The sequence below is a fragment of the Diceros bicornis genome, chromosome X, assembly GCF_020826845.1.
Source record: "Diceros bicornis minor isolate mBicDic1 chromosome X, mDicBic1.mat.cur, whole genome shotgun sequence".
In the NCBI taxonomy this organism is placed as follows: domain Eukaryota; kingdom Metazoa; phylum Chordata; class Mammalia; order Perissodactyla; family Rhinocerotidae; genus Diceros; species Diceros bicornis.
In genome coordinates this window covers 47,043,848-47,115,936 of record NC_080781.1, presented here as the reverse complement: position 1 = coordinate 47,115,936, position 72,089 = coordinate 47,043,848, and the positions used below count along the sequence as shown (strand labels likewise).

At 44.4% G+C, this 72,089-nt stretch overlaps 1 protein-coding gene across 8 annotated transcripts; it reads left to right on the top strand.

Moving 5' to 3' along the window:
* Positions 1-15,967: 15,967 nt before the first annotated feature.
* On the top strand, positions 15,968-70,454 carry LOC131401033 (protein FAM156A/FAM156B-like). Of its 8 annotated transcripts, XR_009217507.1 has the most exons (8): positions 15,968-16,024; positions 19,630-19,819; positions 28,494-28,733; positions 29,789-29,920; positions 31,257-31,353; positions 56,966-57,717; positions 64,519-66,278; positions 66,497-70,454. XR_009217507.1 is itself a non-coding variant. In XM_058535967.1 (6 exons), the coding sequence occupies exon 6, from the start codon at positions 64,642-64,644 to the stop codon at positions 65,281-65,283; it is 642 nt and encodes a 213-aa protein (XP_058391950.1). In that variant the 5' UTR covers positions 20,205-20,321; positions 28,494-28,733; positions 29,789-29,920; positions 31,257-31,353; positions 56,966-57,717; positions 64,519-64,641; the 3' UTR covers positions 65,284-66,484. The 8 variants fall into 8 exon arrangements, 1 of the variants encoding a protein (XP_058391950.1); XR_009217505.1 differs by lacking the exons at positions 15,968-16,024; positions 19,630-19,819 and adding an exon at positions 20,205-20,321; XR_009217508.1 differs by lacking the exons at positions 15,968-16,024; positions 19,630-19,819; positions 28,494-28,733 and adding an exon at positions 20,205-20,321.
* Positions 70,455-72,089: the final 1,635 nt, after the last annotated feature.

Here is a 72,089-nt window from a genome sequence, read left to right as displayed (position 1 = left end):
GGACACACACACAAAAAAAGAGGTTAAATATTATATCAAAAACATTAAATGTGGGGGGAGGGGAGTAAAAGTGTAGCCTTTTAGGTCAAACTTAAGAGACCATCAATTTAATACAGATTGCTATTTACATAGGTTATTATATACAAAGTTCATGGTAATCACAAACCAGAAACCTATAATGAATACACAAAAAATAGAGAGAAAGGAACCAAACATAATACTAAAGAAAGTCATCAAATCACAAGGGAAGAGAGCAAGAAAAGAAGAAAGGAACAGAGAAGAACTTCTATAACACCCAGAAAAAAAGTAACAAAATGGCAATAAGTACATACTTATCAACAGCTACTTTAAATATCAAGGGACTAAATGCTCCAATCAAATGGCATAGGGTGGCTGAATGGATTAAAAAGCAATCCTCATATATATGCTGCATACAAGAGACACACTTCAGACCCTAAAGATACTCACACACTGAGGGTGAAGGGATGGAAAAAAACACTCCATGCAAATGGAAACAAAAAGAAAGCTGTGGTATCAATAGTTATATCAGGCAAAATAGACTTTATTATTTTTTTTCTGTGTGAGGAACATCAGCCCTGAGCTAACATCCATGCTAATCCTCCTCTTTTTGTTGAGGAAGACCGGCTCTGAGCTAACATCTATTGGCGATCCTCCTCCTTTTTTTTCCCCCAAAGCCCCAGTAGATAGTTGTATGTCATAGTAGCACATCCTTCTGGTGGCTGTATGTGGGACGCAGCCTCAGCATGGCCGGAAAAGCGGTGCATCGGTGCGCGCCCGGGATCTGAACCCCGGGCCGCCAGTAGCAGAGCATGCACACTTAACCGCTAAGCCACGGGGCCAGCCCAAAATAGACTTTAAAACAAAAACTGTAACAAGAGACAAAGAAGGGCACTGCATGATGATAAAGGGAACAATCCAACAAGAGGACATAACACTTGTAAATATCTATGTACCCAACATAGGAGCACCTAAATATATAAAACAATTATTAACAGAGATGAAAGGAGAAATAGACAGAAACACAATAATAATAGGGGACTTTAACTCTCCATTTACATCGATGGATAGATCATCTGAACAGAAGATCAGTAAGGAAACATTGGCCTTAAATGACACATGAGGCCAGATGGACTTAGTAGATATATACAGAAATTCCATCCAAAAACCATAGAATAAACATTCTTTTCAAATGCACATGGAACATTCTCCAGGATAGATCACATATGAGGCCACAAAACAAGTCCCAATAAGTTTAAGAAGATTGAAATAATACCAAGCATCTTTACTGACGACAGTGGTATGAAACTAGAAATCAATCACAAGAAGAAAACTAGAAAAACCACAGATATGTGGAGATGAAACAAAATGCTATTGAATAATGATTGGGTAGATGAAGAAATCAAAGAATACCTGGAGACAAATGAAAATGAAAATACAACATGTGAAAACTTATGGGATACAGCAAAAGTGGCTCTAAGAGGGAAGTTTATAGCAATATAGGCATACCTCAAGAATTAAGAAGAACCTCAAATAAACAATCTAACAGTACACCTAAAGGAACTGAAAAAAAAGAATAACAGAGCCCAAAATCAGTAGAAGGAAGGAAATAATAAAAATCAGAGCAGAAATAAATGAAAGAGAGACTGAAAGCACAATAGAAAAAAATCAATGAAATTAAGAGCTGGTTCTCTGAAAAGAAAAAAAATTGACAAACCTTTAGCTAGACTCACCAGGAAAAAAAGAAAAGGCTCAAATAAATAAAATCAGAAATGAAAGCGGAGAAATTACAATGGACACCACAGAAATACAAAGGATTATAAGAGAATATCATGAAAAGCTACAAGCCAATGAATTGGATAATCCAGAAGAAATAGATAAATTCTTAGGATCATACAACCTTCCAAAACTGAATCAAGAAGACAGAGAGAATCTGAATAGTAAGATCACTAGTAAGGAGATTGAAACAGTAATCAAAAACCTTCCCCAAACCACCCCCCCAAAAAAATCCAGGACCAGACAGCTTCCCCAGTGAATTCTACCAAACATTCAAAGAAGATGTAATACCTATCCTTCTCAAACTCTTCCAAAAATTTGAAGAGGAGAGGATGCTTCCTAACTCATTCTACAAGGCCAGCATTACCCTGATACCAAAACCAGACAAGGACAACACAAAAAAAAAGAAAATTACAGGCCAATATCACTGATGAACATCAATGCAAAAATCCTCAACAAAATACTAGCAAATCGCATACAATAATACATCTAAAAGATTATACACCATGATCAGGTGGGATTTATTCCAGGGATGCAGGGATGGTTCAACATCCACAAATCAATCAACGTAATACACCACATTAACAAAATGAACAATAAAAATCACATGATCATCTCAATATTTGCAGAGAAAGCATTTGACAAGATACAGTATCCATTTATGATAAAAACTCTGAATAAAATGGGTATAGAAGGAAAGTACCTCAACATAATAAAGGCCATATATGACAAACCCACAGCTAATATCATCCTCGATGGTGAAAAACTGAAAGCTATCCCTCTAAGAACAGGGACAAAACAAGGATGCCCACTTTCACCACTCTTATTTAACATAGTACTAGAAGTCCTAGCCAGAGCAATCAGGCAAGAAAAAGACATAAAAGGGATCCAAATTCGAAAGGAAGAAGTGAAACTGTCACTATTTGCAGATGACATGATTTTATATATAGAAAACCCTAAAGAATCCACCAAAAAACTATTGGAAATAATAAACAAATACAGTAAAATTGCAGGATACAAAATCAACATACAAAAATCAGTTGCATTTCTATACACTAACAACGAAATAGCAAAAAGAGAAATTAAGAATACAATCCTATTTACACTAGCAACAAAAAAAGAATAAAATATCTGGGAATAAATTTAACCAAAGAGGTGAAAGACCTGTACGCTGAAAACTATAAAACATTGTCGAAAGAAATTGAAGAAGACATAAAGAAATGAAAAGATGTTCTGTGCTCAGGGATTGGAAGAATTAACATGACTAAAATGTCCATATTTCCAAAAGCAATATGCAGATTCAATGCAATCACAATCAGAATCCCAATGACATTCTTCACAGAAATAGAACAAAGAATCCTAAAATTTACATGGAACAAATGGAACAACAGAGGATCCCGAATAGCCAAAGGAATCCTGAGAAAAAAGAACAAAGCTGGAGGTATCACACCCCCTGATTTCAAAATATATACTACAAAGCTACAGTAAGCAAAACAGCGTGGTACTGGCACAAAAACAGAAACACAGATCAATGGAACAGAATCGAGAGCCCAGAAGTAAACCCTTACATCTATGGGCAGCTAATTTTCTACAAAGGAGCCAAGAACATACAATGGAGAAAGGAAAGTCTCTTCAATAAATGATGTTGGGAAAACTGGACAACCACGCACAAAAGAATGAAAGTAGACCATTATCTTACACCACACATGAAAATTAACTCAAAATGGATTAAAGACGAAGCTAAGACCTGAAACCATAAAATTTCTAGAAGAAAACACAGGCAGTATGCTCTTCGACATCAGTCTTAGCAGTATCTTTTTGAATACCATGTCTCACCAGGCAAGGAAAACGAAAGAAAAAATAAACAAATGGGACTACGTCAGACTAAAAAGCTTCTACACAGCAAAAGAAACCATCAACAAAATGAAAAGACAACCTAGCATTTGGGAGAACATATTTGCAAATCATATGTCTAGATATTGGTTAATATCCAAAATACTTAAAGAACTCATACAACTCCACAACAAAAAAACAAACAACCCGGGCCCGGCCCCATGGCTTAGCGGTTAAGTGCAGGTGCTCCACTGCTGGTGCCCGGGGTTTGGATCCAGGATGCGCACCAACGCACCGCTTGTCCGGCCATGCTGAGGCGGCGTCCCACATACAGCAACTAAGAAGGATGTGCAACTATGACATACAACTATCTACTGGGGCTTTGGGGAGAAAAAGGGTGGGGGGAAGGAGGAGGATTGGCAGTAGATGTTAGCTCAGGCCAGTCTTCCTCAGCAAAGAGAGGAGGACTGGCATGGATGTTAGCTCAGGGCTGATCCGACCATTTTTCCAAAGAACATATACAGATGGCCAACAGGCACACGAAAAGATGCTCAACATCATTAATTATTAGGGAAATGCAAATCAAAACTACGAGATATCACCTCACACCTGTCAGAATGGCTGTAATTAACAAGACAAGAAATAAGTGTTGGAGAGGATGTGGAGGAAAGGGAACTCTCATACACTGCTGGTGGGAATGTAAACTGGTGCAGTCACTGTGGAAAACAGTATGGAGGTTCCTTAAAAAATTAAGACTAGAACTACCATATAATCCAACTATTCCACTTCTGGGTACTTATCCAAAGAACATGAAAACACGAATGTGAAAAGATATTTGCACTCCTATATTCATTGCAGCATTATTCACCATAGCCAAGACTTGGAAACAACCTAAATGCCCATCAATGTATGAATGGATGAAGAATACATTGTATATATACACAATGGAATACTACTCAGCTATAAAAAAAAAATGATAAAATCTTGCCACTTGTGACAACATGGATGGACCTTGAGGGTATTTTGCTTACCAAAATAAGTCAGATGGAGAAAGTCAAATACCGTATGATTTCACTCATAAGTGGAAGATAAAAACAACAACAACAACAAACAAGGACATAGATAGAAAGATTAGATTGGTGGATGCCAGAGGGGAAGGAGGGACGGAAGAGGGTGAAAGTGGTAATAAGGGATGTGTGTATGGTCAGATGGTAATTAGTCTTTGGGTGGTGAACATGAGGTAGTCTACACAGAAATCAAAATACAATGATATACACCTGAAATTTATATAATGTTGTAAACCAATGTTGCCTCAACAAAAGAAAGAACATTTTAATCATCCCAAAAAGAAACGCCATATTTTTCAGCGGTCACTCCCCATTTCCTCCCATCCTTTTTCTCCCCCTCCCCCCAAACCTAGGCAACCACCAGTCTACTTTGTGTCTGTATACACTTGCCTGTTCTGAATATTTCACATAATAGGAATCACACAATATGTTGTTCTTGATGACTGGCTTCTTTGATTTAAGAAAATGTTTTCAAGGCTCATCCCTGTTGTACTTCATTTCTTTTTATTGCTGAATAACATTCCATTTATGGATATATCACATTTATGTCAGTTCATAGACATTGCTATTGTTTGCACTTTGGGGCAATTATGAATAATGCTACTATGAACATCATACACAAGTTTTTGTGTGAACATAAGTTTTCATTTCTTTTACCTATATACTTAGGAATGGAATTGCTGGGTCATATGGTAACTGTATATTTAACTTTCAAGGAACTGCCAGACCGTTTTCCAAAGCAGCTGTACCATTTTACATTCCAACTGGCATTGTATGAGTGTTCCAATTTCTCCACACTTGTTATTACCTGTCTTTTTTATTGTAGCCATCCTTGTGAATGTGAAGTGGTTCTCCTGGTTTAATTTGCATTTCCCTGAAGCTGATTATGTTGAGCATCTTTTTGTGTGCTCAGTGGCCATTTGTATATCTTCTTTGGAGAAATTTCTATTCAGATCCTTTACCCAGTTTTTATTGGGTTTTTGTCTTGTGTATGGAGTTGTAAGAGTTCTTTATATATTCTGGATACAAGTCCGTTATCACATATATGATTTGCAAAAAATTTCTCCTGTATTATGGATTGTCTTTTCACTTTTTTTTTTTTTGACATAAAATGACTCAAATTTATTTCCCACAGTTTTGTAGGTCAGAATTCCAGTGTACTCAGCTGTTTTGTCTGCCTGCATCTCACAAAGCCAAAATCAAGGTTTCAGCAGAGCTGTTTTCCTCTCTGGAGGCCCTAAGGGAGAATCTGTTTCCAAGTTGAAACAGATTGTTGTCAGCAGAATTCAGTACCATGCGGTTGAGGTCCTGTTTCCTTACTGGCTATCACTTGAGCCCTGTCTTAGTTCTCAGAGGTCTCTTTCCCTATACTTGTATGTGGGTCCCTACATCTCAGAACCAGCAACAGCGGGTGGAATACTTCTCACAATGCTCTGTCTCTGCTGCCTCTTATTCTTCTGCGGCATCTCTCTCTTCTTTTCACCTTCTTGATGGTGTCTCTTGAAACACAAAAGTTTTAATTTTGATGATTCCAAATTACCTACTTTTGTTTCCTTTGTTGCTTGTGCTTTTGGTGTCATATCAAGGACATCATTGCCTAGTCCAAGATTATGAATATTTATGCCTATGTTTTATTCTGAGAGTTTTATAGTTTTAGCTCTTACATTTGGGTCTTTGATCCATTTTGAGTTAATTGTTGTATATAGTATGAGGCATAGATCTAAATTCATTCTTTTGCTTGTGAACATCCAGTTATCCCAAGACCATTTTCAGGAAAAGACAATTCTTTGCCATTGAATGGCCTTGGCACCCCTGACAATAATCAACTGACAATAGAGATATGAGTATACTTCTGAACTCTCAATTCTACTCCATTATCTATCTAGATATTATCCTTATGTCAGTACCACACTGTCTTGATTACAATAGCTTTGTAGTAGGTTTTGAAAGTGGGAAATGTGAACACTCCAACTTTTTTCTTCTTTTTCTAGACTGTTTTGGCTATTTCTGGACCCTTTCATTTCCATTAGTGTTCTAGGATCAACTTGTTAATTTCTGGGGTAAAAAAGGAGTCGAAATTGTGATAGGGATTGCATTGACTCAGTAGATCTATTTGGGGAGTACTGCCATCTTAACACTAATAGTAAATCTTTCAATCTATGAAAGTGAGATGCCTTTCCACTTATTTAGGTCTTCTCTAATTTCACTCAACAATGTTTTGTAGTTTTCTGTGTACAAGCCTTGTACATCTTTTGTTAAATTTATTCCTAAGTATATTATTCTTTTGATGCTATTGTAAATGGAATTGTTTTCTTAGTTTCATTTTTGAATTATTCATTGCTAGTATATAGAAATGTAATTTATTTTTGTATATCAGTCTTGTATCCTGTTACCTTGCTGATCTCCTTTATTAGATATAATGCTATTTTGGGGGAGTTCCTTGGGATTTTCTATACACAGGATTATGTCATCTGCAAATGGAAAAGTTTTACTTCTTCTTTTCCAATCTAGATTCCCTTTCTTTTCCTTGCCTAATTGCCCTGTCCAGAACCTCCAGAATAATGTGAAATAAAATTATGAGAGAGGACATAGTTGCCTTGTTCCTGATTTGGGGGAGGAGGAGTATTTCTGTCTTTCACCATTAAGTATAGTGTTAGCTGTGGGTTTTTCGTAGATGCCTTATAGCAGGTTGAAGATGTTCCCCTCTATTCCTAGTTTACTGAATTTTTTTATCATGAAGGGATGCTGAATTTTGCCCGTTGCTTTCTATGCAGCTACTGAGATGATCATGCGGTTTTTGTCCTTTATTCTATTGACATGGTATATTAACTTAATTGATTCTTTTTTTGTTGTTGTTGTTGAGGAAGAGTTGCCCTGAGCTAACAACTGCTGCCAATCTTCCTCTATTTTGTATGTGAGCTACCGTCACAGCCTGGCCACTGATAGACGAGTGATGTAGGTTCATGCCCAGGAACCGAACCCAGGCTGCCGAAGCGGAGCATGCCAAACTTAACCACTAGGCCACCAGGGCTAGCCCTTAATTGATTCTTAATATTAAATCAACCTTGCATTCCTGGGATAAATCCCACTTATTTGTGCTGTGTAATTTGGTTTGCTAGTATTTATTTTACTGAGGATTCTTGTGTCTATATTCATAAAAATATTGGTCTGTAGTTTTCTTGTGTTGTCTTTGTCTGGCTTTGGTATCAAAGTAATTATGATGCCATAAAATTAGACAGAGGAATTAAATTCCTTTAATAGACATGGGGTTATTCATGTTCTCTATTTTTTTTTTTTTGAGTGAGCTTTGCTAGTTAGTATTTTTAAAGGAATGTTCCCATTTTATCTAAGTATCAATTTTTTTGGATAAAATTTTTCTGGTGTCCCTTTCTTAACAGCTTTATTGAGGTATAATTGATATACAAAGAACTATATATATTTAATGTGTACAATTTGATGAGTTTGGACATATGCAAACACTCGTAATACCATCACCACAATCAAGGTAACAGACATATCCAACACCTCCCAGAGTTTCCTTGTGTCCCTTTATTTTTTTTTCCCATTGGATTCTCTGTGTGTGTATGTGTGTAGTAAGAACACTTAACATGAGATATACCCTCTTTAAAAAATTTGAATAATATTTCTTATAATATTCCCTTATTGTGCATTTAATGTCTGAAAACTCTGTATTGATGTCCCCTCTGGCATTATTGAAATTGGTAATTTGTGTCCCTCCTCTTTCTCTCTCTCTTTGTTATCAGTCTGGCTAAAGTTTTATTATTTTATTGATCTTTTCAAAGAATTGTTTTCATTAATTTTTTGTACTTATTTTCTGGTTTCTATTTAGTTGATTTCTGCTTAGATGTTTATTATTTATTTTTTTCTGCTTTTTTGTGTGTTTGTGAGGAAGATCAGCCCTGAGCTAACATCTGCCAATCCTCTTCTTCTTTTTTTTTTTTTTTTTTGCTGAGGAAGACTGGCCCTGGGCTAACATCCATGCTTATCTTCCTCCACTTTATATGGGACGCCGCCACAGCATGGCTTGCCAAGCAGTGCATCGGTGTGCACCGGGGATCTGAACCGGTGAACCCCGGGCCGCCGCAGTGGAGCGCACGCCCTTAACTGCCACCAGGCCGGCCCCTTTTCTGCTTGTTTTGAGTTTAATTTGATTCCTTTTCCAGTTTCTTTTTTTTTTAATAAATGTTTATTTTATTTTATTTTTTGCTGAGGAAGATTGGCCCTGAGCTAACATCTGTTGCCAATCTTCCTCTTTTTGCTTGAGGAAGTGTGTTGCTGAGCTAACACCTGTGCCAATCTTCCTCTATTTTGTATGTGGGATGCCGCCACAGCATGGCTTGATGAGCGGTGTGTAGGTCCTTGCCCAGGATCCAAACCTGCAAACCCCAGGCCACTGAAGCGGAGTGCGGGAACTTAACCACTACACCACTGGGCCAGCCTCTTTTGTTCAGTTTCTTAAGGTGGAAGATTATTGATCTTTGAATGATCACTTGCTTTTATCCTTTTCTTATACAAGCATTTAATGCTATAAATTTCCCTCTATGAAGTTTTGGCTTCACCTCATAAATTTGACATGTTGTATTTTCAATTTCTTCTCTGACTCTTGCATTAATTTGAAGTGTTATTTAATTTACAAATAGTTTGTGATTTTACAGCTATCTTTCTGCAGCTAACTTCTATTTTAATTCTTTTATGGTCAGAGAATATACTTTGTGTGATTTCAGTCCCTTTCAACTTATTGAGTTTTTTTAATGGTATATCTTGGTGAACATTCCACATGCAATTTAGAAGAATATGTATTCTGCTGCTGTTGTTCTATAAATATCAATTAGGTCAAGTTGATTGATAGTGTTATTTAAGTCTTCTATATATTTTCTGATTTTTATTTTGTTCACTTGTATCAACTGCTGAGAGAGAAAGGTTCAAGTCTCCAACTATAACTGTGGTTTTGTCTGTTTCTCCTTTCCATTCTATCAGATTTTGACTCCTGTATTTTGAAATTGCATACATATTCGTGATTGTTATGTCTTCTCAATGAACAGAATTCTCTATCATTGTGTATTATCACTCTTTATCTTTAGTAAAAATCCTCATTCTGAAGTATACTTTGTATGACATTAATTTACACTATCCAACCTTCATTTCACTCAGGATTTCTGAGTATAACTGTTTTCATCCATTTAGTTTTAAATGATTTGTTTATATTTAAAGTGGGATTATTTTTTGACCATGTATAATTTGATCTTCCTACTTTATCCAACCTGACAAACTAGGCCTTTTAATTGACATGTGTAAGGAATTTACACTTAGTGTGCAAACAGTTTACTTTTATATATATACCATCTGGCTATGTTTTTCTATTTATCACCTGTTCTTTAGTAGTTAGTTTTCCACTTCCTCCCTTCTTTTGGATTAGTTGTATGTTTTTGATGATTCCATTTTATCTCCACTATTGGCTTACTAGTTATACATCTTTTAAAAATTTTTTCTTGTGGAGACTCTGGAGTTTATATGGTTTTTAACTTCTTACATTGTGCCTTCCTTTAATATTATACCACTTCGTGTATACTATAAAAATCTTAAAACTGTATACCTCTTTTTCCTTCTTGTTATCCTTTGTGCTATTGTCTTATGTTTTATTTCTACATATGTGATAAACACCACAATACACTGTTACTATTTTTGCTTAGACAATTATCATTTAAAGGGATTTAACATATAAAAAATATTTGTATTTATGGACAATTTCCTCATTTCCAGCGCTATGCAATTGTTTGTATAGATCCAAATTTCCTTCTGATATCATCTTCCTTCTCTCTGAAGAACTTCATTAAGAGGCTTTGTAAGGCAGATCTGCTGGCTATTACCTTTCTCAGATTTTTAGTTTGTTTAATCATTCAATTAAATATCTTCACTTCATCTTCATGTTTTAAAAAGCATTTGCACTAATTAGAAAATTTCGGGTTACATAGATTCTGATGAAAATTCCATTGTCCTTCTTAAGTTTGTTCCTCTGTGTGTAATGTGTCTTTTTTCATTCTGTTTCTATTAGGGAGTCACTGTTGATGTTTGAGTCAATCTTTTCAGTAGTAGAGCTGGCCTTCGGTTGTGTTGTTGCTATAGATATTTTCAATACAACACAATTTTTTATTGGATGCCAGACATTGTGAATTTTACCTTGTTGGGTTCTGGATTTTATAATAATAATAATAATAAAAATAATAATAATCACTTTAAGTGATTTTGAGCTTCATCCTGTGATGCATTTAAGACACTTGATAACAGTTTTATCCTTTTGAGGCTTGCTTTCGAGCATTATTAGATGGGACCTGAACAGTCTTTAGTCCAGGGTGAATTTTCCCAACTACTGAGGTAATAACTAGCTGAGAACTTTTCCCAATATCCTGCATATTATGAGTTTTTTTCAACTCTGGCAGGTGAGAAGATGAACTATTTCCATCCCTCTGTGAGCTCTGGGGTTGTTCCACCCACTCCTTTTTGGTAGTTTTTTCCCCAGCCTTGGGTAGTTTCCTCACACACATGCGCTGATGAGAATTCAGTTGGAGACTCCAGGGGAACCCTCTGCAGATCTCCAGAGCTCGCTTTCTCTCTTTCTCTCTCTCTCCCTCTCTGTCTCTCTGTCTCTCTGTCTCTGTCTCTGTCTCTCTCTCTCTGCAACTCTCTCCTCTCCATGCAGCTCTCTTTTCTCTGGTCCTCTGCTCTGGGAATACTGCCTGTCTTGACCTCCCTGAATTCTCAACTGTTTCCTCAACTCTGGGAGACCATAGGCCTCTGTTTGGGTTACCTCACCCTGCACTGATGCCTGGAAACCCTCTCCAGGCAGTAAGCCAGGGGAAATTGTAGTGCTCACCTCATTTTTCCCTTTCTCTCAGGTATCAATGTCCTGCGCTGCCTGATGTATCACGTCCAAAACCCGTCTCTTCCAATTTTTTAGTTGTTTAAAGTGGGAGGATAAATCCAGACCTGTTAGTCCATCATGGCCGGAACCAATTCCTAGTCCAGTCTTGAATTAGTCCTTGAAGGCTGTGTTAATAGGATCGCCTATCTTTCTCATATGACATGTGTGTGTCCTGTGATGAAGAGATTGAGGGAAATTCCCGAGATTCTGTCAGTGTAAAGATGGAACAGCTGTCGCTATTCTGACAGTTACCACTATTTATGATGATGTTGGTGTTAGAGAATTGTGTTTAAAGCATGCGGCACGTGGGTGCCATTTAAAGGGCATCTGCTCAGGGCCGGCCCCATGGCTTAGCCATTAAGTGCGCGCGCTCCGCTGCTGGCGGCCCGGGTTCGGATTCCGGGCACACACCGACGCACCGCTTCTCCGGCCATGCTGAGGCCGCGTCCCACATACAGCAACTAGAAGGATGTGCAGCTATGACATACGACTATCTACTGGGGCTTTGGGGGAAAAAAATAAATAAATAAAATTATAAAGGGCATCTGCTCCTAGAGGTAGAAGACAATGTTGTTTTAGGTCAGGACACCTAGAGTCAGAAAGCGCAGTGTGTGAATCCAAGTTTGCCATGGACAAGCGGGGGGACCCTGGGCAACTAGGCTAACCCCTTGGTACCTCAGTCTCCTCATCCACTGGTCTATTAACAGAATCAGGGGTGAATGTGGGCTGTTGCAGCCACTTGAAGGAGAGATTGCCAGGAAGGAGGTTGTGAAGGGTCAGCTGGGTCCAGGGGCAGAGGTCCCTAGAACATGGGGCCTCAGCATGCCCCGCCAAGCAGTGCAGGGAGAGGTGGGCATTGCTCAGGTCAGCCTTGGACATGAACCTGCAGGTGCTAAGATGTCCCTGGAGGACAACACCCACAGGATGGATTCTCCAGCCCACAGGACGTGCACAGGGAGGAGTGGCTCACTGAGACTGAGAGTCCTCTGAATATCTAGTCTGTCCACTTCATGTTGTGGGGACCATATTTGTGTCAGGGACTGTGCAGATGGGGTCTTTGCTCGGCTTTGGCTACCTTTGTGACGTGAGTGGCTACCGCTGTCACTGACACTGCTGTGGAATAAGGCACAGCCAGGGGTTATGGGCAGGAGCTCTAGGGCCAGACAGACCTGGGCATGAGTACCGGTGTTTCCCCTCCTGGCTCTGGTGACCTTGAGTAAGTTAGTTAGCTGGTGCACAGTACATCAATTTACTCACCTGTAAAAGAGTGATTACTAATAATAACCACCTCCCAAGCATATTATGAGTATTAAAGAGTTTACTGATGGTTAAAGTGGAGCATCTCTGGAAACAGTAATAACGACTAAAACAATAATAATACTGGCTAATGTATCTCTCACATTTATTCTGGGCCAGGCCCTGTGAAAACTCTTACTGGGATCATCTGATTTACTCTTCACAACAACCTGTGAGGATTGACACTATTTCATGGTGGAGAAGACTGAGGCACAGAGAGAGCAAGGGAATGACCCCCAGTCACACAGCTGCCCATGAAGAGGACAAGCGGAGATCGGCACTCAGGGCAACACCAGAACCCAAGCTCCTGACCACTGCCGGGGGTGGGGGTGGGGCATGGAGGGGTCCATTCCAGAGGGGGCTCTGCTGGGGCTGAAAACTAGGAGAAGGAATCAGAGTGGGCTGCTGTGGGCAGTGAGTGCTGGGAAGACACACCAAGTGGATGAAGGGGTCAGAGGGCAAGTGACGATGCCCTCCGATGGCGGAGATCGGAAGGGTCTATCCAGGACTCAAGGAACAGAGGAGAAAGAGGCCCGGGATGGGTGTCACAGGCGACATCACTGGCTGAGAACAGGGATCCTTCTGCAGGTCTGGATGTTAGCTCCTGAATTCATTCATTCGTTCATTCATTCATTCATTCAATTTCAAAAGGCATTTCCTGAGCTCCTGCCGTCTTCTGAAAGGGCTTCAGAAGGGTTTCAGAAGGATCTGCCTGGAAAAGGAGCCCTCGGACCCAACCCCGCTCCCAGACACATTGTTCTATATGGCTTATACAGAGCTGGACTGAACCACAATCTTTGTCAGTTTAATTTGTTTCTATCATTTTAAAAAACAGGAGAAGACAAGAACCCAGACTTCCAGCTTCTCTGGGAAAATCACAACCCCTGGCCATGCAGGGATCTCATTCCTCCTCAAGGATAGTAGGTGGTAGCTGCACTGTGGATGCCTCCTCAGACGAGGTGTGGGTATAGGGTCTGCACTGGCCCCATCTTCTCTATCAGTACCCATTCCGGAGGCTGATTGGCAGGGAACATTTATCCTACTCACGTGCTGCTCTTCCTTACCTTCACAGGAGCTGGGTTCTCTTACGCACATTAACTGCCTGGCCCTGGGGCAGGTAAGTTTGAGAACCCTGTTCCCGGACACACCCTCCAGATGCCCTCACGAACAAATGCTCTGTGGTGCAGATATTGCTTTCATTACATGACTTTGCTTTATAAAGACTTACTCAAATAATACATAAATATGGGGTTGGTGTAAAAGATTCCATTAGGACATCAGTACATGGACTACACAGTTCATTTCCTTCCTCCACATTCTCTTCCTCCTGGCCTAACACTGGGGTTAGTTCTGGGTATTTTCCTGTTGCTTTCAAACATATTTCTCTGTATTTAAACAACACACACACACACACACACACACACACACACACACACCGGGTCTCACTATGAGCATCTCCCATTTGTTTCCCCCTCCCCCCACGTTAATGGCATGTCCTGAAGAAGATCCCTGTGAGCAGTACAGACTGGTCCCCTCATCCTGTTCCATGGCCAGTGGGTGCTCCATGTATTACATGAACTCCTCATTGGTCATTTACCATCCAATGATCATTGACTATCAATGGACATTTGGAGGTTTTTCCCGATGGCTTGCTACTACCTTCCTTGTACACACAGCTCTGTGTGTGTGTGTGTTTATTACACATTCTTTCAAGTGGAATCACTGGGTCACAGTTCAGTCATTCACTAATCAGCCTGTGAGCACCTACTATGTGCTGGGCACTGGGGAGACTGAGGATACTGGACAGAAAAATGTCCTTGCCCTCACGGACCTAGCATTGGAAGGATTTTTCGCTTTGATAGATGCTGCCATGATGCTGTCCCTCGGTGGTGCAGAAGAAGAGCTGGTTTACTGGCATCCTCACACCTTTCGTGGGGCAGGAGCTCTGCTGCAGTGGACCGGATGCTTAGACCTTTGCTCCCTTCAAGATCTTCAGGGTATGGTGCTAAGATTGTTCATCTAGGTGTGTAGGGGCGTGAGGGGGGAGGGAGAGAAGGGAAGGAATGATTCACTAGTAACGTGATGGAGGGAGATGGGAATCAGACTCCACTTAGTTGTGTGGGAGGGAGGCTGAGCTTCCTTGGGCTTCACTCCGGACTCACTGAATCAGAAACTGGGGGATTCTGATGCACACTAAAGCGTCACATTAGCATTAGAACCACCAGAATACTCCACAGGACATACATAAAAAACAGCCCCTCTGGGGTCTCACCTCCTGGGAGTGGGGGGGCAGGATGAGGTGTGAGGATGGAACTGTCCCCTGCCTGAAAGTACCATTTCGGGGGTGCAAAAGCGGAATGCACTACTACCGGAGGTACCACCAGGGAGGGGGACTCTATTTTATAACAATACAAATACCGTGTATGGAGGGACAATAAAGTCTGCCCCACCCCAGGGTGATCAGCCTCAGCCTTTGACAGAGGAGGGGATGATGTTGTCTTGGTGCCCCAGCCCCCAATCCCGGCCTTGGGCGGACATCCATTTTTCAGACTTCCCAGAGGCCACTCCAGTCCCATTTTAGCCACGCCCTTCTCCCACAGATTTGAATAAACCAGGAGCCTGCGAAGGGGCGGTTGATTGGTTGTGGGACAAGAAATGCGAGGAATCCGGGACCGCTCTGTGTGGTCCACCTGGAGACCACTTGCTCTGGCTCTTGCAGGATACAAAGGGACGGACCCCCAAAGCCCGGTCGCTGTGCTCACACTCAGGAGCTGTGGTTGATGGGCGGGAGTTTGTAGTGCAGGGCTGGGCACTGAGCACTGGAGCGCCAGTCCAACCCTGTCTCCAAGACGTGGTCCACTGTCCAGTCAACAGGGCTGAAGACACTTCCCCAGTCTGTGCAGGGTTTAGGGAGATCACTCTAGGAGTCAGCTGGCACTCCGTGCTGGGGCTCTTGAGTTCTGGGTAATCATTGATCTGATTTGCAGTGTCCTAAGCACTTAAGTGCCATCTCACTTAATCCTCACCAGGCCCCTTGGGAGAAAATGCTGTCACCCCTGTCACCGATGAGGACACTCAGGCCCAGAGAAGGCAGGTAACCGGCTCCATTATGCCAAAGCTCATGAGGACAGCAGCTGGGGCACTCCTTAAGTTCACACTGCCCCGTCCCTTCCAGGGTCGCTTCCCTGTCCTCACAGATTCAGCTCTGCACAGTGTCATCCCACATCCTGAGGGGACACTCACCACAGCTACTCCTCTCAGAAACCCTTCTCCTTTCCCCCACCCCCCAGCCCTGGAGGAATTGCCCTAGACTCCCAGTGTGGCTCTGGAGTTGCACCTGGATCCTGGAGAGATTTTTCGGTTCTACCCTAGCAGGACTTTATGACAGACACCTGTGTGGGGGCAGGAGCGCAGTCTGTCCTGCACAATGTTCTGAACTTGCAGGGAGCAGGGAGGGTCCTGTGGGGGTCCTCTCTGAGGCAGGGCTGGGTGCTAGATGAGAGGATGCAAATGGGGGTGAGAGGTGTAACTGAGGCCCAGTGAATAGGGCTGGGAGAGATGCAAAACAGGCACCTAGGGTGGAATGGGAGGCCTGGTGGCTGACGAGGGCAGGAGAGAAATTTGGGGAGACAGAAGATATATGGCAGCTGCCACCAGGAGAGGGAGTTTGGGGAAATGGCAGAGATGATCAGAGGGATTTAATGGGGGTTGCCATATGCGGTGTGAAGGGAAGACTGTCTTCCCAGGATCCAATACCCCAAAGTGGGTGCTGAGAGACGGCAGAGATGACCAGGTCTATGGGCCTCCTTCTGTGGGTCTTGGATTTACCCTAAATCCCCCATGGGGAAGGATGCAAAAGTCACTATTACCAGAGGTGACCAGGGTTGGTCAGACGATGGCCATTCCCTGGACCCAGACATGAGAGGTCACTCTCAGAACCCGTCAGCTCCAGAGGCCCTCCCTATCGCTGGAGTGAACGTGCCTTCCTCACGAGGACATGGTGGTGACTGCAGACAGTGGGGACTGCAAGACCCAAGGCCTCTCCCCCACGGGGTGGACGGAACAGAGACTCACTGTCAGTGCCCACACAGCAGCCCTGAGATGCAGATTTGTGGCTCTGTGTCCCAGGGTGTAGGCTCTATGGGGAAGTGTGTCAGGCCTCTGAGCTGAAGGGGAGCTGTTACCTAGAGTAAGAATTCTCTGAGCTGGTTGAGGTCTATGTTCTCAGGTGTGACATCTTTGAACTGTTTGTGGTTGGTGTCTAGGATAAGAGGTCTCTGAACTGTTTGTGGGTGTCTGTCCCAGAGCATGAGGTCTCTGAACTATCTGCGGGGGGGGGGGGTCTTTGTCCAGAGGGTTGGGTCTCTGAGCTGCTCGTGTATCTGCATTCGAGAATGTTTTCGAGGAGAAGGCAAGGTGGACCTTACTCTCACAGGGCTTAGCAGTAGACCTGTGATTTCATATTTGCTGTGACTTCTCCCATGCCTGCCCTGGTAACCACAGAGATGAAAGCTTAGGATTCCCATCCTCAGGGAGGGCAAGTCCTCAGTCATGTGCAGCTTGTAGCAGCCCATGGTAATAATATTGATAAGAACAATATCTGCTGACATCACTCTCACCCTTGCTAGGGGCCCTGTGACAAACCTACGTACACATATAAACACAGTTAATCTGCCCAACACCCAACGAGGAGGTCACCATTGGTGGATGAGGAGCCTGACGCCCAGTGAGGATGGGAGTTCTCAGCTCCTGAGGAGGAGAGGAACTGGATGTAACTGAGCTCCTCGGAGGAGGCAGGGGCAGGGGCAGGCTCAGCATAGCCCAGGCCAGGTCGGGGGGGGGCACAAGGAAGGGGGAAGGGCAAGGTGTGCCCAGGCCCACAAGGACCCTGTAACTGACTCACTGTCAGGATGTCTGTCTCTCACTCACACATCCCACTTGGTACTTGATGTGTAGAATGCAATCCATTCCCTGTGGACGTGGTGGTGGAAGGTAGAGAGGTGAGCCTCCACGCAGGCAGGGAAATACCTCCGAGTCATCAATTTGCACAAGGCCCCACTGCAAAGGCAGAGATCCCTGCCACCCCTTCCCCCTTTAAAGCATCTTTTTGGCACTGAGATCAGCAGGAAGGCAGTTTAAGGGCCTGAGAGGGTGTGGGGGACCCTGGGTACAGCATGAGCCTCCCCACAACTGGAACGCATCCTTGTCCTGATGGGCAGAGGGTCCTGATGTGTGTCAAGGCAGTGTGACTGAGGCCCAGGCCATGGGCAGCTGAGTCATTCCCTAGAAACAGTCCCTGAGGAGGGGCTTCCTTTCCCCTGTAGAGACAGACATATCATCCAGCAGCAGGGCTGAGGGCCCATAGGTGGGTGCTAATTCAGTGGGGACAGTGTGCTGCCAGAAACAGTCTCTCTGTCCCTGTCTCTCTAACGTGTGCTCTCTGTCTTCTCTGTGCCTGTTACTTTGTCCCTCTCACACATGGGCCTGGGTGTGACCTCACGCATGCCATGAGGGCCCTTGCCTCGCCTCTCCTGAGAGTATCATCCTTTGACACGGATATTCATGGGGAACAGTTGGGAGGTTCCCCCTGAGTCTATGGGATTGTCCAGGGAAGGTATGTTCAGCTGCAGAGAGGCTGGGGAAGGGGTTCTTCCCTGGGGCAAACCAGGAGCTCCTCCCCATACGTTAGGTTACCTGGGCCTCTGGCCTCTGAAAGAGGCATGGGGGCTTCTCTGCTAAAAACCCCCCCATGGTTCACTCAGAGGAAGTCAAAGTCCTCACCATGGCCCAGAAGGCCCTACATGATCTGGCCCTCATTACCTCTCTGACCTCATTTCCTACCTCTCTCTCTCCATCACGCTGTGCCAGCCACACAGGCCTCCTCACTGTTCCTCATACACACCAGACTGAGTTCCACTGCCACACTTTTCCAGAGGCTCTCCATCTCTGTCTGGGAGGCTTTTCTCCCAGATATTCATCTCCTCTAGGTTTCTGCACAAATGTCACATTCTTAGAAAGACCTTCCGTGACTACTCTTTCTAGACCACTCTCTCTATTTCATTATACCTATTTAATTTTAAACACAGCAACCACCAACACAAGGAAGGGGGGAAGGAGGAAGGAAAGAAGGAAGGAAGGGAAGGAAGTAGGGAAGGAAGGAAGGGAAGGAAGGAAGGAAGGAAAGGAAGGAAAGGAAGGAAGGAAGGGAAGGAAGGAAGGGAAGGAAGGAAGGGAAGGAAGGAAGGGAAGGAAGGAAGGGAAGGAAGGCAAGGAAGGAAGGCAAGGAAGGAAGGAAAGGAGGGAACAAATGCAAAGTTGTGGAGAGAGGCATAGCTAGACATGCCAAGGATTTTGCTAGGGAACATCTTCAGGGGTGACAGGGTAGTGAAAAAGTCCATGGTCTTTATCTCACCTACTCAGTGTCCTTGGGGACCGTGGGAGATGGCCCCTTCCCTAACAGAACCAAAGGTCCTGCTGTCCCTTTCGCTATTACTGACAAGTCAAGGATAGAGGCCTGCCCCACGTTAAGCCTTTGGACCCTAGTCGGGAGCTGTATCCCACCCGCCCCATGAGGGACTGTGGCTAGGTTCCCCCACTGACTTATTCTGCATCACCCAGGGAGGCACAAGCCAGCACAATGCCTAGAACACAGAAAACGCTTCTAACGCTCCCTGTTATAACGGTGACCACTGCAGGGAGGTAAATTTCAGCTAAGGAAGACTTCTTCCCGAGTCCAAGACTGCAGCGAGTCGTGGGGTTTTCATCATGACTTTGCCCTCCCAGCTCTTGGGGGCCAACTTAGAATGGTCCATCAGCATCTGCACCGACCAGCTGTTTCCCGTTCGCACCACCGAGGGACGCGCGCGCGACGGAACTGAGAGGCGCAGAGGTAGGACCGTCCACTCCGGGAGGTACCATTGGGGAGGGGGCGTCCGTTTTGGAACAATCCATTGCGTGTGTGACAACACTGAGGGTCTGCTTACACGGCGTGGGGCATCAACCACAGGTCCCAGTGGAGGCACTAATGGCGCCGTCGGGTCCATCCCCACTCCCACCACTCCATTCTCCCGGCGCACTGAAGCCCGAGTGCACACTGGGTCTGAGGCTGCAGGCTTCATTTTCACTTCTCCAACTTCACCCCTCCGTTTCTACATGGTTGCATCCAGCTGAGGACCACAACAGGGCGAGCGATTGCCTCCCGGGTATGGGGGCGGAGTCAGAAACCGTACTGGGCGGTGATTGGTCACGGCAAGATCGCCGGATTAAGCACTTCCGGGACGCAGAGTGGCACCGGATGGACCCTCGTTGTTCCTGCCTCCCTCTTCGGCTAGCCAGTTACCCTTGGCCGTCTGTCTGGGACAGGCACGACGATGGCACAGCTGGAGCTCAAGGTGAGGGCGGGTGGGTGTGGGGGGTGGCTTTTCAGAGTGTAGAATTTTTCTCCGAGTTGGACTCCTCACCAACTGACTGTCCCGAAGGGGCTGAAGATGCTGCCCCGGTCAGTGGCGAGGTTTGGCCCAATCGCTGGCCTGAATTCAGCCAGAGTCCAGCGCTGGATGCGCGGGGTGACGGTGCTGTCTTCGCGTGAGCTTTTCAGTCTTGTTTAACCCTAACTCACTCAGAAGCCTAGTCAGGCGCGTTTGGCACCGCACCATCAGTGCTACAGATGCATTCAATTAATGTCCAGGGAGAGGTCTCTGAGCTAGTTTGGTGTCTCTACATAGGAAGTAAAGTGTGTCAGGCAGTTTGGGGATGCGTATCGCTAGGTATGACATCTCAGGTGCTGTTTGGGTACATTTGATCTGTCTGAGCCTTTGGGGGGATTGTGAGTGAGTAGGATATTTTATCTGAGTGGATTTGGTGCGACACGGTGTAAGGTCTCTTAGGCTTTGTGTGCCTGTAAATCTGAGTGTGCATTTTCTGAGCTTTTGGGCGTTTGTGTCCCGGGGCACGAGATCTCTATGTAGGCCTCTGCACCCCAGGGTAGGAGGTCTCTGAGCCGTATGTCATTCTGGGTCCCAAGTTGTGAAGTCTCTGAGCTGCCTGGGTGTGGGGTAGGCTTTATCTTAAGGTGTGAAGTATTTGAGCTGTTTGAGGATCTGTGCTCAGGTCATAGGTTCTCTGATTTGTCTGGAGATTTTATCTTAAGGTTATGTGCTGTTTCTGAGCTGTTTGAACTTCTTTCTGTTTTTGTGGTCTTTGTATTAGGTTGGGAGGTGTCTGAGTGGTTTGAGGGTCTGTCTCTAGGATGAGAGGTATCTGAGCAGTTTTAATTGGTTTCCTAGGGTGGGGACTTCGGTATGTTGGGGAGGTCTTTGTCACAGTATGTATGGTCTCTGTTCTATTTGGGGGTCTGTGACTCAAGTTGTAAGCTCTCTGTGCAGAGATGTTTGGAATCTGTTTTAGGTTTTGTGTTCAGTGATCTGTTTTTGGTGTCTGTGGGTATCTGAGCTGTTTGGGGTCTGTGTTTCAGGAGTAAAATTTCTTACGTTTTTGGTTGTGAGGTCTTTGTCCGGGAACTGAGGATTTGGGAATCTGGCAGATATGATTCCAAAGCCTGGAGCCCCAAGTCCTGGTTGTGTGTTGTTGGGCAAGTCGCTTGTCTCCTGGAGCCTCAGTATGTATCATAGTTAATGAAATGGGCCCAGTGCCCATCCGGGAGTGTACCTGTGCATCTTAGCAATGTGCGTAAGCCATCCTTCCACAAGAGTTTTCTGAGCACCTGCTCAGTGCCCGAGTACTGTTCTAGGAGTTAGTGATAAAACACAGGACAAAACTGACAAGTGTCTCTGATTTCATGGAGTTGGTCAGTAAATATATAGCACATCGAGGGTGGCAAGTGCTATGTAGAAAGATAAGGCAAGGTCAATGGAAAGAGTATGTGGGATGGAGGATGTTGTTATTTTATTCAGGCTGATCAAGGAAGGTCTTCCTGAAAAGGTGATGATTGAGCAAAGACCTGGAGGAAGTGAGGGAACAGGCCGTGGATTACCTGAGGGAAGAGCACTTCAGGCAGAAGGAACAGCAGGTGCAACAGTCCTGAGGGGAAATCCACTTGGTGTGTTCCTGGACGTCAAGAAGTCCAGTGATGGTGGTAAAGCCCTCATCCCTGGGTTTCACACATAGCGCTCATTGAACGGTGTTTGGTGTTGCTATTTTTATTTCTCCCACAACCTGTGAGGGAGGTGGGGTCATCCCCATTTTAGGGATGAAGGACCTGAGGCTCCAAGGCCTTGCACCTTCTCTCCTGCTCTCATGTGAAATTGCTAAAAGAGGAGTGAAACTTTCTACTCGATCATAGAGACAGAGGGCTTCAGTGTCAAGGCTGCAGGGAGGACACCATCCACACTGAATGTCAGCCAGCCTGCCACTATAAATTATAGTATGGGAACCATGGCCATCATAACGTTTCTACTCTTGATCGAGGGCAGGGCTTTAGGAATGAGAAAGAACTGGGGCAGAGGAGAGAGGCAGGAAGGGGAAGCTGGAGAGCAGTGAGAAAAAACACACTGGCTTCATAATATTGCCTGGATTTGGCCCAGTTCACCTTAATTAACTGATCCTATTAAGATATATTCACCCTTTTCCCCTTCCCTGCCCGTTCTTTCACCTCCCTTCTCTTTTTTGCCTGAGCAGTTCAGTCCTAAAGCCATTAGGTGCTGCAGAGCAAGGCAAGTGTATGTGTGTTGGGGCATCCCAACTTGGGGAGTCAGAGCCCAGGCACAGTGAGGAGGACATCCATCCATGGGGACAGCCTGCCCATGGTGGTAAGGAGCCCAGGGTGGTAAGGAGGGTCCCTGGGCGTCGGTGGGGGAGAGGGCTAACTGGCTCAAGGATTCAAGCCTGAGTGGGGTGTGAAGGTTAGAGGCACAGGATGGTTGGCACAGCATGTGAAGAGGGACTCTGTGTGGGGAAAGGATGGCTTATATACACTGGCGTTCATCAACTCAGTAAATGTATAAGGATAATGGGAGCCGTGTCTCGTACTTTTGGAAAAGGGAGTTTCAAATATGGGAAGGAGGAAAACTACAACAAAATCGGAGGTTTATACTGGAATTGGAGGTCTCCACGTGAACTCAGTTTTCAGAATCTATGTGTGCATATATGGATAGATAGATATAGATGTACGTATGTGTGTTTGAGTGTGTACATATATATATTCCAAAGTTTTGGAGACAGTACCGTCCCAATAGCAATAAGTACACCTAGCCCCCAGATCTTGGCTTCTAAATACCATCCCCCACTAAATGATGGGCTCCCAGGCTGGGGGAGGGAAAGGATAAATAAGCCTGCCTCAACTTGTGGTGTCAGTAATAAGGGAAAGTTGGGGAGTAATAAGGGAAAGTTGGGGAGTAATAAGGGAAAGTAATAAGGGAATGATGGGGAGATGTCAGAAGGACACAAGAAATAACTTGAAGGGGCTGCCACTGGATAAACTGGGGACTCTTTTATTTGTTTGTTCCAGCTTTATTGAGATATTATTGACATATAACATAAGTAAGTTTAAGGTATACAACGCGATAAATTGATACACTCTACAGGTGGCTCCCCGTATCCGTGGGTTCCGCATCCGCAGATTCGACCAACCACGGATCCTGTACTACTATGTTTAGGATCTGGGAATGTGGAACCCTCGGATAGTGAGGGCCAACTAAGGGACTGAGCCTCCGTGGATTTTGGTATCCGCGGGGGTCCTGGAACCAATCCCCCGCGGATACCGAGGGACAACTGTATACTGTGAAATGATTGCCACAATAAGGTTAGTTAACACTCTGTCCCCTCACATAATTACCATTTTTTTGTGTTGGTGACATTTAAGATCTACTCTCAACAACATTCAGTATATAACACAGTATTGTCAATTATAGTCACCATGCTACTATACATTAGATCCCCAGAACTTATTCATCTTGTAGCTGGAAGTTTGTACCCTTTGACCAACATTTCCCCCAGCTCCCTGGCAACCACCATGCTAATCTCTCTTTCTATGAGTTAGGCTTTGTTAGAGTCCACATGGAAGTGAGAACATAGACTATTTGTCTTTTTCTGTCTGACTTATTTCACTTAGCATAAAGCCTTCAGGGTTCATCCATGTTGTTGCGAAAGGCAGGATTTTCTTCTTTTTTATGGTTGAATAACATTCCATTGTATGTATGTATACACCACATTTTCTTTATCCATTCATCCATCCATGGACACCTAGGTTGTTTCCATATCTTGGCTGTAGCTGAGATATAAATCTTAAAATCGGTGTTACTTCTTCAATTTTGTTTTTCTTTTTCAAAATCATTTGGCTATTCTAACCACATAAATTTTATAATCAGTCAGTCTATATCTATAAAACATCCTGCTGGGATTTTTTAATTGGAATTGTCTGAAATTGATGGATCCATTTGGGGACTAGTGACATCTTAATTATATTGAATTTATCAACCCATAAACACAGTATGTGTCTCCATATATTTAGATCTTCTTTTATTTCTTTCCTCAGCTTTTTGTGGTTTTGAGCATACAGATCCTGCATATGTTTTGCTAGGTCTTTTTTTGGAAGCTATTGCAAATTGTATGTATTTTTTTTTGTCTTGTAATTGTTCATTGATAGTATATAGAAATATGCTTGATTTTTTTTTTAAGATTTTATTTATTTATTTATTTTCCCCCCAAAGCCCCAGCAGATAGTTGCATGTCATAGCTGCACATCCTTCCAGTTGCTGTATGTGGGACACGGCCCCAGCATGGCCAGAGAAGTGGTGCGCCGGTGCGCGCCCGGATCCGAACCCGGGCCGCCAGGAGCGGAGCGCGCACACTTAACCGCCAAGCCACAGGGCCGGCCCTGCTTGATTTTTTTTGTGTTAAGCTTGTATCCTGCAACATTGCTGAGCTCACTTATTATAGGAGTTTTTTTTTAGTAGATTTTATGGGATTTTCTATGTAGATAATGTCATCTATGAATTGGAGCAGTTTTATTTCCTCCTTCCCAATCTGTAAGCCATTTCTTTTTCTTGCCTTACTAGAGTGGCGAGGACTTCCAGTACAATGTTGAATAGCAGGGGTGAGAGTGGCTATCCTCCTGACCTCATTCCTGATCTTAGAAAGAGAGCATTAGTCTTTCTCCGTTAAATAGGATGGAAGGTGTAGGTACTTTTGTAGATGCTCTGTGTCAGACTAAGAAAGCTCCCTTCTACTCCTGAATGTTTTTATCATGAATGGCTGTTGAATTTTGTCAAATGCTTTTTCTGCATCAATTGATATGATGATCGTGTGGTTCTTTTTCTTTGGTATGCCTACTTATTGATTGATTTTTGAATACTTCACCAGCTTTGCATCTCTGGGATGAACCCCACTTGGTCATGGTGTATTATTCTTTTTATATATTATTGAATTTGATTTGTTAATGCTGTCTTTGTCTGATTTTGGTATCGGGGTACTGCTAATCTGATAGAGTGATTCAAGAAGCGTTCCCTCTCTTCTATTTCCTTGAAGAGTTGTGTAGAATTGCTGTTGTTTCTTCTTAAATGTTTGGTAGGATTTCCCGGGGAAGATCATAGGGGCCCGGAGATTTCTGAAGTTTTCCAATGGCAAATTTGATTTTTTGATAGATATATATCTATTCAGATTATCTGTTTATTTTTGGTTGGGCTTTAATAGTTTGTGTCTTTCAAGCAATTGTTCCATTTTGTCTAAGTTGCCAAATGTGGGAACGTAGAGTTATTTGTAGAATCCTTTTAATTTCTCTGGAGTCTGTAACCTATTTTATTCCTGATATTGGGAAGTTGTGTCTTTTCTTATCTTTCTTTCTTTCTTTCTTTTTTTTTTTTTTTGTCAGTCTGGGTAGTTTATGAATTATATTGACCTTTTCAAAGAACCAGCTTTTGGTTTCATTGATTTTCTCTATTCTTCTTCTGATTTCTGCTCCAATCTCTATGTCCCTTATTCTGCTTGCTTTGAGTTTGTCTTGATTTTCTTTTTCTAGTTTCTTGAGGTGGAAGCTTTTATAATTGATTTGGGTCCTTTATTCTTTCTGAGACAAGTGTTTGATGCTGGACATTTACTGCATCCTGCAAATTTTGATATATTGTATTTTCATTTTTATTCAGTTCAAAATATTTTCTAATTTCCCTTGAGTCTTGCTCTTTGACCCATGGGTTATTTAGAAGTGTATAGTTTAATTTTCTCGTGTTTGGAGATTTTCCTCTTAACTGCTTCTTACTTATTGGTGGCTTTTCCCTTTTGGTCAGACAACGTTCTTTGTGTGATTTCAACTATATTTACATTTGGTAAGACTTACATTGGTGAGACTTATGACCCGGTATATGGTCTACCTTGGTGAAACTTCCATATGTACTTGAAACGAATGTATATTCCGCTGTCGTTATGTGGAGGGTTCTATATTTGTCAGTTATATCCAGGTTGTTCATGGTGCCATTCAGTTCATAGACATATTGCTCATTTTCTCTTAATTAGATCTATATATTACTGAGAGAGTGTTGAAGTCTCCAAGTGTAATTGTAGAGTTGTTTTTCCTTTCTGTTCTGTCTGACTTGGTTATATATTTTGAAGCTTTATTGTTGAGTGCTGTGCAGAAAAGAGTTAACATAGCAGGCCTGAGACTACTATCCTTAGAAAGGCCAGCTTGTTGGCCCTTACCTTGCATCTGGGAACTTGGATTTCGGGAGGTTTCCCACCATTCCCTACCTGAGAAGGGTGGTTTACTCTTCCTAAAGTGTTTGTCCAAACAGTATGTTTTATGCTAAACACCTGCTTTCCTTCTGGAGATCTGAAGTCTTGGGACATGCTAGGCAGACAGTGCCTATGTGACCAGCCCCCAGTAAAAACCTTGGGACCTGAGTTTCTCATGAGCTTCCCTGGTAGACAACATTTCAAACATCTGTCATAATTCATTGCTGGAGGGACAAATTGTGTGACTCTACTGGGCAAGGACTCTTGGAGGCTTGCACTGGTTTCCTCCGGGTTTTGCCCAGGGCACCTCTCCCCCTGGCTGATTTGGCTTTGAATCCTTTTGCTGTGGTAAATCTTAGCCATGAGGATGACTATAAGCAGAGTCCTTGGAGCCTTCCTAGGGATTCATCCTAGGGTGAAAGTGAGGGTGGTCTTGGGATATCTGAAACAGTAGTGGCTGCCATGGGGTTCACTGGCAAGACCCTGACTTTCACCTGAAATAAGGTGAAAGCCTTGTTGGAGTAAAGGAAGGATGAAGGGGCAGGGACGGTGAACCTTCTGTGCCTCGGTGGCTATGGATGGATGTACTCGTAATATGAAACAGCACCTGAGCTGCTGTCTGTTGTGACAGGTAAATGTTACTTACAGAATTTGCAGATAAATGATCCAATTTCAGGATAGTTAAGCTCACTGCATCCCTTGGCTGCTTTTGCCGTGCTGAATGATATGAGGGGGAAGAAGTGCAGCCAGCTCATGACTTGGGTGTTTGTTCTTTCCTCCCGGTGCGGGGGAAAAAGGATCCAGACGTTCCCAAAGGTGACCTTTGGGTCGGCCAAAAGTGTGAAAAGTGTAACTTGCTCTCTCCTCCAAGTGGGAGGAAACAAATCAGTTCCCTGGGCTGGAGCAAAGCTTTAAATAAGCTAGAGGCAAAGAAGGGGAAAAAACACTCTAGCCTTTTCTTCAACGTGGCTGCTGCTGCTGCTGCTGATACAGCCCCTCCCAGCATTCCAGCCGGTATCTCCCCCAGGCGGCTGTAATGGTAACCCTGTAAGTGTCAGTTGAGTGCTAAGCGGTTGAATAAACTTTCAATGAAAGGGGGAAAAAGGGGGAATTTTTTTAAATGGCTTTGTATTTTGTGGCTGTTGCATCTGGGTGTGTGAGGAAATTGATGTCAGATGTTAGGCAGTGTAGCTATTCAACACAGCTGCCCCAGGAAGGGATTGATCTTTTCCAGTCTGCTCACTGGATAAATGATAGAGACAAAGGGGACAGGAGGTTATGTAAGCCCATTTTGAAAATTTTTTAAAATTCAGGATTTCATCCTGACCAGTTCCTAAACATGATGTGTCTTTATAGTTAGATTATAGAACATATTCTTCTATGAAAATTCTTTAGTCCCTCTTGCATACAACCCTACCAGACAAAAGGTTTGGAGGAGAGTAGGGGATAACTTTAAACATGTAAATTTTGATTTCAGAATTGTATACACTGATATTGTAACAATGGAAAAAACACAAACCTGGCACCTGGGGAGAGGCGGACGGAGCGAGGACATTATTGATCTTGTTTGTCCAAACTGTTCCTGGAAACGCTCTGTTTATCCTAAAGAAGTATTTCCCGTGCAGCCTTTCCAAGCTGCTGTGAGCACTTTGAATACAAACTAACTGCTGAGCCTCCAGTCACACCTGACAGAGCTCTGACTATGGGACAGCAGGCGTGGCCTCAGCTCCTGGACTTTGCATGCAGAAAAAAAAAAAAAAAGCCCATGCCATGTGGGATCTAAAATCCCAAAAGGTCATACAGGCCCGTACAGCCCTGAGTGTATGGGGCATGGGGAAGGTCATATTTTCATTAGCATAATGAATATTCAACTCTCCTTGTAGGGTTATCGTGAGGCCTGAAGGTACTGCCGGGGTTTCATCATCATGTGCTCATACGGAAAAGGTCATCTCCTGTTGCCACCTCCATCCACCAGACACAGAGAGAATGGATTTGAGATAAACAGAAGCCTTCAGGGAGAAGGCCAGTGGAGTCCTGTTGTCTTCTCAAAAGATCCACTGCCCTGCCCTTGATTGGACTCTCATGCTGTGTCCATTATGTTCTGTCTTCCTGTGTGCTTTCTGGTTGGTCTTCTCAACTGTGTGTCTGTCCTGGGAAGAGTCAGTACGTTGGGGACAGTCTTGCTATCCAACGGATTTAATAAAGTTCCTGAGAGTTTCCTAGGCAGAGTTAAAAATCACAGATTCTAGGGCACTATCTTGGCCACAGATTCTAGGGCACTATCTTGGCCACACTAAATGAGACTCACTGGATGTGGATCACGGAATGTGCATTTTTTTAAAAGTTCCTGGGTTCCGACTCACATGGACAACTTGTCTGGGAGCTACTGGACCAGGGGAATAGTCTTATTCTCCCTGCTCCCAGGCTTCTCTCTCCATTGTGAGAGTGTAGAAGTGACATCGGGTTGGTGCTTTGTCTGAGTCACAAACCCAAGACCCTCGGGCTAGGAGACTGACATGCTGTCTGCTATATTATGGAGGCTCTCACATCATCGTTTCCCCAAAGTATTCTGATTCCAATCCTGTCAAGCCTCGATCTAAAAGATTTCTATTGAAATCAAATTTCTATTTATTCTGCGGTTCCATGCTGTAAAATCAATTTGTGTTATATGTTAGCTGTTATTCTACATATTTTGCAGTAGCCATGGGATCTTACCCTTGATTGAATAAATACACAACACAGTGAGTTTTCCACAGTGCCTGCAGACCTGTGGCTCCACCACTTACTGCTGGGTGACACTGAGCAAGTTACTTAGCATCTCTGTGCCTCATTTCTCCATTAGTAAAATGAAAACACTAGTTAGTAGTAAATTTAGCTACTTCGTGGGACAGTTTAGAGCACCGACTATGTTAAGACACGTAAAGCTGTCAGGACGGTGCCTGGCATATGATAAGTTCCCAATCAATTCTAGTTGTTGTTGTTACTTTTGTTAATATTGTTGCTGTGGCCACATTTTCCTGGAGCATGTTCCAGAGAGAGAGTGTCAAGACTACCTTTGACTGACTGGATGGACTTTGCACGATCACTTCAGCTCTTCAGGGACTCAAGAACTGAGTGTATGGGGCATGGGGAAGGTCATATTTTTATTAGCATAATGAATATTCAACTTTCCTTGTAGGGTTATCATGAAGCCTGAAGGTACTGCCAGGGTTTCATCATCATGTGCTCATATGGAAAATTTGAGTGGAAACTCCTCTAGGAAATTAGAACTCTGATGACCTCTTCATATGATTTGTATAATGCTGGAAAAGTAAGTGGTCACTGGATAATGATAGAACATGAGTATATAAAGTTTAAAAAACATTTTAAAGAGTGATATTTAAAGGCCAAAGAACCTCATCATATGATTTCTTTTACTGCTGTTAGTTCTATCTAGTCTAATTCTCCTACATCAAATTGTGAAGATTTGAACCTGATGAAGATATGAAACTGCTAGGAGTCGAAGTTTCTTCAGTAACCCTTTACTTCTTGTGTAGTTTTCACATTGTCAGTTTTATTGTGTTCATTATTTCTACCACTAATATTCATTATTGATTTAATAAAAGGTATTAATATTTTCTGAGCTAGATCATGAGGAGAGGGTAAACTGTTTTCAGATGGAGAGTCTGAGGAAAGGGGCAAAGGGGAGAGAGAGTGGAGTGGGAGTGGGAGAAGAGAAAGTCGGGGGGCAGGGAGAGAGGGGTGAGGGTGCAAACAGGAGGGAGGGATAATGGGTACAAGCAGAAAGCAGAAGTGAATAAAAGCTCACACTTCTGGATGCTTCCTATAGGCCTGGCATTGTTTTTAGCCCTCTCTCTCTCCATATATAATTTTAAAAGTCATTGAGTACTTACAGCAACTCTGTGAGGTAAGCATTTTTAATGTTATCCTTTTTTGTAGGTGAGGAAGCTGCAACACATAGAGATTAACAGGTGAAATAATTTGCCCAAAGTCACCTAGCCGGCAAGGGCAGAGTCAGATTTGTACCTAGGCCAGAGAGAAACATAAAGACACATGAGATGCGACCCTAAACTCTGGAATGCACCTCAGTGTCCAGTGTCCTCTGGATCAAAAGGCAGGTGAACATGTCCAGCAGCATTAATCAGATTACATCATACCTGTGTACGGATTGAACATGATGTCTCCTAAGTGCATGAAATGCTATGGGGTGACGAGTCAATATGCACACATCGCAAAGAACAGTTTCTGGTCCATATCAGAGTCTGTACGTGTGTTTGCTCCTATCGACGTCAGCATCAGCATCCTCATCGTCATTATCATTATGGAAAGTAGTTTATGGTATAATGTCAAACAAACAAAACAACGCATACAGTATAAAGACACTACCTCCGCTTTCCAAACTCCTAATTTAAAAAATGCATAGAAAAAAGCCTGGAAGGGAATAACCACATATTCAGTGTTTTTCTCTAAGTGTGAAACTCTAGATAATTTTCACATAACATTTTATTCACTGTACCATTTGCTGTATCTTCGTTATTACACAGCCAGTGTTCCTATTATAATTTTTAAAATAGTTTTTCTGAAGACTCATTCTCTTAGGTGTCTTGACGTTTCAGGATAAAAAATTGTTTCTACATCCTTGCCAGGTGAAAAACCAATCAGTGCGTTTAAAGCAGGAGCAAGATCTGTGGTGCAGTAGCGGGGAGCAGCGTGGGAGGCAGAGAGGTCCAGATGGAGAGTGAGGTAAGTCTGCAAGCGCTGTGAAAAAGGCCACAGTCAGTACAGGCAAAAACCAAACCAGACTCGCACGTCCTTACAAAGAGGCTAGTATGCTATCGAGATAAGTGTCCGTGTTAAGACTTCTTAGGCCTTCGCTCTCTCTTGGCTCCCTTGGGGCAGTGGGGCAGCGTGTGCTTCTTAGAAGGCAGTACTGCTTAGAACTACTCTGTGGATGAGAGTCGCAACCTCACTTGCAGCACCGCTCCTTTTGTGGGCGATCTGGAGCGCTTTTCTTGAAGTCTGGAAGCCTACAGATTCAGAAGGGAAAAGAGAAAGAAAGTACATAGTGCAGTAGTTAGATCCAACCCTCCCCTAATACATCCATACACAGAAAGCGAGATGCGGATACAGGTCCTGGCAATAATTGGTTGGGAATTAGCAGGATTGGATTGGGTGACTCAGAGAAGACATGTGGAAGTGAATGCAGAGGTGAGAGAACTCATTAAGAGGAGATAAACAGCGAAAAGTCTGTTTTCTGGCCTTGCTTTTCTGCTAAGAGGATAGAGTGCTCCTTTATTGTGGGGCAGGACTCCCTGGTCTGGGAGGGAATTACTGCAGTTGGTGATGAGTGTTCTGAGGACTCGCCATCAGCCCTAACAAGGGGGCACTGAGTGTGTGTGCAGGCACGAAGGTCTCGGCCCTTACCATTGACAGATGCAGAAAGCTTCTTAGCCCTGCTGAGAGTAGTTCTGTGGCACCTTAGGGAAGCTGGAAGCCATCCTCTAGCAAAACTACCAGTGCTCCCCAACCTTCTGATCCAGGTCGGGGGGGCTGCCCAGACACTGCTCGCTGTTCTGGATACCTGTGATGGTCACCGTGTGTGTGTGCGCGCGCGCGCGGGCACGCATGTTTAACAAAGATGGAGGGGGAGACTTGATTCATTTAACTGCAATTCACCAAGCTTCAAGTGTGGTCTAGGCACTGTGCTGGATGCCTGGGAGATACAATAAAAAAAAAGAAACATTCCGCCCTCATGGAGTTTATGTCAAATCATGAGGCAATAGTGAATCTAATGATCACACAAATAACTGTAAAAAGTACTGCTGTGATTGGTGGTACCAAAGAGGCGCCCTCCACGGCTTGGGAAGAAATGACCTTTAGCAAGACCTTTCGGGAAGTCTTCTCTTAAGAGGCAATGCTTGAGTTGAAATGTGAAAGACACACAGGAGTTAATCAGGAGCCTTCAGGAAGAGGGGACAATGTAGGTGGAGAAGCTTGGGGAGTTGGAGGATGTGAAAGAAGCCCAATAAGAGAGACAAGAAGAGGAAGCTCTGCTTTCCATAATACTAGAGAGGTAGGCAGGGGCTAGACCATGCCCTGAAGTGCTTGTGTAGGAATATGGTTTTTATCTAAAAAGCAATGGATAGGCCTGCACCTGTGTGACAGAAAGGGAGAGAAAGGGGAGGGGAGGGAGGAGGGAGACAGACCCCTGAGTGATGTGAGAGACCAGTTGGAAGGTGGTTTTGACAATCAAAGGGAGAGAGGCTTTGGACTAGAGCTAATGTAGTGGACACACAAAAAAGTAAAAGATTGAACAGATATTTAGAAAGTAAAATGGACAGAACTCAGCAAGGATTTGGACTTGAGGTGAAGGAGAGGGAGAAGTAAATGGTTAAGACCAGGTTTCTGTGTTGAGTAGTAAGAGTAGGATGGTGCCATCCACTGACATGGGGAATACCGGAAGAGGGCCAGGTCTGTGAAAAATTCAGAAATAAGACTTTTATTTTTATGAACCCCTGGTCTAAATGTAATGCAGTAACCAATATTTAAATACTTTGCTTAAAAGTTCCTTTTCCTTTTAAAAACAAGTCAGAGGTAGTAAGATATAATTTACATACAATAAAAGTCAACCTTTTAAGATAAATAGTTGTAGAGTGTTTTTGTTTTGTTTTTTTAACTTTTAAATTATTTTATCGAAGTCATATTGGTTTATAACATTGTGTAAATTTCAGGTGTGCATTATTATGTTTCATTTTCTGGATAGACTGCATCGTGTTCACCACCAATAGTCTAATTTCCATCTGTCACCACACATATGTGCCCCCTTGCCCCTTTCGCCCTCCCCCACCCCCTTCCCCTCTGGTAACCACCAATCTGTTCTCCTTATCTATGTGTTTGTTGTATGTAGAGTTTTGACAAATGTATATGTTGTGTAACCACCACCACAATAAAAATGCAGAAAATTTCCATCATTCAAAGATGTTCCCTTGGGCCATTTGCCATCAGACTCCTTCCTCCACTTCCATACCCTGGCAACCACTGACATATTTCTGTCCCTATAGTTGTGCCTTTTTGAGAATGCCATTTACATGAAATCATATAATGTGTAGCCTTTTGTGTCTGGCCTCTTTAATTTAGCATGCTTGAGATGCACCCATGCTGTTACATGCATCAGTAGTTCTTTTTTATTAGTATGTAATATTCCTTTGTGTGGGTATAGTTCAGTTTGTTTTCCTTTTATCCATACACCAGTTGTTCAATATTTGGGTTGTTTCTGGGGTTGGCTGTTATTATGAATAAAAGTGCTATGAATGTTTGAGTACGGGTCTTTATGTGGACATATGTTTTCATTTGTCTTGGGTAGAACTCTCCAGGAGTAGAATTGCTAGGTCATATGGTAAATGTGTGTTGAATGTTAAAAGTAAGTACCTGATATTAGGATACCCACTCTAGCCTTCTTGCGGTTGCTGTTTTATGATATATCTTTTCCCTTACTTTACTTGCAGTCTATTTGTGTCTTTGAACCTAAACTGTGTCTCCTGTAGAAAATATACAGTTGGAGCTTTTTTTTTTTTTAAATCCAGTCTGTCAATGTCTGCCTTTTGATTGGATTGTCTAATCTATTCATATTTAATGTTGTTATTGATGTAGTTGGACTTACATCTGCCATTATACTCTTTTTTTCTCTGTGTCTCATGTCTGTTTGTTCTTTGGGTCCTCCTTTACTGCTTTCTTTTGCGTTAAATGGATATTTTCTAATGTAGCATTTTAATTTCTTTAATGATGTGTTCACTATATTTTTTGAGTTATTTCCTTAGTAGGTGCTCTAAGGCTTACCGTACACATCTTATCACAGTCGGCTTCAGATTTACACTAATTCCAGTGAGATATAGAAACATCACTCCTATATAGCTCTATTCCCATTGCCCTATTTTTGTGGTATTGTTATATATATATTACAACTATAAAAGGTACATCCCATTAATACACTCTTATCATTATTATGTTGTATATAATTTTATATCTTTTTAAAAAGCTGAGATAAGACAGGATATCAAGTACATATTTATAGCTTCTGTTATATTAACCTTCTTTGTCACTATTTCTGATTCCCGTTATTTCTTCTTGTGAACTTGAGTTACCATCCAGACTCGTTTCCTTACCCAATACAGCTTTGCTCCCAGCCACCTCCTTTGTGCTGTTATTGGCAAATATATTACATCATATATGTTATTGGCCCAACAATAAATTATATAATATTGTTTTATACAGTTGCTTTTAAAATCAGTTACCAGAAGAAAGGAGTAAAAATGTATATTTACATAGTCTTTTATATTTACATAATTACCTTTAAACCGCACTCTTTGTTTTTTCCTGTGGATTCAAATTACCATCTGGGGTTACTTGTTGCAGCCTGAGCTTCCTTTAGTTTTTCTTGTAAGCCAGTCCTGCTAGCAGCAAATTCTCTCAGTTTTTGTTCATCTGGGAATGCCTTTATTTTGCTTTCACTTTTATTTTTTTAAACACTTTATTGAGGTATGATTGACCTGTAAAAAGCTGTACATATTTAATGTATACAACTCGACAAGTTTGGGAATAAGTGTACACCCGTGAAACCATCACCACCATCAAGGACATAGAAGTATCCATCTCCTCCCAAAGTTTCCACCCACCCCCTTTATTGTTGTTGTTGTTGTTATTATTAGTGATAGGAACACTTAACATAAGATTTACCTTCTTAGCAAATTTTAAGTATACAATACGGTATTGTTAGCTTATGGGCACTATGCTGTATAGTCAATCTCCAAAACTTATTTGCGTAGCTGTAACTTTGTACCCTTTGACCATCACCTCCCCATTTCCTCCTCCCCCTAGCCCCTGGCAATCACCATTCTACACTCTGCTTCTATGAGTTTGACTGTTTTAGATTCCACCTGTCAGTGAAATCATGCAGTATTTGTCTTTCTGTGTCTGACTTTTTTCACTCACATAGTGTCCTCCAGGTCCAGATGACATGCTCTTATACATAGAAAACCCTAAAGACTCCACCAAAAAACTGTTAGAACTAAGAAACAAATTCAGTGACGTTGCTTTCATTTTTAAAAGATAGTTTGCTGGGGCCGGACCGGGGGCATAGTGGTTAAGATCGTGCACTCTGCTTCGGTGGCCCGGGGTTCACTGGTTCGGATCCCGGGCGTGGACCTACGCACCGCTCATCGAGCCATGCTGTGGCGGCATCCCATATGCAAAATAGAGGAAGGTGGGCACAGAGGTTAACTGAGGGCTAATCTTCCTCAGCAAAAAGAGGAAGATTGGCAACGGATGTTGGCTTAGGGCCAATCTTCCTCACACACACACACACACACACACACACACACGCACACAAAAAGATAGTTTGCTGGATATATGATTCTTCCGATAGTATACTTCCTATAGTATTTTCCTTTGAGCACTTTGAATATATTATCCTGATGCTTTCTGTCCTCCCTTGTTTCTGCTGAGAAATCTGCTGTTAATCTTACTGGGTTTCCCCTCTTAAGCGAGGAGTCATTTTTCTCTTGTTGCTTTCAAGATTTTCTCTTTATGTTTGGCTTTCAGCATTTTTACTGTGTGTCTGTGGATCTCCTTTTGTTTATCCTACTCAGAGTTCATTGAGCTTCCTTCAGGCAATATTTCTTTGAGTGTTTTTTTCTGCTCCTCTCTCTCCTCCTGATACTCACATTACATGTATGTTGGTGTGCTTAAGAGTGTCCCATAGTTCTCTGAAGCTCGGTTTATTTTTCCTCATTTGTTTTCCTCTCTTTCATCAGATTGTATAATCTCTATCGATCTGTCTTTAAGATTGCTCAGTCTTTCTCTGGTAGTTCAAATCTACTGTTGATCTCCTCTTGTGAATTTTTCACTTCAATTATTGTACTTTTCAACTCCGGAATTTCCATTTGGTTCTTTTTTATAATTAACATACAATTTTATAACTATATAATTTTATAATTCTTTTTTATAATTTTATAATTTTTTATTTCTTTATCGTTATTCTCTATTTGATGTGACATTTTCATCATACCTTCCGTTACTTGATCGTGGTTTCCTTTTGTTCTTTGAACCTATTTATAGTAGCTACTTTGAAGTCTTTGTCTATCAAATCCGACATCTGGTTGTGATCACAGGCAGTTTCTGTTGCTTGCTTTTTCATAGTTGCCTGTTTCTTTGCATGTGTCATAATGTTGTTGTTGTTGTAGGAAACTGGACTATCTAAAGTAGATAATATATTGTAGCAGTTCTGGGTACTGATCCATCCTACCCCTCCTGGGTTAGTTACTGTTATTTGCTTGTTTATTTGCTTAGTGTCTGGCTGGTTTATTTTAGTGGAGTTCCTTCTCTCCGTGCGCCCCCCCACCCCCCTGCCACCTTTGCTGTGTTAAGCTTTGTATTTGACTGTTTCAGGAGAACCCACTTGGGTATGCCCACTTGGGTATACCCGCAGTCACCCTGGGGTGACTGGGGTTTGGGAAGGCCTGTCTTGGACTTGCTCTATCCCTGACCACACTCAGCTGTTAAGCTCCACTAATTGTGGGCTGATTATTGTTTTCAACAACGCCCTGGGACATAAATTGCTCCATAATCTAAACCAGTGAAATTCCTGCTCCTTTGAAGAGATAGCTATTGAGGTCAGTGTTTCAGATTTGTTTTGACCCCAGGCAGGCTCCTTCAGCTGTCTCCCTCCCTGGTTGTCTCAGGTAATCCAGCCAGCCTACAGTTTAGCCTATATAGTGCAATGATTCCACGGATCTTCTACTAGTTGCCTTTTACCACAACTTCCACTATTTTGAAAGTGCCCCTAGGCTGGACCTTCTCAACAGTCCATTGCAAATGAAGTCAGTTCCTCTGGGAAGAGGTTCAGAGCTATCTGCTTCAAAACTACTGAGCCACAGCTCTGTAGTTGGGGAGTGGGGACAATGATGGCACACTTCTCTTTCCTGTTTACTGGTATTGGACTACGTGATGTTGCTTTTTTAATTTCAATTTTTCATTATTTGTGGCTGGTATATAGAACCAGAATTGGCTTTTGCATACTGATCTTGTATCATGTTACTTTGCTGAACTCACTTGTTAGTTCAGGTAGCTTTCTTGTGGATTCTTTTTATAGATTCATGTGTTACCTGTGATTAATGACTGTTTTCCTTATTTCTCTCGCCTTTTTTGTTGGCTGGAACAGCCAGTAAAATGTTGCACAGAAGTGGCAAAAGTACACGCCCTTGCCTTGTTCCCTATCTTAGAGAGAAAGCATTCAGACCTTCGCAATTAAGGATAATGTTCGTTTTAGATATTTTTGTGGATACCAATTATCAGTTTAAGGACGTCGCCGTAGAGTGAATATTGCTGTCTCCCCAACATTTGTGCTGAAATCTTTCCCCACTGTGATGGTATTTGGAGGTGAGGCCTTTGGGATGTGATTAGGTCGTGAGGGTGGAGCCCTCATGAATGGGATTAGTGCCCTTATAAAAGAGACTCCAGAGAGCTCCCTTGCCCCTCTGGCCATCCGAGGACACAGAAGTCAACCGTCTAGGAACCAGACACAAGATCTGCTGGCACCTTGATCTTGGGCTTCCCAGCCTCCAGAAGTGTGAGAACTCCAGAAATGTGAGAAATAAATTTGTCTTATCTTATAATCCACCCAGTCCATGGTATTTTTGTTACAGCAGCCCAAACAGACTACGACAGAAATCCCTCTCTATTCCTACTTGGCTGAGAGTTTTTACCTTGTTGAATTTTATCAGATGCTTTTTATGCGTCTATTGAGATGCTCGTATTTCTTTTAGTCTGTTATTATGGTGAATTACAGTGACTGATTTTCAAATGTTCAACCAATCTTGAAGCCGTGGAGTGAACCCCGTTTGGCTATGGTGTTTTATCTTTTTTATATATTCCTAGTTTCAAACAGCTAATGTTTTATTTTGGATTGTTGTGTCTATGTTCATGAGTTATATTTGTCTGTCATTTTATTTCCTTAAAATGTTTTTGTCTGGTTTTGATATCAGCGTATTGCTAGCTCTATAAGATGTTTTCAGAAGTGTGACCTCTTCTCCAATTATCTGGAAGAGTTTGTAGAACTGGCATTATTTCTTCCACACATGTTTGATAGAATTTACCAGTGAAGCCACTTGAGCCTTGAGTTTTAGTGGAGGGAAGGGGTTTTGTTTTGTTTTGTTTTGTTTTGTTTGTTTGTTTTTATTGAATTCAATCTCTTTGATAGATATAGAGCTATTCATGTTATCTGTTGGTTTTTTTTTTTTTTTTGAGGAAGATCAGCCCTGAGCTTCATGTTACCTGTTCTTGACTGAGGTTTGCTAGCTAGTGTCTTTCAAGGAATATTCTCATTTCATCTAAGTATCAAATTTATTTGGATAATATATTTAATAATGTTCTCTTACCATCCAGTTAATGTCCGAAGGATCTGTATTGATGTCCCCTCTAGTGTTACTGATATTGGTAATCTGTGGTGTACCCACCTCGTTCATTTTTATCAGTCTGGCTACTAAATCTATTAAATTTACTGCTCTTGTCAGGGAACCAGCTCTTAGTTTCATTGATTTCTTTCTGTCAATTGTTTTGATTTCTATTAAATCGATTTCTGTTCAGATCATCGTTTTGTTTTTTTTTTTCTTCTGCTTCCCTTGGGTTTAAACGGATTTTGTTTTTCTAGTTTCTTAAGGTGGAAGCTTAGATCATTGATTTGAGACCATTTTTATTTTCTAATATAAGCATTTACTGATACAAATTTCCTTCTATGCACTGCTTTAGCTTCACCTCACAAATTTTGATATGCTATGTTTTCATTTTCTAATTCTCCTTGCAATTTCTTCTTTGATCCCTGCATCGTTTAGAAAGGTCATTTAATTTCAAAATACTTTGTGATTTTCCTAGGTATTTTGTTCCAACTAATTTCTATTTTAATTCTTTGTGGTCAGAGAACCTAGTTTGTATGATTTCAGTCCTTTAGAAGTTGTTGAGATATACTTTATGGCACAGCATATAGGTCTATCTTGGTGAGCATTGTATGTGCACTTCGGAATAATGTGTATTCTGCTATCCTTGTTCTGTAAATATCAATTAGGTCAACTTTTTGGTAGTGTTGCCCAAGTTGCTCTTCTATATAGTTCCTGATGGTTTTTTTTTTTTTTTTTTTTTTTGGTCCACTTGTGCTATCAATTGTGGACAGAGGAATGTTGAAGGCTCCAACTATATCTGTGGCTTTGTCTGTTTTTCCTTTCAGTTCTATCAGGTTTTAGGTCTTGTATTTTGAAAATGCATGCACATTCGTGATTTTTGTGTCTTTTCGGTGAATATGCCTCTCTTTTATTGTGTAGTATCCATCTTTATCCCTTGTATTAATCCTCATTCTGAGGTATACTTTGTGTGATGTTAATTTAGCCCCTCCAGCTTTCATTTGAATCATGTTTGCTGGGTATATATATCTGTCTTAGTCCGTTCGGGCTGCTGTAACAAAATACCACAGACTGGGTGGCTTATAAACAACAGAAATGTATTTCTCACAGTTCTAGAGGCTGGAAGTCTGAGATCAGGGTGCCAGCATGGTTGGGTTCCCTCTTCCAGGTCGCAGATTTCTGGTTGTATCCTCACATAGTGGAAGAGACAAGGGCTCTCTCTGGAGCCTCTTCTGTAAGGGCACTAAACCCATTCATGAGGGCTCCACCCTAGGACCTAATCACCTCCCAAAGGCCCCACCTCCTAATACCATCACGTTTGGGGATTAGGATTCAACATAGGAATTTTGGAGGGGACATATTCAGACCATGGAAATATCGTTTTCCATTTGTGTACTTTCAACTTAATTTATTTATATTTAAAGTGGGATTCTTTTTGACAGTATGTAGTTGGGTCTTGCTATTTTTATCTAAACTGACAAACTTTAGGCCTTTTAAGTGACATGTGTAGGTGATGTACATTTAGGGTGTAAACAGTTTACATTTAAATTTACCATCTTTAAAAAAATAAATAAATAAATTTACCATCTTGCTGTGTTTTTCTATCATATGTATTTTTTATTCAGATTTTCCTATTTCCTCCTTTCTTTTGGATCAGTTGAACGTTTGCTATTATTCCACTGTACCTCCACTATTGGCTCACTAGAGATACATCTTTAAAATTTTTTTTCTAATGGCTGCTCTAGGGTTTACAATATATAGTTACCGCAATATGACGTCAAATGATATTATAACACTTCTTGTATACTGTAAGAACCTTACAACTGTGTACCTCCATTTCCTTTCTCCCATCCTTAATGCTATTGTTTTTTTTTTAAGCTTCTTTTTTTTTTAATAATTTTATTTATTTATCTCTTTTTCCTCAAAGCCCCAGTAGATAGTTGTATGTCATAGTTGCACATCCTTCTAGTTGCTGTATGTGGGACGTGGCCTCAGCATGGCCGGAGAAGCGGTGCATCGGTGCGTGCCCGGGATCCGAACCCGGGCCGTCAGCAGTGGAACGTGCGCGCTTAACCAGTAAGCCATGGGGCCGGCCCAATCCTATTGCTGTCTGGCATTTTATTTCTACCAGTGTCATAAGCTACACAATGCATTGTTACGGTTTATTACTTTAGACAGTCAGTTATCTTTTAAAGAGATTAAATATCAGAAAAAGCTTTGTATTTACCCACAATTTTACCATTTTGTTACCGAACCAAGTGGGCTCGCCTCCTGGTGAGTTAAATAAGACTCTACACCAGTGGAAGTTGTCTCACAAAGTAAAGTGTACTTGCAGCAAATAGGAGGCCATGAGGAATCATTTCCAAAGTCATGGCTCCCCGAAGGAAGGGAAGGAGGGACTTTTATTTGGTTGGGGAATGAATATTCAAAAGGGAGAGGCGGGTACACTGTAGATTATGGTAATGAGGCTTAATCTCCTCTTGAAGAGATCTTCGCATTAAAAATGAGGCAAGGTCATGGGCGGAGCTCTTATAGGGAGGCTTGGTTAGCTTCAGAGTGGCTGCTGGTTGTCTCCTTAACATAAAAACAGTTAAATGCTTCTAAACCCACCCTTGAGTTCCCTGGGGCACCTAGTTGGTGACAATTTCCAGCACAATTCAATTTTTTTCATAGATCGAAATTTCCTTGTGATATCATTTGCCTCTGCCCAAAGAACTTCCTTTAACGTGTTTTATAGGGCAGATCTGCTGGCTATGAATTTTTTGTTTGTTTAAACGTTTTTATTTCATCTTCATTTCTAAAAAGTATACCGAGCCAACCCTGACGGCCTGGCGTTTAAAGTTCAGCATGCTCTGCTTCGGCGGCCCAGGTTCAGTTCCCGGGCACGGAACCACACCACTCATCTGTCAGTAGCCATGCTGTGGCGGTGGCTCCCCTAGAGGAAGATTGGCAACAGATGTTAGCTCAGAGCGAACCTTTCCCAGCAAAAGAAAAAAAAAATGTATTTGCGCTAATTAGAAAATTCCGTGTTGCATAGATTCTAATGAGTAATGTGCTGTCCTGTTTGTTCCCTTGTAAGTAATGTGTCTGTTTTTCTTTCCTTTTTCTGTCAGGGTGTCAGTGTTGGTGTTGAATCAGTCTTTTCAGTAGTTGAGCTGGGCTTCCGTTGTGTGGTTGCTATAGTTATTTTCAGTACAACATAGACTTCAGATTCAGGTTGTGAGTTATAAAATGAATTTAGAAAAATCAGTTGTATTTCTGTACACTACCAGTGAATAATCCAAATAAGTAATGAAGAAAATAATTCCAGTACTGTAGAATCAAAAGAATAATATACTTGGGAATTAGTTTAACCAACGAGGTGCAGGAGTTGTACACTGAAAATGACAAAGCACGGTTGAAAGAAATTAAAGAAAACTTAAATAAATGGAAGGACATCCTGTGTTCATGGATTGGAAGACGTACTATTGTTGAGATGGCAAATTTCCCCAAATTGATCCAAACATTCAGTGCAATCCCTGTCGATATTCTTCCTGCAGTTTTTTAGAGATTGAGAGTCTGATCATAAAATTCATATGGAAATTCCAGCTTAAACAGTCTTGCAGAAGAAAACCAAAGTTGGAGGGCTCACACAGTCTGATTTCAAACATTATTTCAAAGCTCCAGTAATCAAGACGATGTTGTACTGATATAAGGATACACATATAGGTCAATGGAATAGAATTGAGAGTCCAGAAAGAAACCCCGTACATCTATGGTGAATTAATTTTTGACAACAGTGCCAAGACAGTTGAATGGGAACAGAACAGTCTTTTTAGCAAATGGTGCTGGGACAACTGGATACCCACATGCAAAAGAATAAATTTGAATCCAAACCTCATACCACAGACAAAAATTAAGTCAAAATGGATCAAAATCCAAATGTAAGAGCTAAAATATAAAACTCCTATAAGAGAGCATAGGAGTAAATCTTTGTGACTTTGGGTTAGGCAGTGGATTCTTAGATACGACACCAAAAGCACAGGTAATAAATGAAAAATTAGATTAAAATGACTTCATAAAAATAAAAAAAAAATTGTGCTTTAAAGAACACCATAAGGAAGTGAAAAAAACAAACCAAAGAATGGGAGAAGATATTTGTAGATCTTGTATCCGATAAGGGTCCAGTATCTAGAGGATAAAAAGGACTCTTACAATCTAACAATAAAAAGACAAATAACCCAATTAAAAATATGCCAAGCATTTGAATAGTCGTTTCTATTGAAAAGATAAACTGATGTCCGATAAGCACATGAAAAGATGCTCAAAAATATTCGTCGTTAGGGAAACCACAGTGCATTACCACTTCACACCCACTAGTCTGGGTATAACTTAGAAAATGAAAATAACAAGTGTTGAGGAAGACGTGGAAGACTTTAAATCCTCGTACACTGCTGGTGGGAATGGAAAATGGTGCAGCTGCTGTGGAAAACAGTTTGGCAGTTCCTCCAAAAGTTAAACCTAGTGTTGGCATATGGCCCAGCTCTCCCACTCCTAGGTATATATCCAAGACAGGTGAAAACATAAGTTCACACAAAAAGTTGTTTACCAGTGTTCCTAGTAGCATTAATCGTAATAGTCCAAGAGTGCAAACAACCCAAATGCCAAACAACTAATGAATAGAATATCAAATGTGGTGGTATATCCATATAATGGAATGTTATTCAGCTATAGAAAGAATAGAGTACTGACTGATACATGCTACAGCGTGCATGAATCTTGAAAACATTATGCTAAGTGAAAGAAGCCAGGTACAGAAGGCCACCTAGTGTAGGATTCTATTTATATGAAATGTCCAGAATGGACAAATGCATAGAGACAGACAGCAGGTTAGTGAATGGCAGTGGCTGGTGGGAGGGGAGACTGAGGAGGGATGGCTAATGGTATGGGATTTGTTCTGGAATTTTACATTGGTGATGGTTGCACAACCTTGTGAATATAGTAAAAACCACTGAATTGTACAACTTCATTGAAAGGGTGAATTTTGTGGTACATGAATTACAGCTCAATAAAATGAAAAGCTTTTAAAAAGGAAAGCGTGTACTTTTGGATATATTTTTGGACATTTTTGGCAATACAGTAGGCTACAGCAGAAGACGTAATAAGCTGTCCGAATCTTGCCTCCCTCAGTTTGATCCTCAGAGGTGACCACTGTAGTCGGATTAGGTGTTTCTTTCTTGTCCCTGTTTTCTGCATTTACAAACATCACGTGCACATACAGACACTGGGTGAGTATGAGTATTTCTTACTTGCTACTCATCATTAAAAAAATGAAAAAAAAAAAGCTCTCTGGCTAGTACAAACTGGTTCCCCTCATTCTGTTTCAAGGCTAGTGGGTGCTCCATGGTATAATATGAACACTTCATCTCGCATTTACCCTTCCAATGGTCCTTGATTATTAATGGACATTTAGAGTTGTTCCCCCCCAGAATTTGCTGTTGTCATTGTACACACGGCCCTATGCGTGCGTGAACACGTGAACATTTCTTTAGGACACATTTGTAACTGGAATTGCTGGAGATCAAAGAATTCTTTGGCTAAACAAACATCTCTTGAGTACCTACTTGTGTACCCGATACTGTTCTAAATGCTGGTGAGACATCACAGCGTAAGATCGACCTGTGTCTCTCTTTTCATGAAGCTGAAATTCTGCTGTGGGTGGGGACGAGGTAGAATTTGAGTTTTGGTAGATGCTGCCACAGAGCCCTGCAAAGTTGTTTTACCAGTTCACACTTCCCTCAGTGGGGCAAGGGAACCAGTGCCCCTTTGCCGGCATCCTCAGCACCATTCGTGGGGTGGAGGCTCTAAGCCGGAGGCTGGACTCTATCCCAAGGCTCTCTACAAGATCTTGGAGTCTACAACTGGAATGATCCATGTGGGGATTTTAGGGGAAATGAGACCGAGATGGAACAGTCCACTGCCCATGTAGATGTATTTGGTGGTGGTGGTGGGGGAGCTGGGGATGAAATCACCCCTTGGAAATAGGCATGAAACAACCCTTTCTGGGCAAATTACCAGAGTGTGGGTGATGGGGAAGGGGAAGATGTTGAATGATGAGTGGAGGGTGGTACCTTCCTCTATTGGAATGTACCGCTGAGAGACCCACATGGAGCAGTCTGCCCTGGGAGCTACCACTGGAAAGGGGGGTCTTGTATTCAAAACCAACCACTATGTGTAGGGTGCAGGGGGGCTCAGCACCATGCAGGGACCTCCACATGTCCACTCTGAGAGAGAGGCCTCCACCTCTCCTGAGGTCACCATCATCCCATTTCTGGCCCCAGCCCGCCAGCTCTACAGATTCAAATCAAATAGGGCCAGGGAAGACCACAGTGGAGCAAGTGAATGGTTCCCTGATGGGTGAGCAGGGCAGACATTAAGGACAACACTAGATCTGATTGGTCTAGATGGGACCTCCTACTTAGGATCTTCCAGGGAAGAGAACTCCCATTGGCTGGGAGAGGGAGTGTCCTACTCAAGGAGTTTATGGGTGTAGATGTGGGGCTTGAATGGTGGAGATGGAGGCGGAAGTGGAGGGTTTGGAATCCTGCCCAGGAACCTCAGCCCGAGCACCAGCAAAAGAGGCTGAAGATGCTACCCGGTCAGTGGAATCACCGGCTTCGTCTATTCTGTCTTGTAGTCGATCTATCTGTTCCCTTTTTGACAGTGCTTGTTGGATCCCACTATATTGACTTCAGAGCTGAATAACACTTCACACCACACTGAGAAAACCCTTCTCCAATCTCCTGTTATGTGTCCACCAGGCTACCTGTGGGTCCTGGATGGGCAGAGACAGTTCCCAGAGGGCTCATGATGGTCTCCCGGCCAGGTTTCTCCAGGGAAACAGAAGGTGACCTGCTCATCCCAAAGAAGTGAATGCTTAACTGATGGGATTTTAGGCAGGTTTTAGACAGGAGAGATGTTTGAGTGAAGGTAGGTAAGTAGGAGATAGGTGGTTTCTCAAGTCAGTGAACTTCTTAGCAGACGTTCATTAAGCCCTGACTATATTCAGAGCTCTGCTGGAAAGGCCAGAGATGCAAGACTGGGTTCCTGTTGTCTTGGGGGATAAAAATTCACCAGGGCATCGGAGATGGGCCAGTGTGTGTGTGTCCCCAGGAGGACGAGGTGCATCAGCCAGGCCCACATCAGCTTCAATCCCCGAATTCCTTAGCCTTGCAGCTGTTTTTGCCCATGAGCAAATAGCCCTGCCCTGGTGCTGGTCTCCTGGTGCGGGATAGAGGCGGGGTAATGTGTGTGCCTCACAATTTGCACAAAGCCCCACAGGAAATGTAGAGCCGCTCACACCCCCTTCCCCTTGAAAGCAGAGTTAGGCATTGAGAGGAGGGAACAGGTTCTCTCTTTGGGGATGGGGAAGTGACAAGGTGGAGGGGTGGGTGGGACGGGGGCGCCTCTCAGTGGTCAGGTATGTGGTCTGTGGCATGTAGCCCCCAGCACAGCAGTGTGAACCTCTTCACCATCTCCTTCCCCCACTCTTGTTCACTGGCTTGCAAGGCATCTGCTGGCTGAAGGTGTCCTTGTTCCGGGCTGAGGCGGGCTGAGGGAAAACCAGGTGGCTGCAGTACCCCCTTGATCCACAGGCTGAGGAAGCTGAAGCAGTGTGTTCAGGGCAACTTGGATGTCAGCCAAGCAGTCCATGGGGCTGTGGAGGGCCCGGCCTGCAGTGGCCTCCAATCCTGCCCCGAGCAGCATAGGATTGCCCTCCTGTTCCACTTTTCCCACAGATTCCGCTCCCTACGCTGAGGCAGCAGCTCCTCGGCAGGAGGGCGCCAGGGCCTTAGGGGCAGTGGGGGTTCCCCCAAGGATGGCATGAACCCTCCAAACCTAGAAGGTATCCCATTTTGATGGGTGGAGGGCTCCACTGTGCGTCAGGTCAGGGGACGGGGAAGTTGGTGGGGGGGGGGGGTCCTTCCCTCCTGGTTGTGGCCTGGGCCCAGTGCAGCTGAGTCATTTTCCAGAAGCAGCCAATGAGGGCAGATCCTGGGGTCTTCCTTCCCCTGGAAGAGAAGAGGAGGTTCTTCAGGTGGCTGGATGGGGTTCCTGTGATAGGAGCTAACTCCGTGGAGACAGCAGTTTTCCAGAAAGGCTCTCTGTAATTCTCTCTTTCATTCGGTCTCTCGCTGTTTCTTTGAGTCTCACTCACGGGGCTGCGTGAGACCTCACTGTGGCTTTAACTGATATGTGTCCTGTGTGGGGTGACTTTTTGGGTGTCAGAAGCAAGATGTCATTTCTCTGAGCTGTTTCGGGGTCTGTGTCCAGGATTTGAGGCGTCTGAGCTATGTGAGGGTCTATGTCCAGGATGTGAGATCTCTGAGCTGTGGGGAATTATGTGTCCAGGGTGAGAGTTCTCTGGGCTGTTTAGGGGTCTCTCTTCCAGTGTGTGAGGTATCTGATCTGTTTTCCATGCTGTGTCCACAATGTAAGGTATCCGGAGTTGTTCCCATTCTGTATTTCAGGAATTAGAGTTTGAGCTCTCCTGAGGGTCTGGGTCGAGGGTGTGACATATTTGAACTCCTCAGGGTCCATACCCTAGGTTGTGAGATCACAAAGGTTATTTGACACAAGGCGGGAGGTGTCTGACCGTTTGGGGGTTCTGCATCCTGAGTGTGACATCTCTGACCTGGTTATAAGTCTGCGTACCAGGGATTGAGGGTGCTGGAATTTTGAGGGGTCGACTGTCTCGGGTCGTGAACCTTGGGTGGGCGGGTGGGATTTGGTGCACCACGGTCTGAGGTCTCTTAAATGTTGGCTGTGTGTAACACTGTGAGCGAGCTGTCTGTGTTCACTGTACCAGCGCCCTGAGCTGTTTGTGTGTCTGCGTCCGAGGACGTGAGCTCTGTGATTGTGTGGCTTCTGTGTGCAGGGTGTGAGGTCTGTGAGCTATTGTGTTTCTATGTCATAGGTTATGAAGTTGCTAAAAGGCGTGTGGCCTATATTTTAGAATTTGTTGTCTCTGAGCTGATTCTGTGTCTCTGGCCTCATTGATTGAGTCTCTAGGAGTTTGAGTTCTGTGGATTGTTTGGTGGTGTATGTCCAGTGCAGTGAGGTCTCCTAGCTGCTCTTTCCTGGGTCTGTATCTGGGTTTAGCGTGTCACTGGGGTATTGTGGGGTTTGTGAGCCATAGTGTGAGGTCCCTGAGGTATTTGGGAGTCTGCGTCGAGGGTATGATGCATCAGAGCTGGTGGAGATCCGGGTCCCAGAGTGAGGTCTGGTCTGTGTTTGGTTCTGTGTCCCAGGTTGAAACCTCTGAGCCATTTGGGCATTTGTATCCCCATGGAGAGACTTTGTCATGTACCAAAGTTCAGACATGAGGTGTTTGTGACCTCCTCCTGATGTTTCAGTCTGATAGCTCTCCAGAAAGACAGTGAGAGATTGATCTGAGTTGACTGTCTGTGAACTCATCCACTCCAGCTCCCAACAACCCGGCTTCCTTGTCTAGACCATTGAGTGTATGTGGTCGGCTTCCTTCAGACCCTCCCCTTGGGTCGGGTTCTCACCACGCTGTTTTGAAGGTCACAGGGTCCTCCTCGGTCCCATTTGTGCAAATCCCACTGTGGGGAGGAGTTTATTCTGTGTCTCAGACAAAAGACACAGCGTGGGGGACTCCTCTCTCACGATGGGTGGGAGCTGCCCCTCTTGTCCTCTGATGTCATCTGTCTCCTCTCAGGCCTGACGCCCATAAAATAAAGCTGGATGCATCCATTTTGCAGCCTTCTGACTGTACATTTGAAAGCCTGGATCCCCTATGACCTGGATGGGTGGTAGGAGAGTCTAGCTTTTTGGATCATCTTTCCAAACCTTAACGTGACCTTTCCATGATGAGGCTATACAGACTGTACCTCAGCCCCGTCCCCAAATCACACACGTCTTCTGAAAGCAGAATTCAGGGCTGGGGGAGGGGAAGGGATCCAGGCAAATTCCATCTCTAGCCGGGGGAGAGTGTGGGCCTGAGATGTCTCAGTTGGTACATTGGAGTCTTGTGCACATATTGCTTAATATAAATGTGTGTTGGGTTGCAGAATGAGTAAACATAGTCCAGCATTTTATCTCCATCTCTTAGACACCCGTGGTTTAATCCTGTTGTTTCCTGAGAAACTTACATAATACATTCCGCACCAGGAGGTGAGGATTCCGAGGGAGAAAAATCTTTGTTCCTTTTCTGAAAACTTACAACCTGGTTAGAAGACAGGTTTGTAACTTTCCTTGATATGCTATAAATTACACACTGTGGGATCACGTGTCAGGTGGAGGTGAGTTTCTCTTCAACCACTGGGGCAAGTGTTTCAGGCCGATTTCAACCGAGCAGGAAGCTTTGCCCTCCCTACGAAGGGCCATTTTCTAATATAACCTCTGTCTGATGTAAAGCCACCCACCCCTCTCTTCATCTTCATGTACTCCCAGACCTGCAAAGCAGCAACACCTCTGCAGCAAGGCTGTCAGACAAGAGCACCGCTGCATACCCAGTGCTGGGAAAACTTCCTTGTCCTTGACAAGTCCGCTTTTCCGAAACTTGCCTTCCTGCCTCCGAGCCCCGCTCTGTGGCACGGCCCCTCTGCTCAGTTCTCTGAGGGTGTGAAGTCTGGGGAAGTCTTCTGGCCTGAGTGGGGCAGGGGAATGGCAGGTCACACCCCCAGCGGAAAATGTCAGGGCATTTCTAACTTTTCCTAACATTTTCTCTGATTCCAGAATGCCATGGGGGAATTCTCAAAGGTCGATGTTATGAATTATTTGATTGCTGTTTCTGTAAAACCTTGTAAACGAATGCCTGTGAGCCTCTCCTGTGTAACAGTAATGGAAATCATCGCACAGTTGAGTGCCTGGCAGTAAAGCACTGAACACATTGGGAGCGAGTCACCTGAATGTTGGCGGGGGTAAACTTTCCTCTTGTTTTTGCAACAGAAAGAAAAGGTTGACAAGTGAGAATAAGAAAAGAGGAAGAAAAAGAAGGACTACACACACTGAGATTGAAGCATTTCACATTGGCGCAACTGAATTGATTGCAAATTTTGAACTTCTAAATGTTTCGTGAACAGCAGCAATTTTTTTTTTAAACTAGCATGTCAAGAAATAAGCAAGGCTACAAGGTAAAAGCAAAACATTGACTATATCTAAGTTCCTTTAAAGTTAAGTGTTTGGGGTTTGAAATAAAGCTAGGCGGACCCCGCGTCCCAGATCACAGAGCTGCCGGGCAGCAGGTGTGGCTGAAACCAATGCAGCCGTGACGTGAAGACCTGTCCCTGCGTGGAGGGAGGGCCCTGTCCCAGGGGGGAGCAGAACAGACCCTCAAGGGTCTCACAGTCTAGGAGGGGAGGCAGACCCATTGCTTCAGGCAACAAATATTCATCGAGGGTTTTCTGTGTACAGGCACTGCTCCAGGTGCTGGGATACGTGATGACCCAACCGACAGAAATCCCTGCCCTGGACTTTACACTCCCTGAAGGGGAAGGAGTAGATGGCAGACAGTAAACCTTCACCGTGACAACAGAGTAAATTGTGAAGTGTGTTAGAAGGTGATGGTTCTGTGATTAAAAAAAAAAAAAAAAGTCTAGGGGCCAGCCCTGTGGCGTAGCAGTTAAGTGCGCACGCTCCGCTGCTGGCGGCCTGGCTTCGGATCTGGGCGCCCACCGACGCACCGCTTGTCAGGCCATGCTGTGGTGGCGTCCCACATAAAGTGGAGGAAGGTCGGCACGGATGTTAGCTCAGGGCCAGTCTCCCTCAGCAAAAAGAGGAGGATTGGCGTGGATGTTAGCTCAGGGCTGATCTTCCTCACAAAAAAAAAAAAAAAAAAGAAGTCTAGGTCATGGTAATGAGATTGAGAATTTGAGGAGCAAGTGGGAATACTGCCCACAGCAACCAGGGTAGGCTTCATTGAGGAGGTGACATTTCAACAAAGACATGAAGAGGGAGAGGAGTCATCCAAGCAGATGTCTCGGGTCAGGACTTTGCAGACAGAGGGAACAGTTGGGAGAAAGTGTCACAGGCAGAGGGTGCAGACACACTGGAGGCACTTCCAGGAGGCCAGGGGAACTGAGGGCAAGGAGGGAGAGCTGAACGGAAGGTGGGGAGAACCGAGGGTGACAGGGCTGGGCTGGTCCTGCTGGGCTGTGTAAGCTCGGCTCAGTCCGCTGGACCGAAAAGGTCGTAGATGCTGAATGACAAGCCTGTGCGAGGCTGTCGAGTGAGGCAGAGGGACATGGGGGAAGAGCAGTCAGAGAAGAGGCGGGTTTGGGTTTGGATTGAGACGTCCTTCGTCCGTGTGCTCATGTCCCTGTCTCCACAGACATCTGTTCTTGAGGCACAGCATCACACACTTAATTAGCAGCCTGAATTCATTCAACAGTCCACCTATTGGACAGGTTGTTGTGGGGTCTACCGTGTGCACTACCAGCCACTTAGTACTTGGGAAGCATTCAGTGAACTGACTGGTGCTCCAAGGATCTTGACCCAAGTTCCACTGTGAGGCCAGAACTGTGGCTGATGGGACAACAGAGTGACCCACACATATTTAATGAACATTGCAGCCTCTTTCATTAGGAGTTTCCAGAATTTGGGATGGTATGAAAGATGCAGTCCTCCTCGCCCCAAAGGGAAGAGAATCTGACTACAGAGATGTCCTATTGACTTTGTTCTCCTGTGTCATTGAAATAACACACCAAAATAACTGATACAATAATAGCTACCCTTTATTGACCCTTGGTCAAGCTCCTTCATCAAAAAACATGTTCTAATCACCGACTGGACACTACATCTCAGCCTAGTGGACACAGTTTGCGGATACAGGGATGTAACCTGCAAGCAGATGACTGCCACATGTTGTGGTGTGAGAAAAGCAATGGCAGGATTTAAATCATGCTACCCTAGGAACACAGAGGAGGGCATCTTACCCCTCCCTGAGGGTGTTTGTGTGAGTTTGGTCAGGACAGACTTCTCAGGGGAGGGGAGGTTTCTGAGGTAGGCACTTTGATTATCCACATTTTACAGACAACAAGCAAGCTGAAGAACAGAGAGATCAACACAGCTAGAGCTAGATTTCAATTCTCAGTCCGTTGGGCTCCAAACCACCATTGGAGTTTGTTCATCTGCAGAGCGGTGATGCAGCCACTAAAAACACTTCCTCTTGCTTGCCTCTTGGTTCTTAATATCTGGTAAATATAGTGAGACTGGTGGGGGCATAATTTGGGGGTAGGGATTCGTTGTAAAAGTCTCGCGGATGTGGCAAAGTGCCTCCCCACGGGGAAACCCTGGAAGTTCAAGTCCTGTTTGGCTGTCAACTCTGAGGCAAGCCTTTCACGCCAAGGGACTCCAGGTCTGTTGGCTTCAGGGCAACTCCTTTGAGGGCAGACGCAGAGAGTCTTAGAACCTTTCAGGGTTGCTTTGCTCTGCTGGGTTCCTGCATTTCACAGCTGGATGTGGTGTTGGCACAGTGATGACTCTCCAATCATGGAACAATATCTGCATCTCAGCGCCTGAAACGTAAGCCAAGTGCGTCGTCATGAATGCAAAGAAGACTGGCTTTGGAGTCGGGCAGAACGTGTGTGTGTGTGTCTCTGTGATTCCCAGATCCACCCTTTACTGCATCAGCGACCTAACCTCTTTCAGCTTGTGTCCTTGTCTGTAGAAGGCGGGGTCTGATACTTACCTCTCTGGGTCTTTGGGAAATAAAACTGTATATGCCCAGCATACATTAGCTCCTCAGTGGGTAGGCTCCAGGAAGAGCTATTCACACTGTGCCCTGTGTTAGGGACACATTGGTGTGAGGGAAGCACGCCAGGGCCCCTGGGGGTCTGGTCTACCCTCTGGCTGGGGTTGGGGGTTGGAGTGGTGGTGGTCAGACTGGTGCCGTTGCCATCTTTACTCTTTCATTGTACACACGTGTCCAAGGCACACACTTCATTTCATACTTAAGTGTGCTCTGCTCAGAGGAGTTGCAGTGAATGAAGTTAATCCTCACAGTTGAGTCTGTAGCAGGCGGAATCAGCAGGGGATTGGCGCTCTCCACTGGACTTGATAGGAACTGACATAGTTTCCTCCAGGGGCTGATGGCATCTAGAGGGGGACCTCTAAGGAGTGGCACAAGGGCATTGTCAGATTCCCCTGGAGGGTCCCCCATAGTGAGCAGGCAGCTGATCCTTGCCTCCCTGATGACCACAGGGACTAGTAAACCGAACCCCTTGCAAAGGGAGGACCAGTTTGTAGACATTCTCTTGTCCTAATGTTACCAGATACATACCCAGGTTCTTTACCCGCCACACAAGAGAGGCCAAATAAAACTAGAACGCCAGGCTTATGGCAAGGAAAAAGTTTTTATTTCGGGTGACGTCAGCCGGGAGACGAGAGCTCTCAAATTTGTCCCATCTCCCCGAAGATGGGAGGCAAGGGGTTTTAAAGGTTGAGAGGGAGAGCATGTGTTGGGGTTTTAGGTAAGGGAGGGGGGATCATGTGGACGTGCTGGCTGGCACCTTCCCAGCTGGCACCAGCTTGCATGTGGCCTTGAAGACTGAATTTCTTTCCCTTGACTGTCTGGACTTTTCTGGTTAGTTTTCATCTTCAGCCTGTGTTTTGGCCTTGTGAGGCTGATTCTTGATGTCTGGACCTTGATTTCCTGGGAAAGACAGACAGCTCACTCATATACTAAGGAAGGACAGAAAGACCTGGTTAGTTTTAAACAACAGTTGATTATGCTGAATATGCACAGCTGCAGTTAGCAAAGCTTATCTCAAAGTTTTTGCTCTCTTCTAGCCCAGGGAAGATTTTTTAACCTCTTCGTGCTCGGTTTCACTAACAGAAAACTCAGACTGTAACTTATGGCGAAAAATTCTCACATCAAATCCAAGTCTGCAGGTAGGGCAGCTCAAGGTCTGTTTAATTTACCGTTAATGGGGGTCAATGACACCATCAAGTGGCAGATTCTTTCCATGTTTTGGCTTATGCCTCCTCACTGTGAGGTAGGTCCCCGGCCTGGATCCCTTCACGGTCCGAACACTGTGGCCACAATCTCAAACTCCATATTCAAACACAACAATGGGCCCATATGAAATAAGGGGAGATCTTTGCCGCGCGTATGCTATTCTTAGCAAGGAAGCCTTTCCCGGAAAAACTCTGCCGTCAGATTGCATAAAAATAGAAAATCGGTTAACTGTGCCTTTACATCCAGGTACTCCCTAAGGTAAAATGGAAATTGCTCTACTTAACCTGACAGCTGAACGTAAGTATGAATCAGGCATATGAGGAGGGAGGAAGTGCATGCTAGATAGAGGGAACAGCACATGTGAGGCTGTGGAACTCTGGGAGAGAACGAGAGAGAGAGGGAGGGAGGGAGAGAGGGAGAGAGAGAACGAACCAGTACAAGCACGAGCGCACTGGTCACCTGATGAACAGAAAGAGGTTTCGGTTGGCTGGAATATCGAGTGGGGCGTGGAGCAGAGGTAGGGGTCTGCTGAAGATGAGGCATTTGGGGGCAGGAGGCTGGATGTTATCCTAAGAGCAGCAGGCAGCCCCTGCAGAGTTTTGAGCAGGGGTGACGTGACCAGGTTAGGATTTAAGAAAGGTCCCTCAGGCAGTGGGATAGAGAATGCGAGGAAAGGGCCAAGATTGGTGGTGGTTGTCAAGGAGAGAGATGAGGGTGACCTGGACTAGGGAACTGTGGTGATGGAGAGAAGTGTCAACATCTTCTTTTAGAAAGACTTAGGAGGTCTAACTGGCCAGGCTTGGTGATTGAGGGGGTGGTGAGAGAGAGGCAGCAATCAAGGATGGCTTTGAGGACCTCTGGCCTAAGCAGCTGGGTAGAAGGCTGCCTTTCACTGAGTTAGGCAACGCCAGAGGGGGTGCAGATGTGTGGGGAGTGGGGGGTGGATGGATTCACTTTGGACATGTTGAGTGTTCCTTGCCTGTGGGCCTCAAACAGTTGTTACCTGAGTGACTTGGGGGAGCTGACCTAACCTCTCTGTGCCTGGGATGCCTCATCTGTGATAGGACAATGCTACTAATAATTAGGAAAAATGACTAATTTCTGTTTCATTCATTTAGTCTAGGAGGATGTTCTCCTTGTATACAGCAGAGTGCTGTTTTACTGTTAGGTACTCCCTAAGTAAAATGGGAATCGCTCTACTTGAAACAGCGCATAAAACATTGACCAGCTTCAACTAGTTTTGCTTCCTTAAAACAGGTAATTCATTAATCAGACCTTGCCAGGTGGGAGCCCGTAGGCCCAGGATGACCCCGGCCTTCAATAAGGAAAATCTGGTTTCCAGCAGCCCGGGTAGCTTGATGGACTGCTTCGAGACTAGCCAATCAGCTTCTGTGGACCCAGCTACAGCTTAGTAGCTCCTAACTCCTCAACTTTTGCCCCGAACCCTGGATCGGGGAGACAGATTTGAGAGCCTTGCCTCCTGTCTCCTTGCCAGTCGGCCTCGCAATAAAACCTTTTCTTTTCTCAAAAGCCAGTGCCATGGTATTGGCTTCTGTGTGCATCGGGCAGTGGACCTTGCCCGGGTAACATACTTATCCATCTCTCTTCTTGGTTTTCCATATGTGCTCTGTGTATTTTCACCAGGCAGCATGTATTGCCAACGTTAAAAGAAAAAAAGACATAAGTTCAAAGTAACCAGTGTTTATCATCATGTGTGCAGTATGATAGCCCATCAGGCTGTCTCTCAGATAAACTGCCCCCCCCTGCGGACCCTCCAGTCTTCCTCCCGTAGCCCTTCACTCCCTCCAAGGGTGGGGGTAGGGCCTTTGAGACTGAGTTTTTCTAACACTCCCCTTCTCTGTGACATCATCTCCAGCGTCCCAGAGGTTGTCTAGCACTTGTTGAGCGCAGTCTGCCTGTGGGCCTGTCAGTCGGCTCAGGAGGTCTGTAGTTTGGGAGAGAGGATTGAGCCAGATACGTGGGTCTGGAAACCATCAGTGTATGGCTGAATAGCAGGGAGGTGATAAAGCCACGGATATCTAGATTTGAGTCAAGGCTCCACCACTTAGTCCTTGTGTGACTTTGGGCAGGTTACTTAACCTCTCTGTGGTCAGTTTCCTCATTTGTAAGATGAGGTCGATGAGCATATTCTGGGATAATGACTCAGTTTTGCTTCCTTCACTTAGATCATGATAATATTACCTTTTGAAAACTACAGTGTGCTGTTGGAGTGTCGATTACTTCCAGGGTAAACAGGGAATGTCCCTACTTACCCATGTATGTGCTTGGACAAGCATGAAAGATGCCTTGCTCATTTTTACTGTGTTGACAGTGTTGAACTTCACCCCAGCCCTGAAAACAAACCACGGTAAAGAAATCTCTGCAGGCTTTTGTGTTCTGGAAATGGCTTACCCCAAAGGACCACCCCCTTCCTCTTCTGACTTAGAGAAGGCTTGCTGTCCACTCTTTGTCATACTTCCCATAAAACCCGCGGGTGACTCCTGGTATACCTGCGACAAGGCCAAACACAGACCTTTCTCCTTTGCTGAAGGGCAGGATAACAGACGCTCCAACGCCCTGTTCTTTGTCTCTTGAATGATAACTGAGATTAGAAGTCAGTCCTGCTGAAACTAGCTAGACAGCAGAGATAAACATCTCCCGTTCAGCTGAGGGAGACTTCCCCTGAATGCAGAAACAATCCCACCTATGAATCTCCCCACTGTAAGTGGCCTACTCCTCATGAAGTAAAAGGCAAAACCACCCTGCTGTGACAGTCTGATCTTCAGATCTGGGGTGCGCTCCCGATTGCAACAGCCTGAATAAAGTCCCTCTCTTTACTAGTTTGGCTTCTGTCATTCCCAGTGTGATGTATCGCTTATGCAAAAACGATGGGTAAGACGACAAATCAGTAACAGGTGCTTCTCCTCCCGTGTGCCCTCTATAACAGAAGTACCCAGGCGGTCACGGAAGAAGCCCCTCCTTCCATTCCCCCAGCCCAGCATCCACGTGCGTCGTCGTCGGTGAAGTCACCTCCACCGCCTGGAAACTCCTCCTGCGTCCTCAAGAAGCATTCCTCCCCACCCGTCCCGTCTCGAGCTCCTGGGACCTGGGACCACCGCTCCGCTGCGCGGCCGGGACGGGCGGACTCAACGCTTATCTCCTCCGAGCAGGCTTTACGTCGTGGGTTCCCCCGACCCACCCGGCCGCCCACGGAGAGGAACCTACTCCCCTTCAGGCCACTTCCGGCTCCCTCCCCGCCCACTGCAGCCCGCGGGAGGCCAGAGAGGAAAGACCTGGCTTCTCTACAGTGTCCCATCCCTGTGACGTCAGGCTCAGCCCCCAGACCCTCCTTCCCCGGGTAGGGGTGGGCAGCCTCTCTAGGACGTGGGCAGGACTTCTCCTCGCGGTGGTCTTAACCCTTCTATTCCGGGGGCCGCGCTTCTTCGCCTGGACTGAGGATGGGAGGCAGCGCATTGGCTTCTGGACGGCGGGAATCTGATCCGCCAAAGAACGTGCGTGAGCCTTAGAGAGAGCAGGTTTTCGACAACTCCGTATCAAAAGAGCAGGGTCTCTTACCTGGAACGCCTTGGTATTCAAGAAAACGTTTTGTGAATGGTTGTTTTAGGGAAGCACGGGTTCTACTGTTTTTACTTGGGTATTGACTACATTTAAAATTGTACTTGACACTGCATGAAATAGGTAAGTTAAAACTTAAGATCGCAGTGATCCCTTTTCTTTGCCCAGCATTTGGATGCAACGCAAACTCAAGACAAATGTTCAGTTTAGGCAAGGCCATTGTGCCTGGCAGGGAAAATTTATAAAGTGAAGAAGCCTGATGTGCTAAAAGGAAATCTATACTGTGGTCATTTAAATCAGCGGATCATTTAAGTATTTAAGGGGTAAGGAGAGCCAAGAGTATGTATAAGGGGGGGGGGGTGAATGCGAGTTAAAACAGGTGACAATATTTAACAGGGAGAGATTGGTGTAATGAATAGTGCAGAGACTTTTGTGTTTTAACAAACCTAAGTGAAAAATGGTCACTACCACGACCTAGCTGTGTGACCTGGAGTGAGTTGCTTACGCTCTCTGATCCTCAGTTACCTCATCTGCAAATGGAGACAATAATATTATGTATTATACCACCCCCAGGAGAAGCCATTCCTGACCATCTGGGTTATGCGGCTCTCCTCTGTGTTCCGAGCATCCCCTGGCTCACGCCTGCCTCGGCTCTCATCACGCTTGTTTTGTCATTGTCTTCAGCCTGGCCCCCTGTCCACCAGACTGTGAGCTCTTCTTTGAGGACTATTATCCCGCATGACATCCCGTGTGCACAAAGTCTACCAAAGCACGGGTCCTGGAGCCTGGTGCCTAGCAGGTGCTCAGAACACGTTTAACATGTGAGTGATGGTGAGACGAGCTACGCACACAGAGCAGTGTAGCTATTGGTATGCTGTCAATTTGGTTATTGGAAACAATATATCCTAATGAGTGGGTAGAGCAAATCTCTCGGATCAATTTTCAATCCAGCGGGTGTTTGTGTCTTGTATCCCCCACTGTCCAGAACCTTATTGTAACACCCACTTTTCTCCTTCCTAGTGTATAGCTACCATTATACCAGTTGTTTCTCAACTGGAAATAATATATTGTAAATGAGCAAACACAGAAAATGCTCTGCTCAAATTTCTGTTCATTCAAGGGGGTGAGGGGCATCATGTTTTCTATCCCCACTCTGTCCCGAATGTCTAGTGTCCGAGTATTCCTCACATTTTTCCCCTTTATACTGTATGTTGGACAGTCTTGTACTTGCTCAGAATTAGGTCTGTGCTAGGTTGGGGCTGCATTGGGTAATTCACTGAAGGGACTGATGAACAGGTGGGCCCTCAGTAAATATTGGTTGGAAGAATCCAACCTGGACGGTCAGGTTATCTTATTTCGTGGGTGAGAGGTATAGATGTCACTCCGGCTTCCATCAGCAGAATGGACGATGTGAACTCGCTGCTCAGTCCCGTTGGGCGGGTCCACGTGCCCTCTGTCACTCGCAGCAGGAGACTGTTCTCCTTGTGTTCCTCTTGCTTCTGTGGCTGCTGCTCCTCTTTACCCTTCCCCTGTGCCCTCCTTTGTACTCCCACTGCTTTCTGTTGATATGTCCTCTGGCCCACCACACTGTAAGATCCCTAATGAAAGGACCATGTTTCATTGGTCTCTTCATTTCCTCTTTCACACTCAGAAGTGGGCATCAGTGGGCATTACTGATTTAAATGTTCTTTTGTAATGACACCACTCTGAAAAGCATCTCCTCCATTCTGGAGTCAGTAGGATGGAGGTTTTCTGCGTAGGCATCAAAAATATGGGACACCTGCGTACCAGGTGCTGGAGAATCTCTTTTATTAATCTGTGTGGTTTGCATGGCTAGGACTCGGACTCATTTTTCCTTGGTGTTGCACAGGGCTAGGGGGATGGTTTTCAGCACTCGGTGACCTTGGACAGATCTCAGTCTAGTACCCTTAGGATTTTGCCATTCCTGGAGAAAGGAAAAAAAAAAAGTCAAACTATTATTTGAAATATTATTACATGAAATCTGATTCTTTGAACAGGAATAAATTTATTTTATAATCGTTTTTCATATCATTATGGAAAGTTGAGGAAAGTATCACATGTCACAGGTTTAATTGTCAAAATAAATACAAGTGTCTTCGTAGCACTCATCACCCCTGACATAGCAGGTACTTACCTGTTTAGTTGTTTACTTTCTTCCCCCCACACCAGAAGGCAAGCTTCATGAGAGCGGGGAGTCTGCAAATTTTGTTCTGGGCAGTATTCCCGGCACTGAGAATGGAGCCTGGCACTAGGAAGTGATATGAGCTATTTGCTGCATGAGTTACCTGATCCCTGGACCAACTCTGGACCCGTGGTCCAGCCCCCAGGACATTCTCACCTGAATTCTCTCCCTCAGGATTGCTTTCTAAGTCAGGCTTTCGGGGAGGCAGAGAATCCAGAGAGGCAGTGCCACCAACGGTGCGTGCATCTGGAGTCAGGATGCACTTGGGATGGAGTTCTGTCCCTTGCCTGAGGTGTGACCTTGGGGATGTTACTTAACCTCTCCATGCAAGCATTTCCACCTTTGTGACCTGGGAAAATATGGATTCTGTGGGGTTGATATACTAAATGAGATGTTTCTAAAGGGCCCCACATTCCCCTTATTCCACTCTACAGATAACTGTATTTGTGAATGCCCACCGAGGTTGAGGCTCTGTGATGGGTGAGCAAGGTAAAGTCCCTGGCCTCTGTCAGCTCCTGTGACAGTGGGTGAGACAGACAAACAACCACCTCTGACAGCTGAGTGAGGTTGTGGCTGGGATAGAAGTACAGGGTGTTGTGGGAGCTCAGAGGAAGTCCCCTGTCCAGGGCATGAGGAAACGGGCAGAGAAGGCTTCTTGGAGGATGTGCTGGCTAAGCTGAGTCCTGAGGGGTGAATAAGAGGTGACAGTCTCCCTAACAGCCATTCCATTCCCAAACCCTTCACCTAGGACCACCACAGCCGTCGCCTCCCACGCGTTCCTGACTGACTGAGGAGTGGGGATGTGACCCGGTGCTGGCCAATGAGAAAAGAAGGGAGTGTTTGCCAGGGGGCTTCTGGGATACTTCCTTGTTCAGAGGAAAGATACGGGATTAGAAAGTCCTTTTCTGTTCTTGGATATCACCATATCTAGATGTCGATCCTGGAACAACCAGGATCCTGTTGCAGAAAAGGACAGATCAGAGAGCTGGAAAGAACCTGGGTCCTTGACGGCATCACTGGATCCCAGAGTGTCCCCTGCCTGAGCCGACCCTTCCTCCTGGTTTCATTTTGTGTGATTGTGAATTGCCTTTCTGATTAGGCCTGTTGGAGGAGGGGTGTTCTCTTTACTCACAGCCCAAAGCAGACTTCCCGATACAGTGAGCATCGTGGGTTTTTTGGTTCGTTCGTTTGTTTGTTTTTGAGGGAGTTTTGATACCGTGTGGTGGGAAAGGGCACAGGCTCTGATACTAGACAGGCTCCCTTCCAACCCGGTTCTGCCACTTGCAGTCATGTCGTCTTGAGAGATTTACTTGGCCCTCTGTGCCTTACTATCCTCACCTGTGAAATGGGTTTAGTATTCTTAATCATAACAGTACCAACTGAGAGGGTTGTATTTGTGAGTATGTAATGAGGTAATGCCATGAGGCTCGTAGAAATGTGCCTGGCACATTCCCTATGGTTACAACTACTGATGCTGCCATCAGGTAGGTTGCAGGCCAGGCTTTACGCTGCATGAGCTACAGCGAAGAACATAAAGATCACCTTAGACGTCTCTGTCCAGCCCTAGAGGTTCGTTCTTTCTCTGCCACAGTCTTCTAGCTTTTCTCTCACGCATGGACGACCCCTCAGCACAAGTCTGGCTTGTGGGCCTCCCACCAGGGAACCACAAATACACATCATCTTATATTGTGTGCATCCATTCAGTTCACTCCAGTTCTGTCCTCAGATAGGTAGGGGCTGCTTCTGGTGCAGGGGACGCCCCAGGGCAGGTAAGAAAGCCTGTGATGTTTTGTTGCTCCTGCATGGCATTGGAAGCTCTCTGTGTCCTGGTCCCTGCTTTTCTCTCCAAGCTCTTCTCCCTCCACCCCAGAATTCAGTTTACACTCACACTGGATTCCAGCGCACACTCTGCCTCTTCAGCCACTCTCTCTCCTTCAGCCTCAAATTCCTCATTGTAAAATGGCACTCTACCTACTCGAGAGGTTTGTTGGGAGACCTACAGGAGCTATTGGATCTAAGACACCCAGCTCACGTTACCTGGCACGTGGAAGGCACTAAATAAATGGCAACATTCTCTATCACGCTGCTTTAGTGCACAGCACCTGGCCCGCAAGTGGTAGGCTTTCCTTCTCTTTTGTTAGGCTGAATAATATCCCATTGTATACATATACCACATTTTCTTTCTCCACTCCTCTGTCCATGGACAATTGGGCTGTTTCCATTATCTTGGCTATTGTGAATAATGTGGCAGTAAAAATGGGAGTGCAGATATCGCTTTGAGATCCCTGATTTCAGTTCTTTTGAATATATACTTAGAAGTGGGATTGCTGGATTATATGGTGGTTCTCATTTTAATTTTTTGAAGAACTTCCATACTGTTTTCCATAGTGGCTGCACCATTTCATATTCCCAACAGTGTACAAGGCTTCCAATTTCTCCCCGTCCTCACCAACACTTGTTATCTTTTGTTTTTTTGATAATAGCCATCCTAACATGTGCGATGAGGTATCTCATTGTGGTTTTGATTTGCATTTCCCTCATGATTAGTGATGCCGAGCACCTTTTCATATACCTATTGGCCATTTGTATGTCTTCCTTGGAGAAATGTCTATTCAAATCCTTTGCCAATTTTTAACTGGCTCATTGGTTTTCTTGTTATTGACTTATAGAAGTTCACTATAAATTTTGAATGTTAACTCATCAGATATATGCTTTGCAAATATTTTCGCCCATTCTGTAGGTTGCCTTTTCACTCTGTTGAATGTTTCCTTGCTGTGCAGAAGCTTTTTAGTTTGATATAGTCCCACTTGTCTATTGTTGCTTTTGTTGCCTGGGCTTTGGGTGTCATTTCCATGAAATCATTGCCAAGACCAATGTCATGCAGCTTTTCCTCTATGTTTTCTTCTCGGAGTTTTACAGTTTCAGGTCTTATGTTTATTTAATCTTTAATCCATTTTGAGTTGACTTGTGTGTGTGGTGCAAGATGGGCATCCAATTTCATCCTTTTGCATGTGGATATCCAGTTTCCCCAGCACTGTTTGTTGAAGAGACTGTCCTTTTCCCATTATGTATTCTTGGGGCCCTTGTCAAAGGTCAGTTGGCTGTATATGCGTGGGTTTGTTTCTGGGTTCTATTCTGTGTCATTGGTCTATATGTTTGTCTTTATGCCAGTACCATACTGTTTTACTTACTGTAGCTTTGTAGTAAATTTTGAAATGAGGAAGTTTGATGCCTCCAGCTTGGTTCTTCTTTCTCAGAGTTGCCTTGGCCATTCTGGGTCTTTCGTTATTCCGTATGAATTTTAGGATTGTTTTTCTATTTCTGTAAAAAATACCAGTGGGACTTTGGTGGGAATAGCATTGAATCTGTCTATCATTTTTCTTCTTAATCTGTTATATTAATCTGTGGATTACATTGATTGATTAATCAATTATCTTCTTAATCTGTGGGTTGCATTGGTTGATTTTCAATAATTGAACCACCCTGGCATTCCTGAGTTAACCCACTCTATCAAGGTATATTATTCTTTTCATATATTGCTGGATGCGAGGCTAGTACTTTGTTGAGGAGTTTTGTGCTTATGATAAGAAAGAATATTGGTCTGGAGTTTTCTTTTTGTGATACCAGTGAAATGCTAGCCTCATAAAATCAGTTGCAAGTGTTCCCTCCACCTCTGTTTTCTGGAGGAGATTGTGTAGAATTTGTGGGTTTTCTTTTTTCTCTCAATATTTGGTAGAATTCACCAGTGATACCACCTGGGGTTTTTTTCCAAAGGCTTTTAACTACCAATTCAAATTCTGTAAAAGATATTGGACTTTGTACACTAGTTCACCTTGGGCCCATCTTGGTACTTTATGGTTTTTGAGTAATGGATCCATTTCTCCTAGGTAGTTGCATTTATATATGTAGAGTTGAATATAGTATTACCGTATTTTTGTCCTTTTCATATTTGCTGGGTCTGCAGTGAAATCTCCTCTTTCATACCCGCTATTGGTAATTTTCTTCTTCTCCCTCTTTTTCTTCTTTGTCAGTCCTGCTAGAGGTTTATCAATATTATTGATCATTTCAAAGAACCAGCTTTTGGTTTAATTGAGTTTCTCTGTATTTTTTTTTCTGTTAGAAATCTCGTTGGTTTCTTTTCTTATTTTTGAGTAAAATAAATTCTTATTTATACTTACTGGGAATTTTGAGACGTTTCCCATAGGCTCGAGCAGCCTTTTTAACCAGATGACAAGTCAGCGAGGGTGAAGGAAAATTTAAAAGAGCGTGTCACCGTGGTGCAAATGCTTACAATTTAGTAAATGTCTACTTTTTGAAAGTATAGGAGTGCTTATGAGAAGAGGACATGTTAGTCACACGTTGATTGTTCTTTAAATCATGCTTGAGAATAGTTTGTATAAAGTCATCGGGGAATTAACATGGTTGACTGCGGTGCATCATTTTGTGTTAGGTGTCGTATGGATGCAACAATTGATCTCATTTCTAAAAGCCTTGCAATAATAATATATATTACATAATATATAGTAAACCCCTATAATCGTATGTCATAAGTATTCTGAGCTCTTGAGGTGTAATTATATCTCATTTAACCTGCAGGACAATCCTAGGAAGTAGGTCTCATTATTACCCCCATTTTACGGATAGGAAATGGAAGGACAGAAGGGTTAGGTAAGATGAATAATAATGGATTTTCTTTCCTCTCTTGTCACTATTTGTTGCAGTCTGGGTTCTTCTGGCTCCACACGTTCCCTGCTACCTTCTAGTTCTTTGAGAACCTTCATCTTCACCTTCCTGTCCAGACCCAAGGGCCGGCTGGAGCTTCGAGCACGGACTAGACCTACTCCATGGATCCACTCCAGAAACGTAACCCAGCGCTGATTTCTGAATCTTTCCTGACGACCTCTGAAGAGACTTCCTGGGAAGTCACAGCAGCCTCTCATCCTTCCTTCTCAGGACTGCTAATGATGGGCATCAGTGACCCGAACCCTCATTCTGGCACCAGCTACTCGGCCCCTCTACCAGAGGGGCTGTTCCAGGAGCGGTACAGAGATGAGAAAACCCTGCAAGAGAGTCAGTGGGAAAGGTCAGCATCCCCTCAGAGGAAGAAAACATTCCTGGGGCACATGAGACAGAGACACCTCGATCGCATGGCACCTTATTGGGTTGAAAGGGAAGCCAGAATCTCTTCCTCAGGGGATAGGGTTCAGGATAGATTCCGATGTGAATGTCGATACTGCCAGAGCCGTAGGCCGAATGTTTCTGGGATGCCTGTTGAGAGGAATGGGGCCCCACATCCTTCCTCCTGGGAAACGCTAGTACAGGGCCTCAGTGGCTTGACCCTCAGCCTAGGTACCAACCGGCCCGGCCTTCTGCCAGAAGGGGTGCTCCAGCAGCAGGAGAGGGAGGAGGAGCTCCAACTGGAGATGCGGCAGGAAAGTAAAAGAATGTTTCAGAGGCTCCTAAAACAGTGGTTAAAAGAAAACTGAGACTCTCATCCTCACATGACAGAGATCTGAACGGATTCAGACACGGATGTTGGTGTTGCCAGATCCTGGGCGTGGATTCCTTTTGGGGACCAAAGAGTAAGCTGTAGTCGGAGGAGTAACAAGACCAGAGTTGTGACTGGAAATCCCATCAGCATGAGCCTTGATCCGATCCCAGAAAGGTCCTAAACTTTCCTGCCTGGAATTTCTGGATCACTCTGGGGCATTCTGTGGCAAGGGAGACTGCATACCAGTGGTCCTTAACTCCTGTAATATGGCTCCCATGATGCATGTTGTCGCTTGCACACCCTGGATCTCTGTCTTTCCTCCCTACTTTGTGTCAATAAGATATAGAGTGTCTCTGTAGTGAGAATGCCTTGTTGCTGTCCGTGTGCTTGTGTGCCATTTTACTGACTGCCTCCAAGAAACAGCACTAGGTGTGGTGGAATGCACAGGTGCTAAACTTAGATCCAGTTTCAAAGATCTGAGGCTAAACAAAGTGTGGAAAAGGGGTGTGGAACTAGAACTTGGGGGTTCACCATTGTATCATATGGTTTGTATAAGCTATTACGAGTATGACAAGCTTAAATGTAGCTGTTTCCCTGCTCCTTAACAATGAGTAGTCTTTCCCCTTGAAGGAATTTCTGACGGAAATTCTGAAGGAATTTCTCATCGTCGATACCAAATAAACATACGCATAAAAGGAAACTAACTTTAGAATTCAGGTTTGTTCATCCATATTGTTTTGTTCTTTGTTAGATCTGAGATCACTACATTTAAATCCCAGAGCAGTAGATCCGAGTGTATCAAGAGGAGCTCTAAACTGTGCGCATTTGGAACAGGGGTGGAGGGAGGGCACCAGAGAACACCTGGTGTTCAAGTCACTCTTTGTGGCCCTGCAGCGAAACCAGCCTTCAGATCACCCAGACAGAGCAAATGGAAGAGAGTCCTCCTGCCCACGGAGAGTTGGAAGCAGAGTCTGCTGCTCACAGTAGGAGGTCCTGCGGGATGGTGCTGGTGCCCCTGGCATGCAGACTCCCAGGCCCATTCTTCGTTGCCTGGTATCCCTGGGTTGGTGAAGACAAACAGTAGTTTCATGCCTGCTGCATGAGAACCAGAGCGTCACTGAGTTATTTGAGAGTCGTATTGGGATTTAGACATGTGCCTTTTCATTTCAGGAGGCACGAGTGATTAAATCTACCTTTTCCCCTCACAGAATCCAATGATGTGTACCCAGGAAGTGACCATGCAATTCTTCTGAACTGAAAATAAACTCTGCTCTCCGTTAGTCTGTGTCTTCATGTAGTCCCCGGAGCTGTATTGTTGCAAAAATCTGTGAGTCTTCTGCAGACAGAAGTGGCTTGAGAACAGGTACCTTTATTAGATTCTGAACTTGTGATCTCATCAGAGAGCTTGGGAGCTCAACCGACCCTGCCAGGCTTGTCTCCCAGCTCGAGGGGAGAAGGTAAGTAAAGCAGGGCTTTTCTTTCTTGAAACTCAAAGCCCTGAATTCAGACTGGTCATTTGCGGTGTGTTTAGAAGGAGTAACATGGCATTTCATGTTTATTGGTTGTTTACTAGGTGTCAGACAATATTCTACATATTTCCATAGGTCAGCTTATTTAATCCTCTCCCACAGACCCATCATTTAGCAAGATTCAATCCCAATTTATGAAGTGGGAAAGCAGAGTACAGAGCAGTTAGGGGACTTGCTCAGGGTCACACAGGCAATAAGAGGGGGGTGGCACGCAAACCTAGGCCGACTGGATTCAGAGCCCACGCTCTGAACCATTCACCGAACCGTAACCTCCTTCAAGGCTGGGGGTGGAGTGCGAAGAGCTGGTGACTTCAGTGGACGATTCACTGCTGGCAGCACCAAGTCTGGGTAAGATACATCATTGGGTCCTCCCCACGGTGCACTGGGGCAGGGATAATATCCCCACCTGGCAGAGTTCACAGAGGTTGTAAAGTGATGGCCTCACTCCAGCAGCCACGTCAGGTCAATCCTGCCACCCACAGTCTAGCCACTCATGAAGGTTGGCATTGTCTCTCTACCTCCCCGACTCCATGCGAGGCTGGCTGTTGGGGCGGGGAAGTGAGGAGGAATTGCAGAGCCCATCCCTGCCCTCGGGAGTTGAGCCTTTAATCAGAGGGAGATCTGACACCCATAGATATGGTAGACAGCCCGTCATTGATCCCCTGTGCGGCTCGGTTGCCAGGAGATGAGAGGAGTGAGAAGGATCATGGTGGGATGAAGTGGACACTGGGGGCTTGCTGAGGGAGGTCCTAACTGCAGAGTTGCCCAGTGGGCTCCAGGAGGGCGCATGGATATGGGTGGGCGGGTGTAACTGAGGGAGTCAGCGGCACCACCCCTTACCCATCTCCAAGTCTTTGTCCCCACTCTCGTGTATGGGGTGTAGGAGGAGATCTGGGTGTCACACCTGAGACAGCATACTGTCCCAAGTTACAGACCAGGAGCTGGAATCCAGTGATGTCCAGAAATGTCCAGCAGGTCAAATTCTAGACCAGAGACCGAGCCACAGGCACAAGGAGGCAAGAAAATATTGGGAGAAAGTGGGCTTAAAATGTAATGTCCAGATAGAAAATCAGAATGTACCTATTGCAAGTAAAGAAATGAAATTGTTAAATTAAAAACCTTCCCACAAAGGAAAGCCCTGGGCCAGCTGGGTTTGTTGGTGAATTCTATCAAACGTCCAAAGAAGAAATAACACCCATCCTTCACAGACTCTTCCAGAATGGAGAGGAGGAAGGAACATGTCCTAACTCATCCTATGAGAACAATATTACCCTGCTACCAAAGCCAGACATGACGTCACAAGAAAACTATAGACCAATATCCATCATGAATATCGATACATAAATCCTCCTCAAAATATTAGCAAACCCAATCCAGCAGCATTTACAAAGGAGTATGCAACACAACCGAGATTTATCCCACGATTGCAGTACTGGTTTAACATTCAACTTCAATTAAGGTAATACACCACATTAATATAATAAAGGACAGAAACCATCCGATCGTCTTGACAGACAGAGAAAGCATTTGACAAAATTCAAGACCCATTCATGATAAAAAAAACGCTCAACCAACTAGAGCTAGAAGGGACCGTCCTCAATCTGATGAAGGACACCTACGAGAAACCTACTGCTCCCATCACGTCGTATTTATTAGTGAAAGAATGGATGCTTTCTCCTTGAGATCCAGACCAAGGCAAGGATGTCTGCTTCCCCTACTGCAATCCAACATTGACTGAAGGTTCTAGCCAGTGCCGTCATGCAAGACAAAGAAATGAAAACATGGAGAAATTAGAAATGAATCCTATGTCCACGCAAAGACTTGTACTCAGATGTTCCCAGCAGCACTGTTCGTAATCGCCCAAAAGCAGAAACAATCTACTGAACGGATAAACAAAAGGCGGTATTCCCCTACGGTAGAATACCACTGATCCGTAAAAAAAAAAGGGCGAAGTTCTGATTTCTGCTACAACTGGAATGAGCCTCCAAAGCATTATGCTATGCGAAAGAACCCAGACACAAAATGCCACTTATTGCATGAGTCGATTAATATGAAATGCAAAGAAAGGGCAAATCTACAGAGACAGAAATTAGATTAGAGGTGCCAGGGCCTGGAGGTGATAATGGGGATTGACTGCTAATGGGCACACGGGATCTTTTTGGGGTGATGGAAATGTTCTAAAACTGGATTGTGGTGATGGTTGCGTACGTCTGTAAATTTACTAAAAGTCGCTGCATTGGACCCTTGAACTGGGTGCATTTTGTGGTATGTAAATTATACTTCAGCAGAGCTGTTTAGAAAATGTAATGCAAATGTCCACGGAAGTCATGCAGGAAAAGGTCCGCCGTTGCTTATATAGCACTAAGGAACCCCCCTCTCTCGTTCCATGTTCTGGGTCCTGCCTACACGACCCATCATCGCCTGCCTCCTCCGTGTGTACTAGATGCTCCCGCCAGACAGAGTCACTGTGCACATCAGGGTAGCAGGTGTGCTGGTGAGTGCACACATGTGCGCGTGTTTCTCTGTGTGTTCACGCGCAGGCGCCCTTTGGGTGAACACGATGGTTGACTCGCAATTCCATGGCTGGCGGCAGGCTCCCATCATCCACCCTGGGTCTGAAATTACACTTGGGTGTTTTTCTATTCTTCATGAATCCCCTGGACCTGGCTCAGTTTCCCTGGTAACCAACCTCAGCCCTTAGCTTCAACCTCTGGTCACAGCAAGACATGTAGAGTGGTGAGGGGGGCTTGTCCCCCCATAGGGCCCCCTGCCCGAGCTCAGCGACCCAGTGGGGATGCGCAGCAGAGCAGTGACCAAGACAACGGAACTCTAGCCGCCTTTCCACCCCAAGGCCGTTCTCCCTTCCCTCCACCTGCCTGGGGGTCAGGTAAGGAAGGGGACATTGGGGCATAAACACACTCCCGAGTCCTTGAAATTGTTCTAAACATGGCTGTAAAATAAAGTAAATATGTCAAAAATACGTCTCGAAAGAGAAGATACATATTAACTTTTTTAAAAAATTCAGAAATGACAAACATGGCTCTAAAGTCCAAAATTCTATTTAAAACCACGACAGGTGAAGCACGGTGTGTGCTTATGCTTCTCAACCTCGGAGGCGCATCAGATCTCCCCTGGAGTGGTTTTAAAAGAACAGATGGTGGCGCACCATCCCCAGAGAGTCTGAATTAGTAGGTCTGGAATGTGGCCCTGGCATGAGCATTACTGAGCAAAACTTCTCCTACGAAAGCCTAGATTGCAGCTGTGGAAACAAAACCTTCCTTATAGGAGGAAACCTAAAATCGGAGATTTGAGACTTCTCTTTACAAGGAAAGCAGGTTTTCATCATTACCTGCTGTGCTTGGCAGATGTCTTAGGAAAGGAAAAAACATGACAAAGCAAATGCGTGTTTTTAGACTGACGCTGTACTTGCTGTTGTCCATGTTCCTGAAATCAAAATTTTGAGGTTAAAACCCTGCATTTGCTAATGAAACATTTAAGCTTTTATTTCTTGTCAAGCCATTGTGCTTAGTTACTTTAAAATTTGTAAAACATTGTATAGATAACTCCATGAGACACGAGTCACAATAGTTCTTTGAAAATTACAGATGACTAGGTTTGTATCAGTTGATGTAGAAGGATCCGCTGAGCTGGCTAAGTTTGTTGAGTTGCATTTTTTAACTTTTTATTATAATTTGTGTCATCAAATTAATTCACGCTCAGATAAAAGACCATATAGGACCAGGATATTTATGATGAAAGATAAAATTGAGCAATCCCTTGTTTCATGCGTACCCATGGACACCCGCCTCCCCAAACTTTCTCTCTTAGCGATTTCTTCTGGACATTCATCTCCATATTCCCAAATAATGGGCTTATGCTGCTATGTCTGGATTCATCGAGTTTAGACATTATTTGTTGAGTTCTTACAGAAGATAAGGATTTCCATCTCTCAGGTATATTTACAGGGCCCAGGTTCTCCTCGAAGTTCCTGCGAGGGGCCCACCCAAACCAGCGCACAGGTCTCTGCTCAGGCTGCGTTCAGGGTGTGTCTGCCAAGAACGAGCCCTCACAGGGGACTTGATGCACATCTTGTGGCAACGTGAAGATCATGGTTTAGCCTTTTCCAGAGCAGGTCCAGGGGAGTCACAGGGTGGTGGAAAGCACACCTAGCAGCATCCCCAGGAGTTTGGTTTAAGGAATCGGGTGGATGGCAGTGCCCATCCATGAGACATGGGTTAAAGGTTTGGGGGTTACCTGCATATTTGCAGGGCTTGTGGGACATCTGAGTAGAGATGCCCCATAGGTCTCAGCCTATGGGGGCTCTGGAGCCCAGCTGAGATTTCTTAGGCAGACTTGGTGATGGGAAAAGCCATCACCATACGAGGGGATACAGACGAAAACAAGTCAGATGGGGGAAAAGCTCTGGGTGGTGATGTGGTCACCCACGGATCTTGTATAGAATGAGAAGAGCACAGGGCAGAGCTTGGAAACAGGGAAAAACAATACTTAGCAGGGGATCAAAGAAAAAGGACCAACGAGGAGACTTGGAAGTAATGGTCTGAGAGGTAGGAGGAAAGCCAGGGTGGGCTGCTGTCACAGACGCTGAGAAAGGAGAGCATTTTGAAAAAAAGGAATGCTGACTGTGGCCAAGACAGCATCGGATACTTTGGTTTGGCAACACGGAGCCCTTTGGAGAATTTAGCAAGGGGATGTTCCATGGATGGGGGCGTACTGAGGAGGAATCGAAAGGTAACCAAATAAGTATGCTATTGGAGCCTACACTTTCAAGAAGCTTGGGTTGAAAAGAATCAAAGACACAGGGTAATAGAAACAGACGGCCATGTGCTTTTCAGGGTACGTTATTTTCTGTCCCCAACAACGAGAGAGAAAAACATCAGGATGCAGGTTCCAGAAATCTCTAACCGTCATGAGAACTGTTGAATAGATGACAAGAGTCATCAAGAGTTGCGATGAGCCTCGCAGGTGATTCTTCAAGTTGAGGAGGGAGGAATGGGGGTTTCAGAGCAGCAGTGGAGTTGCAGGAAGACTTCCATCCCCTCTTCCTGCCCTCATTCTTACCTCCCTGACCAACGGAGGTGTGGGCTGAGAGATACAACATCTTCCAGGTAAAAGGCCTCAATGGGTGGTGTCAGGGAGAGTCCAAGATTGAGTTAACTCAGAATAGAGTGAAATCAAGGGGGGAGGGATTGGGAAGCTCTGGCAAAGGTGGCATCGGAGGGAACAGAGTCCTGCTGGGGGAGGACAGAGCAGT

Bases quoted from the DNA above. Each gene is read 5' to 3' on its own strand.
- LOC131401033 (XM_058535967.1), top strand. From the start codon at position 64,642: ATGGATCCACTCCAGAAACGTAACCCAGCGCTGATTTCTGAATCTTTC.